At 39.9% G+C, this 72,089-nt stretch overlaps 3 protein-coding genes across 3 annotated transcripts; all 3 read left to right on the forward strand.

Moving 5' to 3' along the window:
* Nucleotides 1–16,084: 16,084 nt before the first annotated feature.
* Nucleotides 16,085–17,341, forward strand: LOC129773399 (uncharacterized). The gene has a single exon (XM_055776996.1). The coding sequence runs from the start codon at nt 16,085–16,087 to the stop codon at nt 17,339–17,341; it is 1,257 nt and encodes a 418-aa protein (XP_055632971.1).
* A 121-nt stretch (nt 17,342–17,462) lies between these two features.
* Nucleotides 17,463–20,064, forward strand: LOC129773400 (uncharacterized). Its single transcript, XM_055776997.1, has 3 exons — nt 17,463–17,639; nt 17,725–19,668; nt 19,744–20,064. Exons 1-3 carry the CDS (start codon nt 17,463–17,465, stop codon nt 20,062–20,064), a joined length of 2,442 nt encoding a protein of 813 aa, XP_055632972.1.
* A 27,730-nt stretch (nt 20,065–47,794) lies between these two features.
* LOC129773401 (uncharacterized) lies at nt 47,795–51,195 on the forward strand. Its single transcript, XM_055776998.1, has 3 exons — nt 47,795–50,073; nt 50,912–51,100; nt 51,162–51,195. The coding sequence occupies exons 1-3, from the start codon at nt 47,795–47,797 to the stop codon at nt 51,193–51,195; spliced, it is 2,502 nt and encodes an 833-aa protein (XP_055632973.1).
* Nucleotides 51,196–72,089: the final 20,894 nt, after the last annotated feature.

Raw genomic sequence — 72,089 nt, forward strand, 5'->3', positions numbered from 1 at the left:
CGTGCAAAATTAAAAATCCATCGATGTGAATATTCCTCGCTTTCATTGGATGAAAAGCGATTTCTCATGTTTCGAGCCACTTTCCATATTTTTTCATTGACGTTTATCGTGATAAACCTCCCACGAAATTTCGTGATAAAAATTTTGATTGGCAAGTGGTCACTACCGTTGGGATCCTGGATTACATTCCACTTGCAATCTAACGATAGTGAATTCGAGCAAAGCGAGAGGTCAAGAGCACTTGGGTTAGCAGGAGGTTTAGGTACACGTGTTGTTTCTCCAGTGTTCAAAACGGTCATATTGAAGCTGTTACAAAGGTCATATATCAACGATGAACGATTATCGTCGTACGGTTCCCCCCAGGCAGTTCCGTAAGAGTTGAAGTCTCCCAAGATTAATCGTGGCTCAGGAAGGAGTGAGCACATGTCATCAAGTTGTTTGCGGCTAACCGCAGCTCTCGGAGCCCAATACAAGCTGACTATACAGAGGTCTTTGCCTCTGATGTTTGCATGACAAGCAACAGCTTCGATCCCTCCAATAGGTGGAAGGTCAAATGAGAGAGATAATATTTGAGTGGTGAGAACTTAGAGCAACTTAGAGCAACGCGTGTAGAGCGCCAGAGTGAACGTGTTAAACAATCTCTATGTAAAAATTGGAGGTCGGTTTAGGACCACCCCGAATTTTTCCACGGCATACAGGTAACATATAGATTAAATTTATATAGTTTATTTTGATGAACATACCATAAGCAATTAAAATTGTCTTGTTTCGCAATGTTTCACAATCTAAAAGAACATTGAACTCATTTTGCGTACAGACGTTGTCACGTCACGCTGGAATGGGTCTATTCCTTTTATTTTTTCGATGTTTTCATCAGTTGAAGAGGTAGAAGGTCGTCATTGACGTTTCAAATATGACCGAGAATGATTCTCTTCAATTTTCAATCTCACAGTAAGGCTACTGAACACAGTATTTTATATATAGTTAACCATTGAAAATAGTCACCATAAAATTAGATGGATCCGGATTATATCTATCTCTTCTGCTCTGCCAATTCGTCCAGTTTTCATCCGTCAAGGGTCAAGTCCTACGTCAAGTTTCCGTCCATGTAACCCTTTAATTTTTAGGTCAGGAAATTCAACGAAAAATCGACAAGAAGATGTTCAAGGTCCAATATACTTCTGATCAATCGTGCTTCATAGATATATGTAGTAACAGATATTAATAAAAGGATAGACAAAAAACACATCGCATATCCATTATTTATTCTCTTAGCCAATTGCCCTACAATGCTCATAGCATATTATTTCCCACAGATTAAGATGGAAATCGATCCCTCCAAAAAATACACTACACTCTGCATCTTGATCTCAAGCGCAAGCGCAATAATTTCGTATCAATTCCAATCCCAAATTCAACCCATTTTTTTTTTACATTCGTGCAGCACAGTCAGAAGAGCAGATTATCCGATGATGAAATTACCCGAATTCAAAGCTTACCGAAGAAAAGCATATAGATGCTTACTTTGCAACATTTGTTGGTCGGGAAAAGTGAAAAAATAAATTTTGAATCACTCGTTGAATTAACCTCGCGACGTTTCATGTGGTCTCCTAAACATCAAATTTAACCGGATCAAGATACATTGATCCATGCAAACTCTAGAATTTTAATATATTCTACATAACGTGCAAAACATATATTTTTTTTAATTTTCATTTACATCTATTTCACACTTGGTCTCAACGCATCCGAAATAACTTTGGAAGAGTAGCTTGCACATTACCACCCTCCTCACTTCATTCCATTTGTGACGAAGCCCCCGAGTGCAATGGATGACAGTTGATTTCAAAAACTCAATGGGAAGCACACAGTGGAGGGTAAGCAACAGGAGCATAGACAAAGTTGTGCCGGTCGAAATCGAAAACTTGTACCAAGATATATCCACCAATTCGAGCAAGATGACGAGCGATGTTGGACGAGGGAAGTTAGAAGAAAATAAACACACCCGCACAGGATGGAAGGTCCTCTGGAAATGATGTTTCACCAGAAGAAAATATTCCTTAACATCGCATATCTGTCGCTGTCTATTCAAAACTGACCTAGCTTTCAATTGTAACAATAACGGAAAAGTTTTTCTGCGGATTTAATTTTCCCACTGTTTCGTGTTATTTAGTATCCCTCGTTTGTAGTTAAAACATCGCCCGAAAAGGAAGCTTCTTCCAGTAGGAGCAAACACACACACACTGAGTAAATGAACTAGAAAGGAAAGGAAACTTTCCTGGAAAGATAAATTTTAAATTTCTTCATGATTGTTTTTGCTGTCTCTGGCTGTACACATCCACTGCCTTCGGTACATGTGTGTAGAGACGTTCTTATCCCTCCGTCCGTTGCGAATGTCATAGATTTGCGAATGGCAACTTTTTCCTTTTATGGGCAATCAGTACATATACCCGCTTTTGTCGTAACAGTAGAATTCTCCAGAACAAAAAAAAAGCAGAGGAAAAAGCTTCGACACGAGAATTTAGAAGTAGACTCTGTTTGCTCGGAATAAGTACCAGACTTTCGAAATAAATTGGATGGAATCCATGTGGGGACATTTTTACAGAGTGAACTCGGTACACAGACATTTACTTTAAAGCTGGGATAACACAACGTTTCATCGGCGAAGATTTATCAACATTCAATTTCTTCTCAGGCTTTTTGATGACTCCTAATCGCTCGTAAAAAGACGAATTTCCGCTGCAATAAAATCCAACATACGGTTCGATTGTCATGCAAAACGCCCAGACACCGAGCGAAACGGCACGAAACCATCAAAGCACCAATCGTTTCCGTCGACATATATACGACGAAGCCGCGTCTTATCCCCTCGTCAAATAAAAAGTCAATCAACTAATTTGAAAGCAATACATCCGAAATCGTTTCATCTAATCCGAAACCGCAATCGTGACGAGCGTCCTGACGTCCCGATAGCCCTTCTTGGGTGACGACCTCAACTCAACACATATACGGAAGACCACTTATCGGACCCCTTTAATCATATGTTCTCAATCCCACTTTTTGGTTTTCCCGCCCCTTCTCGCTGCCACTCGGCTTCGATTTTCCGCCTCGCCGATACTGGTGACTCTTTTCCTTTTTTGTTTTGTATCAGGAAACTTTCCACAGACGACGAGAATGGGTGTATGATTTTTGTGTGTTTGTATTTCCTTCTCACGTTATCCTTTCACGTAGCGTATTACGGATTAGTCGCGCTAAATAGATCGGACGGCTTTGGTTCGGTGATTATCATTTTGAAATTGCCTTCGCCAGTCAAGTTTGGAATACTTGATGCTTTGGTGGTTTCGTCTTTGGTTTTCTTATTTGGTTTCTCTTTTTGGAAATTATCGTTAAATAATTATGAGATGATAATGTGAACTCATTGATTGTGAAATCACTTGATTACATGTGAAAAATTTTAATATCAAAGCGAGATGCCAAACCGAAATAGTGATTCTCAGATTTTCGACAAAAGTGGTAATCGCAAAACATTAGAACCGTATTTTTTTTATTTTTTTTATTAAGGTGCCCATTTCCATTTTAGGGTGGTTTGAAAAATCTTTTTTTTTTCACTTTCCCAAAAATGGCTTTTATTCAAAAATTTTAATAGCTGATTAAAGCGATGAGCTATTAAAAAATATTGAACTTGAAAAAAATTGATTTCATATTCGTAATTATTGATTTTAGTCGTTTTTTTTTTTGTTTTAATGGTTTTGTACTAGAGGGCGCTATATTTTTCTATTTTTTTTCTTGAAAGCTGAGAACGTTTTACAAAACGTATCTCGATATCAGAGATGATTTTTTTTGTAGTTGTATGAGATATGACTTTTTAAAGTCAGCCATTCAAATGAAACACAAATTTCTGCATAACTCGCGAACTAACCAAGCAAACGGAATCAAATGTGTTATGTGGAGGTTTTAGGGGACAAGAAATATTTTCATCGTGATACGAATTTCCTCCCCCTCTCTATGGGAGGGCTGCCATACAAAAGAAATATAAATTTCTGCATAACTCTAGAACTAATCAAGCGAAGGGTAAGGGTAAAACTCGAGAAAAGAATCGTCCAATTTCAGATGTCATCAGTTTATTACATTTTCTGTAAAATTTCTCCATGTAAGGGAGAAACATGTTATTTGCAAGTGATTGAAAAATCTTGAACGAGAATTGGATCTGAAAATATTTGATATTATAATGACGAGTTCTGGTAGAAATACTAGGAAATGCATAGTAAACGGAATTTTTAAAGGGTCGAAATTAATCAATGAACAGTTCTGCGATTGAACCCATGGACGTTCGATTAGTAAGAAAACGTGAATTTGGGCGAGACGAAGTTTGCACGGTCAGCTAGTAGATAATATTTATGTTAACCCAAATTAAGAGACCAGTATTATAAAACAAAAATCAAAGCGAACTGAGTCTGTTTCAGGCATGAATTTTTATTAATCGAGCATTATACGAGGGTCGTTCAAAAAATAAGTTTCAGTGCCTCAGAAATCGCGAAAAAAAGAAGTTAGGACAAAAACCAAGATGGTTTTCGTAATCTACGTCTTATTTTCTATTTTTCTACATAATCTCCGTAACGTTCGAGGCATTTTTCATAGCGTGGCACGAGTTTTTCTATTCCGAGCGCGAAGTGCGAAACGTCCAGCTTTTTGAAGTACGATGTAACTGCATCACGAATTTCTTCAGTGTTATCGAATCGTTGACCACCGAACGCCTGTTTCATCACCGTACTATTGTGAAGTTTTGGACCGATTAAGAACCGCGATTAAGAACAAAAGGCCAGGTTTATTGACGAAAGGAGTATTCCTCATCCACGATAATGCGCGGCCCCATTCTGCTCACGTAACTCAAGAGCAATATGAAAAATAGAGTCTTCGCCCAGATAGTTTCTGAGCAGAGTTCAAGAGAGATGAGTAGCAAATAGAGTAGATTGACTACCCGTTGATTGATTAGAAATGTGATCGAATATAGTCAGAGCTGATCTACCCTGATCTATATTTTATCCGCAACTGACCATACTGAACATGGTTTGCCCATTGAACGATGTCAATGTTTATAGTTAAATTTGTTTGGATTGCGTCTAGAATATTCGCTATAACCCAATTGCTCTTTGTGTAGCGAATCCGTTTCTATCTGTTCCTGTCTTTTGACAGCAACTCGTTTGTGATTTTGACGTAGGATTACGTCTTTCGGGAACATATTGGGGTACAAATTGAAAATTGAAAATCGAGCACATCGTGAAAATTGTCTCAGTCATTTCATGATGGATTGATGAAATTTTTGCGTCAATCGATTCCAGCACACCATAACAATTTTTTACATTGAATAAAATAATATATGTCATGAAACTAACATCGAACAATTGAAAAATCTCAACCCTCATCCTAACGGAAATATCCACTTCTGATTGGTCGAAATTGACGACACATGCGGCGATTCCCTAACAGAGACATCAAAACCAAGCTGCCTGGGGGAAATCGGCATTGAAAATACATGAAAGTAGGGGGAACTTTTGTTCCTATCGAAATGTGTCCCCTAACAGAGGTATCAAAACCAAGGTTCCCTGGGGAAATCGGCATTCCAAATATATGCAAGTCGGGGGCATTTTTATATTGCATGTAAGGTGAGTGATACGATGATTCTAGCAAATAAAATTCAAATTTGGAACTTCGTGAAAGTTCATATCAATGACCGATAGTGTATTGTGAAAAGTTTAGCACAAGTGTAAGTGTAAAATTGTATATAGTAGCAGTTGTGTTAAAAATAACTTGAAATTAGAAACGAGTCATTGAAATGTTCATAAATTAAAATCAAGGTGTGTTCCCAGTCGAGAACGGGTGGTTCGGTTTCAGCTGTCTGTTTTTTGTGTTCATTTCCACCCAAGGAATGTTCATACGGTAAGAAAAATTGGAAAAGTGAGGAAATATACGAAAAAGTGATTTCCCATATGCTCTACATATAATATAAGGTGTTGTTAGTCCAATTAAAATTCGCATTGGGATGAATAAAAGATTAAATAAACACCCAGAAAATAAATATTATAAAAGAAAATTACCTTTTCCATTTCGAATATATTTTCTCTATGCAGTAGAACCCCGATTATCCGCGGAATAGTCGGGCTAGCTCACCGCGGATTACGAAAATCGCGGATAACGCAATAAAGGGCTTAAAATTAGGAGCAGACACAAAAAAAGAGATATTTAAGCATGAAAACTATGTTTCCTCAATACAGAAATCATTAAACTATCCATCTGTAAGGTCGTTTACACCAGTGATAAGATAATGTGAAGGACATGAACAAAACAAAAGAACAAGACCCTACCGCTCACTGGCAAATTCCGATAAATTCTATAGAATTACAAGTGAACTCACTTTCGCGGATAATCGAGTAACATGTTTTTACTGATGACAAAAATTGATAATTGTGTTCGGTATTGATAATTATCTTATATTACATTGGCGAGTTTTTTTTTCTTTATTTCATCCATACATAACACAGGAGACATCTCGTCCAGGGTTACAGAGGGCGGTTATCATCATGTCTCATTCGGCATCTTTTTCAGGGTCACCAAATCATTATCAAAGAGTTTAACGATGTAATTCTTCAAGCATATCCAAAATCAACAGATAGCCTAACGGAATCCTACGTCAACTATGCGGTCGTGTCTCGGACACAACATTCCTGTGACTTTTTTTGTTTTGACCTCAAAAAAGAATGTTTTGTTTAGTTCAATTATGTGTGATTGTTTTCAGTTATCCATGAATGACGATGAAAAGATAATTGTTCGTGTTTATAATGGTGGTAATTGTCATTGTTTCTAGGTCTTATCGTGGTGCTTCGAGATCCTTTTTATGGTGTTATTTATCTAGTTTGTTGTATGTCAAAAGTAAATAATAAAAAATGTTGTGAGATAAATTGATGTTTTTTTTCCTAGTTGTCCGGGTCGTAACAAATCGAATCAACATGCGATTCAACATGAAATATTATATAGAACGTTTTTTCCTACGGCTAACTACGGCTGTATTGAAATCTGTATTAAATTTTGAAGTCCAAGTTTGAAGCATAATCCTAATTTTAGTTTTTCAGCCATCCCATGCCAAACCGATATAGTGGTTCTCAGATTTTCGTTAAAAATTGTAGTTTTGCTCCTTATCGCAAAATATTGAACCCGTATTTTTTCATTTTTCATTAGAGTGCCCATTTCCATTTTAGGGTGTTCCAAAAAATCAAATTTTTCCCTTTTTTCAAAAAATGATCTTTTTTCAAAAATTTATAATCTTCGAACAACTGAACCGATTAAGATGATCGATATATCAAATTTAAGCCAATTACAGCGCGGACTCGATTATATACAGTTTCTGATTTATTTTCACTTTATATAATCGAATCCTGTATATAATCGAATCAAAAAAAATTTTTTTTTATTCGTTTTTTTTGCATGTATTTTTCTTTTTTTTTTTAATATAAAAGAGGAATTTGATTTTTGATTCATCCCCTTAAAGTCATAAAATACCTTTCTCACATGAAAAAAAAAAATTATCCAGAATCTCTCAGAGGGTGATAGACGATCATATTTGATGGAAAAAACCCTTCTACTCATAACGGGTGTTAAATAGAAAATGAGAATTTTTTCAATCACATTTAAAAAAAAATTTTTTTTCTTCGATTTCAGTATTTTTTATTAATAACATAATGTATTTTCTTCAAAACATGTCAGTGAATGTTTGAGTAAGGGCCGTGGTCTGCTGTTCGACGCAACTTTGTCGCGATGCTCTCACAAGAACGTTGTACGGCACTTACGTCCATTTTCCGGATACAATTCCGGATTCTTGTAGTCAGTTACTTCGTGTCCTTGGCCCTCCAATTGCTTTTATACACTAGGGCACTGAGTGAGCCAAAGAAATCCTCTATTGGGCGGCACTGGGACAAGTTTGTTGGGTTACGATCTTTCGACACGAACGGTATCTTTTTCTCCTCAAGATACGCCAGCGTATTCTTGGCGTAATGGGAAGACGCCTTGTCCGGCCAGAAGACGTACTTCCCATCCGCGTGATGCTCGTTAGGGAACGGCAGCAGGATTTTATCGAGGCACTCTTCTCGATAGATTTGTTGGTTGGTTGTCAGACTGCTCGGCTTAAACCAAGGCTTTGAAATGCCCCGGTCGGAAATGACGATGTACAACATTACCTTTTTTTCAAACTTGTGCTTGAACTTGTATTTCACTTCAGGTGGTGTGGATGACTTGTCGCTGGAGTAGTAATTATCATTTCCTGAAATATGCGTTTTGGACAGCGGAAAAAATCTTTCGTCGTCCAGAACGAAAGACGTCCCGCGGTATTTTTTGATCATCCACCGACACTGTGATTGAACCGTCTCAATCTGCTCCTCCGTGTACTAAGGCGACCTCGTCTTCTTCCTGCAGACGATTCCTTCCATCTTGAGGGTCCGATGGATCAATACGTGGGAGCAGCCATAGTTCCGACCGGCGTCACGCAGGCTGGTTGCGTCCTTGTTGTCAAACAGCTTCTTTAACGATGTCTTCCTCTGCTTCATCATTATCGTCACCGGACGACCATTTCCGACCTTCCGCTCTACGTTCAGGGAACCCAGGATACGATATACCGTACTGACAGGTACATTTTCTTCCTTAAAATGTGCCACCGTGAACTTTTTTCCTTGCTGGAAATGCGTTTCGTAGAACCGTACAATGCGTTCGCGGAGCACGTGCTGTTTCGATGCCATCTTTGCTTCGACTAAATTCAAACTAGCAAAACCAAACACGCCTACTGTTTCTAGGTAGCCCAAAGAGCAATTTTCTTGGAGAAAGAAAATTTTACGCTCTTTATTTGAGTTACTGAAAGGTATTGAAAAAATTCTCATTTTTTATTTAACACCCTTCATGTTCGAATTTCTACAATGACAGAGTTATAGAACTTTTTTTTTGTTTCGGACTCTGTTGCCTCGAACTGGCTCTACATTACAAAGTACGCTACGGAAGACGATTCTGTAGCTTTCATTTGAAAGATGAGAAAATTTGATACAGGATATAGTAGTGGAACATCTAAATCAATGGATTTTAATAACATTTTGGAAGTGAAAAACTTAAAAGTTAGTGATTTTTAATGTGTTATTATTAATGTCATCCTGATTTTTTTTATTAAACTGGATTGTTACTATCAATCACTTTGAAGCTCTCTAACCGCTCTACAATTTTTTCTTTGACACCCTACTTTTATCTATCTTAATTTGGCTGCAATATCGATATAATTAATTCCTGGTGAAAATTCAAGCAAAATCTTCAAAAATCACGATTTTTACCCTACTGTACATGAATTAGTCACTTAAAATTAGTCAAAAAAAATTGGGTCATACTATACGGCTATTTAAAGACGACAATCTGTGCTACAAGTGTCGTTTTAACAGTGTTGTGATTGTCCTTTCCAGTTTCAAGTTATAGCGCGCCAAAGATGGAGTCCACCAAGCAAGAAGAATTCGTGTAGTTTATGGACCCGATACTGTAACGATTCGCACAGCACAGCGTTGGTTTGATCGATTTCGTTCTGGTGTAGTGGCTGTCGAAGATACACCCCGTACTGGTAGGCCAATCGTCGTGGAAACCGATAAAATCGTTGAGATCATCCTAGTAGACCGACATGTGAGCAGTCGCTCGATTGGCCAGAAACTGGGTATAGACCATAAAACCGTTTGGAACCATTTGCAGAAGATTGGATTCCAAAAAAAAGCTGGATGTATGGGTGCCACACGAGTTGACGCAAAAAAATCTTTTAGACCGAATCAACGCCTGCGATGCACTGCTGAAACGGAACGAACTCGACCTATTTTTGAAGAAGATGGAGACTGGTGATGAAAAGTGGATCACATACGAAAACCTAAAGCGAAAAAAGTCGTGGTCGAAGCGCGGTGAGCCGGCCCAAACCATCGCCAAGCCCGGATTGACGGCCAGGAAGGTTTTGCTGTGTGTTTGGTGGAAGGGAATCATCCACTATGAGTTGCTCAACTATGGCCAGACCCTCAACTCGGTTCTCTACTGTGAGCAGCTTGACCGTTTGAAGCAGGCGATTGACCAGAAGCGGCCAGAAATGATCAATAGGAATGATGTTGTTTTCCGCCAGGACAACGCTCGGCCGCACACATCTTTGATGACCCGCCAGAAGCTACGGGAGCTCGGATGGGATGTCCTATTGCACCCACCGTATAGTCCGGACCTGGCTCCAAGTGATTATCATCTCTTCCGGTCCATGCAAAACGCTCTTGGTGATACTAAGTTGACCTCAAAAGAGGCTTACGAAAACTGGCTGTCTGAGTTTTTTTGCAAATAAGGAGGGGGGGGGAGGTTTATAAGAAGGGGGATAATGAAGTTGCCTTCTAAACGGCAACAAGTTTGCGAACAAAACGGTGCATATTTGACTTAAATTGGATAATTTTAAGTATGTTAAATAAAGCGTCAAATTTCGATCAGAAATACGACATTTCTTTTTCCCCAACCCAATATTTGCTTTTTATAGTTTGAATGGTTTCTAAACCAAGAGCGCTATTGTTTTCTTGAGAGCTGAAGATTTTTTACATAACGTATCCAAAAATCAGAGTTTTTTTTCCTTTTTGAGTTATGATTTATCAAATGCAACCGATTATCTGAAAAATCGTTTTTTCCGTTTTTTTTTCTAAAACTGTTTTTTTGATTATGATTAAACTTTTGAATTACTGGACCGATTCAGATAATCGAAATGCTGGAAAAATGGATTCTAGTCGCATAGAAATAGTCTAGTAACATATGAATATTGAACGAACAATGAAAACATGTTAACATGCACAAAATTGAAAAAAAAAACACTCTGATTTTTGGATATGTTATGTAGAAAACTTCAGCTTTCAAGAAAAAAATATGAAAAAGATAGAGCGTCCTTGGTCCCGAGACTATTTAAACGATGTAAACTATAAAAAGGAAATACCATCAATCTTGAAAACAAAATACTTTTTTTTTGTAAGTGTAGTATTTAAAAAAAAAATACCAGTTAATTAGCTAATCTAAATCATCTGATTGGGGACAGTAATTCAAAAGTTATGAATTTTTGAAAAAAAGTTATTTTTTTAAATTTGTTAGTATTTTTGTTGCTTTAAAGCGCGTCCAGTATTTAACAAGTTATTCCTTCTAGCAAGTTTCTTTAATGTCGTGCGCCTTTCAATAGCATGCGCTTAACCAATAGCAATGGATGGTGTATCTAAGACTCTAAAGTCCTGCTCTAAACTGAAGATATTTTGAGCTCGAAGTACGGAATTAATATTTATTTAATGGTAAAGTGTGTACAATTTCCAGGTAAATCGTTCATTGGTTGTATTTATTCAGTACGATTCAATAATAGTAATCATAAAACCATCTTTCCTGAACTTTACTATGCATAAAAAATCATTCCGAATAAATGTCGCTCAGCCCGCACTTCAGCCGTTAAATCTATTTCACGCCAAGTTGGAATTATCCAAACTCTGTGAGGTTAATTTTCGTTCCTCGCCACTCTATCTCACAAGTTCTAGGAATGGTAGATTAAACCAAGTTTTGCCCGGGGAGGGAAAGTTTTTTCCGAGCCGAATAGCAGAAAAAACATTATTTACGGTTTAAATTACCACTACAGCAAAACTTTTCCTTCTTGATCTACGGGTGGCGAATGAGTAAAGACAGGACGGGGCTCATTTTTATGATTCCAAGCTGGCAGCATTGCGCTGCAGATCTCTCTGGTTGCAGCATCTCAATCTTTATTTGGTTTTATTTATTTGCGGATATATCCAAGTTGTTGGTGCAGTAGTACTTGCTGTGCCAGGCCGTTAGCAGACGCTCCGTCATGTCAGTGCGAATGGAAACGATTTGAGCTGTATGCTCTAAACTGTTTCACTTCTTCGGAACGAACGCTCGGTGCAGCTTGGAATCATCCTTTCTATCGTCTACAAACCGCCAACTTACCGCAATTCTTAGTTCCATTCTAGCGAATGCGAGTGCACTTATCTGCCGAAGGAAGCTTTGCGAAAGGATGTTCTAATGTCACCAGCAGTGACAGGATTTTCTTTTTTTTTCTCCTATTGGCAGTGACGAGCTGAATAGATTACCACCATTCAGACATTTGTTTGTCGGTGGCAATGGTTGGTTTATTTTCACATTAATCCTTCACGGACAATTTCCGTGTCAGCGAGATCCGGCTCGGTGTCAACCATTGCGAGCGGTTATGGAGGCAAAATTTATCGATGCGGATACAACTTGAGGTGGGAATAACGGCCTCATCCCATATTCATTCATTTCACCTTTAATCCCTTCCGATAATCTTAACTTAACGATTCCATTATCCTTTTATCGCTTCCTACCGGTTTCGGGCTGGAGCACAAACCGGGCACTAAATCATTTCAGTGTCTATCGGTCGGATTCTGTGTGTCGCCGGATTCGGCAGAATTAAGGACTTAGCAGCGTCCCATTGAACGGAGCGCGCCACACCAAGAGCAATAGAAAGATCCTTCCTGATTAGGATGCTGCCGCGTCCACCAGCAATCATTCGTGACATTTATATTGCTTTCCGCCGTCTTCTGCCTTTCGGCGACCGACCGGTTCGAGTGTGAAGGATAAATTTGTCCAACAGTGGGTCGCGAAACTAATTTTGAGTCTATTATCAAACGAATACTTCGTATTCATTCCCACAGCCCACTGTATTACAGCCAAATCGACCTATTTTCCGATTTCACGAACGCGGTGGCGGAGAAATTGCCCGATACAAATTAAAGTCTTCGTCCCCACTAGATGCGTAAATCAATCATCCGTCTCAGTGCGGAGTCCCGTTCTGTGAACTCCCCTTAGCGACTGAATAGAATCCTGGAGTCCAGATAAAAACACCACCACCGGGGGCTCTGTCTGTCCGCTGTCAACCGATGTATGTGTGTTTTTTTTTTGGTGGCAATTGGTGGAAGGTGGCTTGTTTATTTGGCCTCCGAATGTTATTCGACCGAACTGGTTCCTAATGCAGGGAGCTATTTTTTCGCTTCCTCCGCCTTTCACGGAACAATCTGTCTGTATGATTCAGTGCGTTCGCAAAGATTACCCACTGTAACCAGTCGAGGAAACAGATAAAATAAAACGAAAGCCACGATAAATAACAATTTTCCTCCAAACGACCCATTTCGACTGCTGGGCCGCAACTAGCTTTTACCGGGATTTGCTGAGTTCAGCAATCGGATTCAGCAGGGAAGCGGTTCTGGTGGATGGTGGAACGAACATTAATCACCGGAAAAATGTTGACCATTGGTAATTTTGATGCAATGTAGAAGCGAGAACGACCTTGTGGGTTGGATTTGATGCCTTGTAATGGTTGTCGTTAGCAAAGGGTAACATCGTGATAGAAGGTTTAAGCTGTTTTCAAAATGTCTTCCTTGTTGAATACTTTTACATACTGGGTGTATATAGAGCAATTCTACGCCAAATCAATTTCATTGTCATATGGTCAATTATGATAGCGACTGATTTTTACCGTTTTGCCTCAAATTCCGAACACTTAAGCTTTTTTGGCCATTAAACAGTGTCTCATTACTCAAAATGGTACTTTTTCGCGAAATTAATGTGGTTTTTGGATACAATAGAGCCCTTTCTTTCATTTGGCTACTATAAAATTAATTTAAAAATTCATATCCATGGTGAAAAACTCAAAATGAGTTTGATTACATTTGTCTCAAATCCCGAACACCCAAAATGCATTTCTTTTTAATCATAACTTTTGAGCTACTAGACCGTTTTAGATGATCGATATATCAAATCAAAGCGAATTAGCTATTCTTCTTTGGAAAAATTTAACACTCCAAAAAATTTGGATATTGTGCTTCGAAACCTGATTCAAATTCCGAATTTGCTATCGCAAACACTCTATCGCTGGTTTTGACAGTCACTTTTTTGCAATTGCTTAGTATTTTAAGTTATATACAGTTTCGATACTTGTGAATGATGTTAAAATGAAGCCTACACCACAAAGAATGTCAAAGTACTTCTGTTGAGGCCCTATAGTATAATTTCCCAACCCCATAGCGATAAAGCAACAATTAATTGTATTACCCTAAAGCTACTGCTATATACCATCGAAATAGCGAGAGAGAGAGAGAGATTAGGAGAAATACCGTGATCACCCGAACGATCGTGGTCAGTAGTCGATCTATATGACCACTGACCCCGAACCAAAAAAGTACAGTCAAAATACATTCCTCATTGCGATAACACGGTCGTCTTTCGTACAATATAACATTTCGTTGTAATATCATATCTTACAATTCCGAAAGTACCAATTGTAAATGGTATGTAAGTGCTTGTCCGCGACTTTGGTGAAAAAGTGGGAAAGCAAAAGTACATTTACCCTCCCCCACCGGTGAGAGATCTACTGTGCGCTGTAGATAGGCAAAATCTGTTAAGTGCTACCATTTCACTGGCCTTTTTGGCAGTCGTTTTCGACGGCGAAGAAAAACCTTCGGTCCAGCATTTACGGCCAACTGGCTCGTACATTTTATGGTCCTTCGAGCCGGATCGAAGGACAATCCGGTCGAGAGGACTAGTGCGTGAGTGGTGGCGATCTTTCTGTTTCGTGCGACCGTGTGATAGCAAACACTCCGTAGGAATTGCGCCATTGCATTGGTGTCGTTAGTGGTCAAAAATTGCGCCAATTGCTGAGTAGCAGTCCATTTTGCTTGATCTCATTTGTGTGGCGAGTTAGAGTCGTTGACCCATTACTATAGGCATCGACTATTCCCCGTAATAAGAATAGTGTGTGATCGCCGGCAAGCAAAGCATTGTTGCTGTGCTGGACCTTTGAATGGGAGAAAAGTGTGCTGCAATTAGCCTGGGTACAATTTGTCGCTAGTGTGGCACAAATTAAAGTTGTTTCGCAAGTGATTTTTCGATAGTTTTGACCTTGTTGGTGGCAAGGCAGAAGCGATTGTAACTGAAGTGACTACAGTGATAGTGTTTACACCGATCCGAGATTTCGCGACGCAATTCGTGTATTCGCCGGAAAGGATTTTCGTCCGCGTCGGGAAGGAGTAATTCGTTTTCGTCCGCGTCGGGAAGGATTATTTTCGTATACGTTACCGCGATCGTTCCACGTTAAATCGGTGCAAAAATGCCAGACAAAAAGGTGGAAAAACGACTGGCTGATTCTCATCCAGTCACTAGAGGGCGAGGCACGCAAGCCGTTCGAGATCGTGGATATCGAGGCCGACAATTACGGTACCGTTTGGGACGCCCTGCTAAAAAGGTATGACAACCGCAGATTTTTGAAAAAGCAGCTCTTCCGTAGTATCTACGACTTCTCATCGCTCAAGAGAGAATCCGCCAACGAGTTACATGAGCTCGTGGACGAGTTCCAGCGCCACGTGAAGGCCCTTGCCAAGTTAGGTGAACCCGTCGAGCATTGGGACACACCTCTTGTAAACATCCTGTCCTACAAGCTCGATCCAGCTACTCTTCGCGCGTGGGAGGAAAAGACAAGTCAGCAAGATGACGTCAAGTACAACGACCTTGTTGAGTTTCTGTACCAGCGGGTACAAATCCTGAAATCTGTGGCAACCGATCTACTACAACGTTCCCAACCGGTTCAAACAAAGGTGGCCGGCAACGTTGTTCCTCCGAAGAAGTACACCCAATCCAAGGTCGCTGCCAACGCTGCTGCATCCGATAGTAGATCCAACCTTCCTTCGTGTTACGCTTGTTCCGGTAAACATTTCCTCTTCCAATGTCAAGTTTTCGCCAAAATACCCGTCAGCCAACGAAGAGAGCTGGTATCCCAACGGAACGGATTTGCTGGAACTGCTTCCGAAGTGGCCACCAAGCAAGACACTGTTCCTCGAAGTTTACCTGCCGAATCTGTCGAGATCGGCATCATACGCTGCTACACGATCCATCCCAGTCCCAGAGCTCATGTACTCCTGCCATAGCATCGAATCTTACCGAAACGGCACAAGATCCACCCATGTTGGCTATCCCAGGGCCGTCTACCTCCTACCAACAAGTAAGCATGTCGGTTCAGTCCCAAGCCCGCACGGTTCTCCTCGAAACAGTCGTTCTCCAAGTCGTCGACGATAATGGGCACGTTTTCCAAGCCCGAGCTCTTCTAGATTCCGCTTCGATGTCGCATTTCATGTCCAAAGATCTTGCGAACCTGCTCTCCAACTCCCAATCCAAGGTTGATGTGTCCGTAGCTGGAATCGGACAATCCCACCGGAAGATCAAGCTTGCAGTAACCACCACAATCCAGTCAAGAGTCGCGTCTTTCTCTACGAAGTTTCAATTCCTCGTTATCGAGCATCCCACGGCTGACCTACCCACCATGTACGTCCAAATCTCTTCGTGGAACCTCCCTAATGTGCAGTTGGCTGACCCTGCGTTCCACATTCCCAACAAGATTGATTTGGTAATCGGTGGTGAGGCGTATTGGGACCTACACACCGGGAAGAAACTTGACCTAGGCCCAGGTCTCCCCTACATCATCGAGACGTACTTCGGTTGGACATTCTGCGGTTCAACTTCCCAAGATTCCTCCAACTCAATGGTGTGTACCATATCCAGCACTGATGCCCTGTTGGATGCAACTCTACAAAGGTTTTGGGAGATCGAGACGACTCCGAACCATTCCGTCCATTCCAGCACGGAGAAGGCCTGCGAAGAGCTCTATGCAGCAACAATAACTCGTGACTCTACCGGGCGATATGTAGTTCGCCTACCCAAAACGGATAATCCGGACGTCTTCTTGGGAAATTCGGAATCCATCGCCGAACGCCGATTCCTCAGCTTAGAACGCCGTCTCGAGCGTGACCCCAGCATGAAATCATCCTATCACCAATTCATGGAGGAGTATGAGCGTCTCGGTCACATGATACATCTGAACGAACCCGTGGACAACTCGATTCCACACTGTTATCTCCCGCATCATCCCGTATTCAAGCTATCGAGTACCACCACGAAGACGAGAGTCGTGTTTGATGCAGCGTGCAAGACCGCATCGGGATATTCCTTGAATGACCTCCTACTTGTCGGACCTGTCGTTCAAGACGATTTGTTGTCACTCATCATGCGCTTTTGTTTCTACCCCATTGCCCTGAACGGTGACGTCGAGAAGATGTACCGTCAGATGCTTCTCCACAAGGCAGACCGACCGTACCAGAGGATCAAATGGCGTACTGATGCATCCCAACCGATAGCTACCTACCGTGACCTACGGCACTGCTTCTGCCCCATATTTGGCCACAAAAACTCTCCAAAAATTGGCGAGTGATGCGGCCCACTTATTTCCTTCCGCTGCGAAACCAGTAGCCAACGATTTTTACGTAGACGACTTTCTGTCAGGTGCCGATGATGTCGAGTCAGCCATCCGAATCCGACGTGAAGTATCAGCGATGCTTGCTTCTGCTGGAATCCCGATGAAGAAGTGGGCTTCGAATTCCGTCGAAGTCCTTGAAGACATTCCACCCGAAGACCGATCAATCCAGCCGTGGCACGATTTGCAAGATCCTCAATCCGTCAGCACTCTCGGTCTAATCTGGGAGCCTATAACCGATATCTTTCGGTTCAAGGTACAGTTGCCGCTGCCGGCTGCTGTACTCACCAAACGTAGAATCATGTCCTACGTGGCCCAAATTTTCGACCCATTGGTAGTAGGTCCTAGCCGTTACGAAAGCGAAGCTGTTCATGCAGCGCCTGTGGACACTGAAATCCTCCGACAACGAACGCTACGATTGGGACCAACCATTACCTTCAAAGCTACAGCAAGAGTGGAAAGAGTTCCACAGTACCATTGATCTTCTTCGAGAAGTTCGAATTCCACGGTTTGCTTCCATCGCCGGGGCCGTCAGCATCGAACTCCATTTCTTCGCTGATGCTTCAGACAAGGCTTACGGCACGTGTTGCTATGTTCGTGCGCAATCTGCCCAGGAAGTATCCGTGAAACTGTTGGTCTCCAAGTCTAAAGTTTCACCCCTAGCAGTACGTCATACTATAGCTCGATTAGAGTTATGCGCAGCTCATCTTTCCATGCAGCTGTACAAGAAAGTCGCTTCGTCATTAAGAGTTGTTCCACCTGCCTTCTTCTGGTCGGACTCCACCACCGTGATACAGTGGCTTCGATCATCACCTGGACGTTGGAAAACGTTCGTAGCCAACCGTGTGAGTCAAATTCATTCTTCTACCCCAATCGATAAGTGGAATCACGTTGCTGGTTCGGACAACCCAGCTGATGACATCTCCAGAGGATTGGATCCAGCCGAACTTCTCAACAAGGCAAGGTGGTGGAATGGTCCATCCTGGTTAAAATCTCCTCCTGAGCTCTGGCCAATAGGAGCACTCCCAACGAAAGAAACCGTCGAAGTATCCCATGAATGCCGTAAAATTCCCATTGTAGCAATGACAGCCATCCAAAGCACTTTCCACGAAGACCTGTTCTCCAAATATTCCAGTTTTTCTAAACTTCGTCGTATGGTCGCATGGTGGTTGCGATATCTGCAAGCTCTTCGTGAACGTGCAATCGTTCGTCATTCCAAAGCGATCAGTCCTGGAATACCGAAAGGATCCAATGAGCCGTGTAACCCCCTCAATTCCGATGAACTCCTATCAGCCGAGCGAATCCTATGTAAATTAGCGCAGTTAGAGAGCTTTCAAGAAGAGCGTAATGATCTCGTTGTACGTACGAGCGTATCCAAATCAAGTCCGTTGAAGTGGTTGAAGCCCTATGTTGATGTATTCGGACTGATTCGCGTAGGAGGACGCCTAGACAATGCTGATTTATCTGAGTCCACCAAGCACCCGATTGTCCTGAGCGGCAAGCATCCATTAGCGAGTATGCTCGCTGTGCACTACCACAAAACACTTCTTCACGCTGGCTCACAGTTAATGCTGTCAACTGTCCGCCAGAAATATTGGATTCTCGGCGGACGAAACCTCATTAGACGCACCTATCATCAGTGCATCACTTGCTTCCGTAGCAAGCCGCAGTTGATTCGGCAAACCATAGCAGATCTACCTGCATCCCGTGTCACTCCGACGCGTCCATTCTCCGTCTGTGGCGTAGATTACTGCGGTCCATTCTATGTCAAGTCGGCAATCCGGAAACGAGGCCCAACGAAGGTATATGTGGCAATTTTCATTTGCTTCTCTACACGCTCTGTACACATTGAGCTCGTGAGTGACCTCACGACTGCCGCATTCGTCGCCGCACTGCGTCGACTGATAGCTCGAAGGGGGAAGGTTACCGAGCTGCACTCCGACAACGCCACGACCTTCAAGGGTGCTTCGCACGCCATGCATCGCGTGTATCGAATGCTGAAGCAGAACGACGTTGACCGGAACCAAATCTTTTCCTGGTGCGCAAATAATGAGATCCGGTGGAGATTCATCCCGCCCCGTGCACCTCATTTTGGAGGACTGTGGGAGGCTGCGGTGAAGTCCGCGAAGACCCACCTACTCAAAGAGATTGGCAATACCAGTCTTGCCTACGAGGACATGCTCACCTTACTAGCGCAGGTCGAGATGTGCCTCAATTCGCGCCCATTAACGCCGCTGTCGTCGGAGCCATCAGACCTGGAAGCCTTGACACCCGGTCACTTCCTGGTGGGCTCAAACCTTCAATCCGTTCCCGAAGCTACATTCATCAATATTCCTTAAAACCGGCTCAATCATTGGGAGCAAACTCAGCGTCACCTCCAACGAATCTGGGCACGCTGGTACCCAGAATACCTCCAGCAGCTGCAGTCCAGAGCTGCTCAAGGCTGCAAGTCACCCAGCAAGATCGAGATCGGACGGCTCGTCGTTGTCAAGGACGACTGCCTTCCACCTCCCCAATGGCCTCTCGGCAGAATCGTCAAGGTCCATCCAGGGAAGGATGGAATCGTCAGAGTGGTCACACTGAAGACTTCATCCTCGGACAACGTCGTGCGACCCGTAGCACGAATTGCGTTGCTGCCAATATCCAGCGATCATTCCGATGCACACGTCGAACACAACTAGAGCAGTACTGAACTGGCTCGAGGCGCATGTCATCATAAACCAGGTAATTATGGTTCCAATAATTCTAATCAACCCGTTTGATCTTGGTCTTCTTGGTCTTCTTTTTTGTTTTATTGATGACGTCATCGAGTTCAACGCACTCAATCTACCAACTGCATCACTGCCGAGCAGCACCCAGTAGCACGATCAACCGATCAATCGATCAACCAAGAGTCGAGCTAGCAATCTTCTCACGGCGGTGCCAATCCATGATGCAGAAGTGTTAGTTCTAAGAAGTGTGAATGCGTTGAAATGCTATTTCAAAGGTGGCCGGAATGTTGAGACCATATAGTATAATTTCCCAACCCCATAGCGATAAAGCAACAATTAATTGTATTACCCTAAAGCTACTGCTATATACCATCGAAATAGCGAGAGAGAGAGAGAGATTAGGAGAAATACCGTGATCACCCGAACGATCGTGGTCAGTAGTCGATCTATATGACCACTGACCCCGAACCAAAAAAGTACAGTCAAAATACATTCCTCATTGCGATAACACGGTCGTCTTTCGTACAATATAACATTTCGTTGTAATATCATATCTTACAATTCCGAAAGTACCAATTGTAAATGGTATGTAAGTGCTTGTCCGCGACTTTGGTGAAAAAGTGGGAAAGCAAAAGAACATTTACCCTCCCCCACCGGTGAGAGATCTACTGTGCGCTGTAGATAGGCAAAATCTGTTAAGTGCTACCATTTCACTGGCCTTTTTGGCAGCCGTTTTCGACGGCGAAGAAAAACCTTCGGTCCAGCATTTACGGCCAACTGGCTCGTACAACTTCTTATTCAATTACTGAAAATTTTAAAGTTCAGTAAATTTACATTTGAAAATGAAGTGCTCGAAATTTTGGACTGTTTGGAATTTGATACAAAACGGTATAAAAGCGTATGAAGAATCAATAAACGTTAAAAAAAATCGTGCATCATATTTTAATCACATATCTGTTTTCGTGTATGATCGTGAACAATTTTTCTAAAAAACTATAGATGGGTTATACCTATGATATAATCGCAAGGTTGACGTAGGACTGCCGTTGGCTTAGTAATCAATTGTATTTCTTCAATTAGCAATAATCCCACCTATCTTTTGTGTGTATTGATAAAATTATTGATTGAACTAGTGAATGAATGAAACAATCTACGAATTCAATTGCAAACAAATCCCAATTGAAGTCAATTCATGCATTAGAGTAGTAGTTATCCCAGCCAATAGTTATCAACATTTTGCCTAATCATCGAACGGTATGCGTAGAAATTCATTGAGCTGGCGACATGAAAATGTATCATGCATGTATCAGCAATGCCAATTTTCCCAAATTCTTGGTTTCGGAATCTGTATTGGGAAAACACATTCCGGTTTGCAAAAATGCAAGCGAGTACAAAAGTACCTACAACTAGCATCCTTTTTGCAATTCCGATTTCCCCAGGCTCCGTGGTTTTGTTAGGGAAACATTCCGATTTACAAACACGCAAACGAGTACAAAAGTACCCGTAGTTATAGTCGGGCAACTATTTTGCAATGCCGATTTCCCTAAACTTCATGGTTTTGAGGTCTGTGTTAGGGAAAAATCCATTCATTCGAGCGATCGTACCTCAATCGTTGCGCAACCACAACAGAGTGGATTTCCGAGCGGCACTTGCTTATATACCGATTGGTGTGATTTCAATAGCCTGTTTTGAAAGCAATATTACGGCTATTGAAACAAGTTTTTGGATCGAAAAGTAGCAAGTATATAACGCGTAGACATTTTATCTTTCGAATGAAGTGTTCGTCATACCATTTCGTTCAGTTGTTTAGGTTGTTTAGGTTTAGGTTTTTACACCCCAGTATAGAAATGAAAGAAGTAGTCCTACGTCAAAAAATTACAGAAGGGAGAACCCTTCTGCCCGAGACATAACCGCATAAATGACGTAGGATTACGCTAGGCTATTTGTTGCATATGAGCAATTGTGGAGGCGATCTGGCGTGGAGGTAACATCCGTACCTCTCGCGCTCAAGGTCACGAGTTTAATTCTCACTCCCGACATTCTTCCAAAAAATGGAAGTTAAAGTAAGGAACCAGCCAAATGTATTGAAAATCCCTATAATACAGTAAAAAAATGTGAGCAATTCCAAATGAAATCGTCCTAAAAATTCAGATCTTAAAAAGATGTATTTTTGATTCGAATTAAAGTTTGTATTTCCTTTGGGTTGGAGGAAATATGAGTTTTCTTCAGCAATTGGGAATATTTTGACTCAAGTGTCACTTTTTAATAGGGCGTATCGATATTAGTAAGAAAAATCTTTGATAATTTATATCTCAAAACCTATGAGTCGTACCGAAATATTGTCTTACAAAGAGTTATAGAGTATTGATGTTTAAACGTGAAAAAATATACAGTGAGAAAAAACTAGTACTCTCTTTTATTTGCGAAAAAAACTTAATTTACAATATCTTAAATATGTATTTTTTATTTATTTTTTAAATCTATATACAGGTAAACTTCGATATAACGTACATTTCACTTTCAAAATTGTACGTTGTATCGAATTGTACGTTATATCGAAGCATAATAAAGTACTCACAAACGTAGTCTATAATACATTATTGTGTTGCTGTTTTAGTCAAGTTAATGAATAAATTCAATCAGAAGACGAAGCCAGCCTTTCTCATGATGTTTCCATTCGTACTGTTGAATAAATCCTTATTCATTTAGAATCTGGAATCACAAAACCAGCGGTATATCGAGATTGATTGAAGGTACAAAACTTGTTTAGCATCACAATCAAGGATGGAAAACAAGGGAGCATGATGTGATTTACGATTAATCGCAAACTGCACAGATGGCAATCTGTGCAAACTGCGACTAACTAATAATCCTCACCCATCATAACCAAATGATTTTCACTTGGTAACTCTGAGTTGACCAAAGCATTGCTAGACTGAAACTAGTTCGAATAATTGAGTTACTCTGCGTCCTCGTTTTGTTTATAACTCCTAACAAGAATTTGCTCCATGGGAATGAGTGTCTCTATGACGTACTCTTTACTATTCTCGCTCTCTCGTCCGGGCGTTCAATTTTCCTTTCCGAGTGCGTTTACTTCGATGAAACTGGGTAAAATAAAAAAAAATGCGCTACAGCAGATAGGACGACTTTCATGTTTAATGTTTCACAGAGGATTTCTCAGATGGTGTTTAAATTAATCTACAAGAGACTACAAACAATAATCCCCCTCAAATCACTAATTTTATGAGTTAATGTAAATGCGTTATTGGCCAAGGCTATTACGACATCGAACACGTGGTCTTGCGAGATATATTTTTCCGCCAGCCTAAATACAGACCTCTTTTTTCAGGCCCGAGCAAACTGGTGGCTAGAAAAGACCTTGATTACCTTGAATTAATCAAAAAACATAAATTAGCGCAAATATGTCAACATGTGTTTTTTTGTGTAAGCACGTAAATATTTGCTCATAAAATTTTTGGATTGTGGAACTCTACATAATTTGTATGCAGATAGACTATCCACAGTTTGTGGGGGGGAATACTCATACAACTCAAATGGATAATGATTCTCTGCTATCACAAAGCTGAGAAATTTTTTGACGTTTTGTTTTACTATTGATTCATTCAAAAAAAAAGCTTTATTTTTAAATGTTTTCTTATCCTGAGACTGGCTCACCATATTGCACTGCTACTAAAACCGTAGGCTAACTTCAAGGATATTTTTTATTCATTTTCGGCGAATAATCAATAGAATTCCGTGTTATGAAACATCAGAATAATAGCAAAAACAATATTACGATCATAAGGTGTTGGACAGGTTATTCCAGACGACATATTCCATCTGATCATCTTTAGAAAGGTTAATGACCTTCAAAGGATAAATTTATCTTGGGCACATTGAATTGATGTTCATGACTTCCAGTTTATCAGCTCTGATAATAATTGTGTGGTCCTCACAAAGCATATATTCCAATGCCGTCAGTTCACTGAAATTCTTCGCATACCGTTTGATGATAAGGTAGGATGTTGATAATCATTTGCTGCGATACCTATTGTTCCAACAGTATTCATTCGACAAAATGAAGACTGAATACCTGAAATTAAACAGATTTAACCATGCCAAATCTGCGGTCAAAGCAATATGTACACTTGAGAGATGCAACAAGTTTGAAGGGATATAAAAAAACATTAGTCGTTCGATAAATCTACTGCCAGATATGTCGGAAGTCCACGATATATGAATAAAATACGTCCATACTAATTCATTACATTTATTCGCAACGAAGAACGTAACCACACAGAATTGAATTAATCAAATATGTGATACGTTTATCTACAAAATAAAAAAGGGTCTGAAATTCAATAGGATCCGAAAGGTGTTTCGTGAAGTCACTAATTGAATTACTATTGGAAAAATTATTTGGAGAGAACTGTGAATGTTCAGAATTATTGGTATTTAAAAAACGATTTTGGGCGGGATGAGATTCGCCCAAATCTGCTGGTGATAAAATTAATCAATTGCATCCATTACCCGTCTGCTGTTCATCGGGCGGAAGACGACAGCAAAATAAAATCGACACGAGACTGAGTCAGCCACTCACTGCGGACAATGCAATAGAGAATTAAAAATCCCTCGACGAGTGTCGTAAGATTTCAATTGATCGTCTCTTGTTACACTTTCCGATCAAGAACTCATCATCTGCTCTATGGAATGGGATTAACCATTTGTGGCTTGCACTCACGATAAAACTTGAGTAGTAGAAGTAATGCTTCGAGAGTGCAAGCAGTGGGGATTCCGCTTTCATATTGCTTTTTTGAGATCTTGGTAGCTCACCGTTCCAAGTTTTCTCTCTGTGTACATATGAAGAATAAAAGAGCATCGCCTGCTGGGGGTGATTTAAAAATATCCGACTAGAGGAATATACTTATTCATTGATCGTTGAATGTGATTTTTTACCATCCCTGATCACAATACAGATAATTCATTGTTCTATCAGAAAAAAAATATTGAAAAAAATAATTTCCTCAACACTTTGAAAAGGTGTACGTTATATCGAGTGACGTTATATCGAAGTTTCCCTGTATATATAAAAATGGAGTGATGTCTGTCTGTCTTATTCTTATGGACTCGGAAACTACTGAACAAATCGACATGAAAATTGGTATGTTGGAGTTTTTGGGGTCGGGGATGGTTCTTATGATAGTTTGAGACCCCTCCCCACTCTTTAAGAGGGGGGGAGGGATCTGCCATACAAATGAAACACAAATTTCTGCATTACTCGAGAATTAATCAAGCAAATGAAACCAAATTAGGCATATGGGGGTTTCAAGGTGCAATAAATGTTTCTATGGTGGTTCAACATCCCCCCCCCCTCTCTAATGAAGAGCTGCCATACAAACGAGACACAAATTTCTGCATAACTCGAGATTTAATCAAGCAAATAAAACCAAATTAGACATATGGGGGTTTCAAGGTGAAATAAATATTTCTACGGTGGTTAGACACTTCACCCTCTCTAAGGTGGGGGGCTACCATACAAATGAAACATTTTTTTTAATCAAGCAAATAAAACCAAATTAAGCATATGGAGGTTTTAGGGAGCAATACATTTTGTTTATGGTGGTTTGACACAGGGTGCTGAACAACTCGAGAACTAATCAAACAAATGGAATTGAACTTAGCATATAGAGGTTTTAGGGATCTATAAACGTTTCTATGGTGGTTAAACACTCCACCCCCCTCTCTAAGGAGGAGCTGCCATACAAACGAAACACAAACTCCTGCATAACTGGTATTGGTATGACACCCCCTCCCGTAGAAATAATACACATATTTCAACCAAACATGGCAATTGATTTTTTTTAATTTGATAAAAAGCACTCCTATATCTTCTTCTATCTATATAAATAAAAATGGATCACCGAATGTGTTGATAAGAGCAAAACTCGAGAAAGGAATTGTCCGATTTAGGACTGTCTTTATTCTATCATATTTTCTGTATCAAACATTTATTCCATGTAACGGAAAAACATTTTATTTGCAAGTTGTTGAAAAATCTTGAACGAGGATTGTGTCTAAAAATAATCTGATATTATAATGACGAGTTTTGGTAGAAGTACTAGGAATTTTATAGTAAAAGGTCATTTTAAAGGGTAGATTTTGTAATCAATGAACAGTTCTGCGATTGGACCTATGAACGTGCGCTTAGTAAAAAAACAGGAAGTGGGTTATATCTATGGTATAACCGCAAGGGTGACGTAGGACTATCGTTGATTTAGAGATCATTTGTTTGAAGTTGAATCTGAATTCATTCTGAATGAATGAATATTTGGGGGACTTCGAAAACGAGAGCGTTACGTTGGAGGCATAAGGTTTTATGCATCCAATATTGGATACGGAAATATCCTACTGATGGGGAAGAATAATCTTCAGAAGCTATCCTGTTAATTGCGATTGATGGAAAAATCACAAAACCAAATGTATTTGGTCACAGTGTTACATGGATAGAAAACATTAAAATAAACTCTTTCACATGAATGTAATTTTAAATTCCCAGAGGAACTGGCAGATTATTTTTAGTAACGATTAGATATTTCCACATTTTCCTCGATACTGGAAGCCCACCAGTGGTTAATGCTAACTCGATAACCATCTGTTAATGATTGAAACATATTTGGTCACAGTGTTATATGGATAGAAAACATTCAAATAAACTCTTTCACATGAATGTATTTTTAAATTCCCAGAGGAACTGGCAGATTATTTTCCGGATCTTTCTCGATGCTGAATGGCATCCAAATGGAAAGAATTCCGCGCGTGTATGTGTGTGTGTAGCGGCTGCCTCGAGATCTTCCCGGGGAACCGTTTGTGGCATCAATCTCCTCCTGATGGATTCCCTTCTGGCCTAAGGTGCACAAACAGGCTCTTGGTGACACCGTTCATCCGCGCTTTCATGATAAACGAAGAGCTTCACCACAACAGCGACAACATGCTCCAATCGTTGTTCAATTTGAACTGAGTCGATTTCCGAGCGGCGCTCGCTTATATACCGATTGCTGATTTCAATAGCCTGTTTTGAAAGCAATTTTAAGACTATTGAAAGAAGTTTTTGGATCAGAAAGTAACAAGTATAGGACGCGTAGACATTTTATCTTTCGAATGAAGTGTTTATCATACCATTTCGTTCAGTTGTTTAGGAGGTATTAACGCTCAAAATCTCGGTCTCCAGCGTAACGCTGTCGTTTTCGAAACTTTGATTTTACACCCCGGTATAGAAATGAAAGACGTAGTCCTACGTCAAAACGTGAATGTGATAACGATAAATAAATTTTTGGTGGGACGAAGTTTGCCGGGTCAGCTAGTTCCACATAGAATAGAAGTTATGTGTAAAATTATAAAAATGAGTCCAAGATAGTAAAACTATTTAGACAAGGTTTGCGGAACATCGAATTTTTATGAATTTTTGAAACTCGAATTTTGGTATGTTAACAATCAATTTCAGCCACAAATTATGCATTCTTATGTGATTTAAAATGAAAAGGCTCATTATCAACCACCTAGAAGGAGACAATGCAACGATTTTCGAGATATTCTAAAAAATATTTCAAATTTACATCATTATGGTAAAAATATATGTGTATGAGTTACGTTGAATAACATTTGAAGACATGTGGGTTATTACTAAACGTAGCAATATAAAAAAATACTGTTTTATGTTTATACAAGCTTTTATCATAGAGCAATTCTACCCTAAATCAGCCGACCGCTAACCCGACCCTCTTCGGTTTTTTTCGAAATCTGGTACTTATGAAACTACCCAAAATCACAATTTTCATTATCATATGACCAAGTTAAATTACGACTGATTTTCAAGAGGGCCCAATTTAAATCATTGATTTATCTTCCAAAAAACCGTAACTCAAAATACAGATGTCTGATTACACTCTGTCCAACTTCTATATAACCACCCTGATTATATTTCGTTGCAACACAAACAGTTAGAATTTCAACAAGATACATTCATACATTGTCGAATGCTTAGAATATTCAATGTCAATTAAGTTCAAAATAGTTGTTTGTTTATTTATTGTGCTTTAGTATGACAATGTCAGCTGTCCAGTTTCTATAAGACCATTTCAAAATTCATAAGTATTATCAATGAAAAATTCAAAACGATCGGCTGATTTACATGTAAATAATTGGCAAACTTGCCATTTCGGCTAATAGCCTGAAAAATTCGTGTTGGGATAGTTTTTACCAAATTTTACTGAACGAATTTCTCAATTTGTTTTCCATGTTTCCGAAATTGTGTCCTTGAGCTCTTCAATCGTGGTGTATCGCCCAGATTTTCAACAGGATTAAAGTCTGGAGAGCGAGCCGGCCAGTCCAAAAAATTAAATTTTTGGTCCTTAATCCATTGATTAGTTTCCTTGCTGGTATAAATAGTAGCATTGTTTTGCTGGAATGTGTATTTTTTATGGCGATATCGACGCAAAAACGGTAAGAGAGAGGATTCCAGAACATGTATGTAATCCTTGAACGATGTGAAAGCTATCTTAAACTTTCCAGTTGCACAGAATCCCGTCCAAACCATGCACGAGCTTCCACCCGAATTCCTGGTTGAAAAATACTGTCCCTTCTTCCGTAAATCACGCCAGTACCCGTTAAAACCTTCAGGACCAACATATACATTGAAAAACTTTTCGTTGTGCAAATGTATTCTTTGTCACAACATACCATGTCCCACTGTCGGTTCATGTGAGCTTTGGCAAAACATAGACGTCTTCCGATGTGAGATGGTGTAAGATGATGAGCTTTAACCTTTTAAACCCTCTTTATGTGTGAATTTTTTACCAAAACTTGACGAACTGTCACCTGAGAAACATCCAAATTCAAATGTTGATTTATTTTCATAAGTGATCTTTAGGTATTCGAAGCTGTTCTAGCTATTTCCCGCTTATCCCCGTCAGAGAACTTCGATTTACGTGGCGCATTCTCCTTCTTATCATATCTTTGAAGATTTGCCAAATAATACAACTAATAAAACTACTTGATGGGATCGTTCAATCCGACGAGCAATTTCTCTGATTACAACATTTTCTTGGTAAAATGCATCGATTTGTCTTTCTTCTCTCTCCGTGCGGACTTTTGCCTCCGGCATTTTCCAGATTTATTTATCAAAACAACTAAAGCAACAGAAAACGTAACTGGTCTTATAGGAACTTGACACTTGAAAAATACAAAAACATTCGTTTACACTCGCCGCTTGCACACACACATATGAAAATCGTGCAGTGTATGATAGTCACCAATACCTACACACTAGAATATAAAATAAAGGATTGTTTGTAATATGCTTCGGATTGTCTGATTTGGGTCAAATATACACCGTTGTGTTGGAAAATTTGCCATTCTAAAGGTAGCTTCATAATGTCTCTATCATAGAGGTCTTGATCTTTCTTAGCGAAAAACCATAGCAGTAGATTTTTACAATCTTCGCTTGTTGTCACTTTCGAAATCTTCCAATGCGAGAAAAAGGTGATAATCGATTGGTGCCAGGTCCGAACTATATGGTGGACAATAAAAACGTCCCAATCAAGCTCTCGGAATTGTGTGGCCTTGCGTCAAACGATCCATTTGTTGTCAATAGTGATCTGAATTTAGAATCTGAACTGAAATAAAAAAAAATTTTAAAAATTGAAATAAATTTAAAAAAATATTTTTTTTAAAATAATTTAAATTGCGCGTATTTTACTGTTGCAGTATCGGTACCATAAACATCAATCACAATTTTAGCAGCCTGGCTTGTATTTTCGCATTTATAAAACAAAAACTGTAAAATGTACCGATTTTTTTTCTTTGTCAACCTCCATTGCACAATGCACAATGGTTCAGGAGATGTATTTTAGTGGATATTAGCATTTAGAGCTAGACATGTATTCCCTAGACAAAAACTGTCTTTGACAAAGTTGTTACATACAGTAGAGCGCTCATTTTTATGTTGTCAAAAATACGGTGACCAAAATTGTCGATGAAATTAAAAATCCAACTTTCTTATCTTTATAGATAGAGGTAAACATAGTTCGACAATGTTGTAATTCCAGTTATTTGAGACACCTTTGTCGAACAAAGTTTTTTTCTATCTCTTGAAATAACCGAAATTGTGACTTTTTTATGTTACGATTGGGTCACCATGAAAAAACAGTTTTTTTTGCTCTTATTTTTATATGTCAAATTCTACATACAAACTGTCTTCAGAAGACTTTTAGAACCTACTAATACAAACATTTTGCGATGCAGAACTTGTCAATACCTCAAGTTCACTCAAAGTTATTGACATTTCTTCCCAAAAAACACGCTCTTTTCATTTGTTTGTCATTCTTTCTGGGGCAAAAATAAGAAATGTTTGTTGACGGAATTTGAAAGAACAAATTTCACTCTATATCATACGTGATTTTCAAAACTATGTTATTTTTTTGTGTTCGAGTAAATTAAAATTGAAATCATGAGTTTTTGGATAAAAAAACATCAATAACATTAAGTAGGATTAAGATATTGACAAGTTCTGTATCGCAAAATGTTGGTATTGATAAGCTTTAAAAGTCATACGAAGACAGTTTTGATGTAGAATTTGAAATATAAAAGTTAAAGCAAAAAAACGTTTTTTCATGGTCACCCCAATGCAACATAGAAAAAAAACACGCTAAATCGATTATATTAAATATTTTGCGATGCAGAACTTTTTAACATCTTAATCCAACTTAAAGTTATTGATGTTTATTTATCCAAGAACTCATGATTTCAATTTTAATTTACTCAAACATAAAAAATAACATAGTGTTGATAATCACACATCATGTAGAGTGAGATATGCTGTTTCAAATGCCGTCAATAAACTTTGTTTATGTTTGCCCCAGAAAGAATGACAAACAGTTGAAGAGAGCTTATTTTTTAGGAAGAAATATCAATAACTATGAGTAAAGTTGAAATATTGACAAGTTCTGCATAGAAAAATATTTGTATTAGTAAGCTCTAAAAGTCTTCCGAAGACAGTTTGTATGTAGAATTTTAAATATAAAAGTTAGAGCAAAATAAACGGGTTTTTTTTTCATGGTAACCCTAACGTAATTTAGAAAAAAGGCACTTTATCGGTTATTCCAAGAGATAGAAAATAACTTTGTTCTACAAAGATATCTCAAATAACTGGAACTACAACATTGTCGAACTATGATTAACTATGAAGATAAGAAAGTTAGGTTTTTTATTTCATCGACAATTTTGGTCACCCTATTTTTAATAACACAAAAATGAGCGTTTTATCATATGTAACAACTTTGTCGAAGACAGTTTTCGTTTAGAGAATAACTGTCAAGCTCTTAATGCTAATATCCACTTAAATACATCTCCTGGACCATTGTGCATTGTTAACACCCTGTAACTCACAACTAAATGGAACAAATAAAAAAAAACAGTGTTAGTGTGAAATGCCACCATTACAACGAGGCTAAACTTCAAATTGTATGATCGATATTACGCGAGATATTGATCACTAAAGCCAGCCAAAGAAAAAATAATGAATAACTTTTTCCCCAACCTAATATTAATTGTTGAAGGCGAAGAAATGATGGAATATGACATTTTCTTCACAGCAAAGTTTTTGACGTCTTTCGGGAGCATATTGAGGTACAAATTGAAAATCGAAAATCGAATACATCGTGAAAATTGTCCAATTTCAAACTCAATTCAGCTCAGCCATTTCATGATGGATTGATGACATTTTTGCGTCAATCGATTTCGGTGCTCCATAACATTTTTATATATTGAAGAACATAATATATGTCATGAAACTAACCATTGAAAAATCTCAACCCCTATCTTAATAGAAATATCCACTTCTGATTGGTCGAAATTGACGACACATGCGGCGGATCCCAAACAGAGACATCAAAACCAAGCTACCCGGAGGAAATCGGCATTGCAAATACATGAAAGCAGGGGGAACTTTTGTTCCTACCGAAATGTGTTCCCTAACAGAGACATCAAAACCAAGCTGCCCGGGGGAAATAGGCCTTGCAAATATATGCAAGTCGGGGACATTTTTTATATTGCAAGTAAGCTGAGTGATACGATTAATTCTAGCAAATAAAATTTAAATTTGGAACTTTAATATTGGTTACCTCGTGAAATTTCATATCAATGACCGATCGTGTATTGTGAAAAATTTAGCACAAGTGTAAGTGTAAAATTGTTTATGGTAGCAGGTATGGTGATTTGATAAATGAAACGATTTAAATATTTCAATTTTCATAAATAAAAACCAAGGTGTGTTCCCGCTCGAGAACGGGTCGTTTGTTTTAAGCTGTCTGTTTCGTTGTGTTCATTTTCACCCAAGGGAAGTTTATACGGCGAGAAAAATTGGAAAAGGGATTTCCCATATGCTCTACATATAGTATTAGTTGTTGTTAGTCCAATTAAAATTCGCATTGGGTTGAATAAACACTTAGAAAGTAAAAAATTATAAAAGAAAATTATCGTTTCCATTTCAAATATGTTTTCTCTAGATTAAAGTAACATGTTTTTACTGATACTGAAAAAATTATAATTGTATTCGGTATTGGTAATTATCTTATATTACATTGGTGAGTTTTTTTTTCTTTATTCCACCCATACATAACACAGGAAGCATCTCGTCAAAGCTCACAGAGAGCGGTTTTCATCATATCTCGTTCCACTTCGGTATCCTTTATCTGATATGCACCATCTAACGATTGTTTACCATCCTTCTGCCATCATCACTCGGTAAACACTGGTGGAGTGAACAAATCATACCCCACAACCAAACAAAACGGCCCTTTTCAGACCGTCATTATCAAAGAGTTTAACGATGTAATTCTTCAAACATATCCAAAATCAACAGATAGCCTAACGGAATCAACTATGTCAACTATGCGGTCGTGTCTCGGACAGGGTTTCCCTATCGTTTTCAATACTTTCTAGTAAATCGGAGAGTAACACTGAAACATTTTAACCAACAAAGTACGTTTAAAGCTTTGTCAAAAAATCACATTGTTGGGTAAAATATGCGCCCAAAAAATTTGTACGCCAAGCAATTTAAAAGATTCCAAACAACTTAACAGAAAAGCAAACAACGTGACGCCGTGTTTGTTGTGTCCGAATACTGAAAGTAGCACAACATAAATGTATAAACTTTCGTTGCATGCAAACTTTCTTCTAATTCTTTTGTTTAGGTTATTTGATGTTTTACTTTCGGTCACGGCTCCGGTCACTTTCGACTTCCGAAGATAGCTCTGACTGCAAAATAATGCTTGAGGCGATATGCTTTTGGTAAAGTATGTGAACCATCAACCTTGCGAGCATAGTGCCTTACAGAGCGAAATTCAAAAAAAGTTTCTAGAAACTCCTCGCAATCCAACTTAACGAAAATATATTGCCTAAAAGTTTTTTTTACTGTTATTTTGTTGCATGGCTGTCTGGTGGACTAATATTGCAACAGATGCGAGTGAACTGCTTGCATTTCCAGAACAATAGTTGTTTTTAAAGTTCAATTATTCTTAACATAAAAGTTGCGGTTAATGCGAACAGCAAATGTTTTCTCATAAAAAATCTCCAACCTCTACAAAGTTTCGATGGAAGTGATAGTAATGCTTATATGTCGAAAGTGTAGTCAATAATAAAGCTGAATCTGTTCTTGAAAGACAAATTATTTCATTTTTTTTTATCTGCAGAATACGTAGGTATTTTTCAGTTTGGAAAACATTCAAATGTATTGAAACAAATAAAATGAATTCATTTCTTATGGTTCTAGTTCACTTTATTCGTGTTCTGGATATTGGTACTTGAGTGCCTGTTGTAGGTCTCAAAACATATGTCTTGTTATGGAGCATTCCGTCGACTTTAATTATACCTAAAAAGTTGCAACAAGTCAATAATAAAATTTAGTTTGTCGATAGACGTGATAAAAAAGTATTTTACTTAGGATGCGCTTGCTGTACCTCATCACCCCATACAGTCGTCGTGAAAATCAACACAGTTTGCACGCGACCAAGATTCCACATTTTTCATTACCCATCACAAAAGATCCATCGTTCCGAGTATAAATTGGAGAAAGCACTGCTGGGCAAAAACCAACATCCCCCCGCAACATGATCTCGTCAAGGAGACACTCCCATGCGACAACAAAAGGTTGTAAAACAAGAGCAAACTCGAGTTTACAGGAATTAAACGATTCTCGACAATTGTTTACTTTTCTTGCTTTCCCTCCCCCGCTTTTTTGTTTGATAAGATTCCATCAAACACGTGGCACGCTCTGCATGCTTTCTCTCTCTCTGTCTATGGTGGCGCTCCTAGTCCGGGGAATTGGATCCTAAGCTCGCATTCCCTTCCCCCTCCCATCTATCTCTGTACGCAAATCAAATTATCCACACATCGCATACAGCATTAAATTTGCTGCTTTATGGTGTACTGAACGTGAGATGAAATTCTCCGTCGTCTACCGAGTAGCTTCAAAGGGGTTCTAGGAACATGTTAAATTTTTAAATGTTTGACTTTTTGAACGATTTGGATTCTGCCTTGGGATAGATCCCTCTGGACATAACATCAACAAATTTCGCAAACCTTGTAACGCTTGTTGTCGCTTTAATACTGAATATCGATCGGTTTAAACGACCATTCCGTATTAGTTCAATCGTGTTGACAACAACAATTTGCCGTCGACAAATCGCTAACGCATCCAGCATCACTCATAATTCGTTCGTTATGTCGGTGATTTCCGAGGGGGCAGCCTGCTGGCTCCATGACCGTCTCCCGGATATTTTATTAACACTTGGAATCTGTTCCAATCCAGTTCAAGCGCAAAAAAAGTGCATTTCGTTAGCCATTTATAGTGTTTGTATTCATACGGTTAAGCGAACGCTGCAATAGCGGAGAAAAACGATGAAATGTGAATGATTCTCGATATTGTGTATCAAGAATGCACAATGGTCCAGGAGATGCATTCAAGTGGAAATTAGCATTTAGAGCTCGACAGTTATTCTCAAGACAAAAACTGTCTTCGACAAAGTTGCTACATATGATAGAGCGCTCATTTTTATGTTGCCAAAAATAGGGGTTATTTTCGATGAAATAAAAAATCTAACTTTCTTATCTCTATAGATAGAGGTGAACATAGTTCGACAATATTGTAGTTCCAGTTATTTAAAACATCTTTATAAAACAAAGTTTTTTTTTCTATCTCTTGAAATAACCGATATAGTGCCTTTTTCATAATTTGCTTTTGGTTCACCATTAAAAAAACGGGTTTTTGCTTTAACTTTTATATTTCAAATTCTACATGCAAACATTCTTTGAAAGACTTTTAGAGCATACTGATACAAACATTTTGCGATGCAGAACTTGTTCATATCTTAACTTCACTCAAAGTTATTGATATTTCTTCCCGAAAAATACGTTCTCTGCAATTGTTTGTCATTCTTTCTGGGGCAAACACAAACAAAATTTATTGGCGGCATTTGAAAGAACAGAGTTCACTCTACATATTGTGTGATTTTCAAAACTATGTTGTTTTTCGTGTTTGAGTAAATTGAAATTGAAATCATGAGTTTTTGGGTTAAAAACCATCAATAACTTTTAATAGGATAAGATAGTGATAATTATCCACCGCAAAATATTTTTATTTTTTTTTATTTAAGTCATTTATTTTTACAGGCTCAGTTACATAGGTTTAAAGGAGCCGAACTCTTAGCTTTTATTAGTATATATAGTATTTGATTAGAACTTAGAATACTTTTATTAGTATATATCAACATGTTTCCTTAAATCTAGGGTTTATAAAGTAGGAAACCGATTACTCGCGGTCGACTCGAGATTAGAAGGGTGACATAGTTTCTTTTGGAAAAGGAGGGGATATAAGGATATTGTACAATGTTCATGTGTAGAGGGTGAATGTGATCCTCTTATTACATCCAATGTATTTCGCTTGCAATGCGTTGTCTTCGCTTTTATACATACCGTGCCTATGCGACGTATCCCTGCCGCCCATATTTCACCCGCTTTGCTGTTGGCTCCAACCCTGCATCGCCCAACCCAACCACGCAGCACGGGCCCTTGGCTCGGAGATTCTGTCAGCGGTGAGGGCAAGACGTGTGCTCTACGGTCAAAGCATAAAGCATCTCCGAAATGGCTGGTCTATTTTGGTGGCTAAAATCTCACAGTTCACACTCGCATTCACACTCACGCTCATCATACTCAATTCTTAAATCTATTATTATATCTATTATTATATCTATTATGTATATACATTTCAGCTTATTCTATAGTTAGTCAGAAGGGAAACAGTCGCTCGCGAAGGAAAAAAAAGAGAGGATAAGGGTGTACGGACAATCACACACGAAGATCGATCGTTTTAAGGAAAACATATATTAGGGACATGTAATCGAGGTCTAACCGAGCCAACACATCTCTCACCGGCACATTGGGCTGTCTACCTCGGGTCTGAAGGGAGTTTTCTAAATTCGATCTGGCAACAAGATACACCTCGCACGACCAAACAACGTGCTCGATGTCGTGGTAACCTTGGCCACAAACACAGAGATTGCTACTGGCAAGATTGAAACGAAAGAGTAGTGCATATAACGAACAGTGATTGGACATGAGTCGGGAGAAGGTGCGAATAAAGTCCCGACTCAAGTCCAGACTTTTGAACCATGGTTTGAGGCTAACCTTAGGGGAAATTGAGTGAAACCACCGGCCCAATTCATCTTCATTCCATTTGCGTTGCCAATTAGCGATGGTATTTTTACGGACTAAAGAATAAAATTCATTGAAGGCGATTTGACGTTGATAAATGTCGCCCTCAATCGCACCTACCTTTGCTAATGAGTCAGCCTTCTCATTACCCGGAATTGAGCAATGTGAAAAGACCCAGACAAAGGTAATGACATAACAGCGTCGGGATAAAGCACTCAAAATTTCTCGTATTCTCTCAAGGAAGTACGGCGAGTGCTTTTCCGGCCTCACTGAACGGATAGCTTCGACAGAGCTAAGACTATCCGTTACAATGTAATAGTGTTCAACAGGTCGTGAGGCGACGCTGTCCAGCGCCCAATGAATTGCTGCCAATTCAGCAATATACACTGCGCAAGGATTCCGAAGACTGTGTGAGGTGCTAAAAAATTCGTTGAACACTCCAAATCCTGTGGACTCGTTTATAGTGGACCCATCAGTAAAGTACATATTATCACAATGGATGCCCCCATACTTTTCATCGAAGATCGTTGGAGCGATCCTCGATCGTTGGTAATCTGAATATCCATGGATATCTTGCTTCATGGACAGATCAAAATGCACAGAGGAATTGATGTAGTCAGGGAAACAAACACGGTTGGGAATATACGAAGAAGGATCAACCTGCATGGAGATGAATTCATGATATGAACTCATGAATCCGGAGTGAAAATTTAGCTCGATCAGCTGCTCAAAATTTCCGATCACCAATGGGTTCATAACCTTACACCGGATGAAGAACCGAAGAGATAATAAATTGAAGCGATCTTTTAGTGGGAGTAGGCCTGCCAAAACCTCGAGACTCATGGTATGCGTTGAGGGCATACATCCCAACGCGATACGGAGACAAAGATACTTAATTCGCTCGAGTTTAATGAGGTGTGTTTTGGCAGCTGATTTAAAACAGAAACTGCCATACTCCATCACTGAGAGAATAGTTGTTCGATACAACATTATAAGATCTTCGGGATGGGCTCCCCACCAGGTGCCGATAATTGTACGGAGAAAGTTTATTCTTTGTTGGCATTTTTTACTCAGATACCTAATATGGGCCCCCCCAAGTACATTTGGAGTCGAACCAGACCCCAAGATACTTGAATGACATAGCATGAGTGATCGGTTTACCCAAAAGTTGAAGCTTTGGTTTTGCTGGTCTATGCTTCCTAGAAAAAACCACCATCTCTGTTTTCTCCGTGGAGAATTCGATCCCAAGCCCAATGGCCCAGGTTGAAAAATTGTTCAAAGTATCTTGTAAGGGTCCTTGCAGGTCGGATTCGTTAGATCCTACGACAGACACCACTCCATCATCTGCAAGTTGTCTTAGGCTGCAATTTTGTGTAAAGCAATTGTCGATGTCGCTTACATAGAAGTTGTACAAAAGGGGGCTTAAACATGAGCCCTGGGGGAGTCCCATGTAAGAGACTCGACTTACTGCCGAATCTCCGTGAGAAAAATTCAACTGTTTCTCACAAAGCAAGTTATATAACATATTATTCAATAGAGGCGGCAGACCCCGAGATTGTAATTTGTCTGACAAAACCTCTATTGAAACTGAATGAAAGGCCCCCTTTATGTCCAAGAATACTGAAGCCATTTGTTTTTTTTCGGCGTAAGCCATTTGAACTTCTGAAGAAAGAAACGCAAGACAATCATTCGTCCCCTTGTCCCTGCAGAACCCATATTGTGTATCTGAGAGTAGGCCATTCGCTTCAACCCATCGATCAAGGCGAAACAAGATCATTTTCTCCAACAATTTCCGTATACAAGACAGCATTGCTATTGGGCGGTACGAATTGAAGTCGGACGCGGGTTTTCCGGGTTTTTGAATAGCTATAACTCGTACTTGTCTCCAATCATCTGGAACAATATTATTCTCCAGAAACCGATTGAATAAATTCAACAAGCGATGTTTCGCCACATCAGGGAGGTTTTTCAGCAAGTTGAACTTAATTCTATCCGATCCCGGAACAGAATTGTTACATGAAAGCAGAGCAAGAGAGAATTCTACCATCGAAAACTCGGAATCAAGATCGCACCTATCTTGTGGTATATCTCGAACAATTTTTTGCACAGGAGCGGAATCGGGACAAACCTTTCGTGCAAAATTAAAAATCCATCGATGTGAATATTCCTCGCTTTCATTGGATGAAGAGCGATTTCTCATGTTTCGAGCCACTTTCCATAATTTTTTCATTGACGTTTCTCGTGACAAACCTCCCACGAAATTTCGCCAATAAGCACGTTTTTTCCCTTTGATCAAGTTTTTAAATTGATTTTCAAGGTCCAAATACGTTTGAAAATTCTCAATGGTTCCACGTTTCCGAAAAGCTTTAAATGCATTCGATTTATCTCCATAAAGCTTGGAACACTGGCTATCCCACCATGGATTGGGAGGCCTTCGACGAATAGTGGAACCTGGGATGGGTTTCGTTTGAGCGCGAACCGCGCTGTCATAGATCAAACGAGAAATGAAGTTATACTCCTCCAATGGAGGCAAACCATCTCTGGAATTGATGGCTAGAGCAATCGCGTCCGCATATTTTTTCCAGTCAATGTGTCTTGTGAGGTCGTATGCCATGTTTATTGATTCAGAAGAATTCAACCCATTGGTGATAGTAATTTTGATTGGCAAGTGGTCACTACCGTTGGGATCCTGGATTACATTCCACTTGCAATCTAACGATAGTGAATTCGAGCAAAGCGAGAGGTCAAGAGCACTTGGGTTAGCAGGAGGTTTAGGTACACGTGTTGTTTCCCCAGTGTTCAAAACGGTCATATTGAAGCTGTTACAAAGGTCATATATCAACAATGAACGATTGTCGTCGTACTGTTCCCCCCAGGCAGTTCCGTGAGAGTTGAAGTCTCCCAAGATCAATCGTGGCTCAGGAAGGAGTGAGCACATGTCAACAAGTTGCTTGCGGCTAACCGCAGCTCTCGGAGGCCAATACAAGCTGACAATACAGAGGTCTTTGCCTCTGATGTTTGCATGACAAGCAACAGTTTCGATCCCTCCAATGGGTGGAAGGTCAATTCTAAAAAATGAGTGACACGTATTGATCCCCAATAGTACCCCTCCGTATCTGTCATCGCGGTCCAAGCGTATAATATTAAAATCGTGGAAAGAGAGATCATTTTGAAAAGAGAGCCAGGTTTCGGACAGAGCAAAAACATCACAATTGAGTTTATGAATTAGAAATTTGAATGTATCCAATTTAGGCATAAGACTACGACAATTCCACTGTAAAACAGTGATATATCCGACCTCTCTATTTAAATTAGACATCAAGAGAGATAATCATTGCAAGGAGGGGCCATGTTTGCATCAATTGTTGCAAAATTGTCTTTAATGCTGGAAGCATTGCGGTGACAATGGTTCTGATGGAGTCGGAAACATTAAAACACGTGAAGATTTGATCCACAAGGTCAGATAACTTTATAAACCCCGATTGGGAAGTTGAACTTGACGAAAGAACAGGGACAGTTGGGGTTTTTGATGTTCCCCCTAGTGCTGGATCGTTCGAAGGTGAATCATTCCCACGGAAACCAGGAGGAACCTGATTTTGCTTGTCCGCTGCACTCGTTTTTTTAGGCAAACTAACAGGGGGTATAACCGGAGGGACTTGTCCTTGAACTTTGGGAGTGGTCACATTTTTGCGCCGGGGATTCCCTTGAGAAATAAACGGTGTGCCCCCGTTAGCTGTATCCGCTTCCATTTCGTCAACTGGCAACGTAGCGAAGACATTGTGTGTATTGATTGGTTGTTGTTCTTGAGCCAGTGGAGAAGCGCCCTTCAAAATTTCTGCGAAAGTGCGTTTAGAGCGTTCCCTCAAAGAGCGCTTCTGTTTCTCCCAGCGAGTCTTGTATGTTTCACAAGCTGAGAGGACGTGTGGGGATCCCCCGCAATATGGACACTTATGCTCAGTCGCACTGCAGGATTTCCCCTCATGTTGTTCTCCGCAAGTGGCACATCGTTCTTTATTGGCACAATAAGCAGCCGTGTGACCAACTGACTTGCACTTTAGACAAGTCATTGACTTTGGAATAAAAAGTCGCACGGCTAACCTCAATTTATCTACCATCACGTAGTCAGGGAGAGCTGAACCAGCGAAGGAGACTCGAAACGAGTTGGACGGCGTAAATTTAGATTCTTTCCATTCATGGGAGACTGTTCCGAGCTGGCGGCAACCCAAGATCTTAACAGTCGTCGGGGGCAGTTTTTTAAAACGGCCAGTACCTTCACTCGTAATGTATTCGCACGTCAAGCCCGTTTCGGTTATCACACCCTCAATTTCGACTATGTCAGAGGGAATATAAACCCGTTACTCAATTGTAAAATGCTGATCGACAACAATCTTGTTTGCGTCTTTCCGGTCAGTCACGACAACTCGCAATTTGTTTGGTCTAACCTTCGAAATTTCCGAAACGTAAGTATACCTTGCCAGATCTTTCGCGATCTGCATGACTCTCAACGCCTTTCCATTAGGCTTAGGCCTGAAGAAAACAACCCAGGGACCAATTCCGGGCGCATCTTCTGGCGCGGGGTGGGAATAACAGGGGAGGAAGGCGAGGACGGGGATTGAGAGGGATCGGGGACAGTAGGGTGGGATGGTGAAGGTTGAGAAGGAGCGAGGAGAACAGAGGGAGAAGACGAGGTTGAAGGTAAAGTGGGATCGTTAAGGGCAGATGGGAGATTTTGTTTTTTGGAGGGAGGCTTGGTAGGGTTAGCAGACTCGTCCCCAGAAGAAGTATTTTCCGTATTTGGTACGCGTTTGAGTGACTTTTTTTTATCACTTAGGAGGGAACTAGTGTCAGAGACCTCCATATCCGAAGGTCCCCCACTCTCTGCCATTTTAAAATTTGCACTTATATTCTAAGTATTTTTTGTTTTTTAAACAATATTTCAATATAAAAAAAATCACAAAAACAAAAAAAAAACTTATAATTAATAAATATTTTCTCTGAGTATATTTAATCTTATTCACCTATGAACGCACTCCAGTGGAGATGAACGGGAGCGCGCTGAAAGCTCGTTGGTGGTGAGAACTCTTCAGCGGCAAAAAAAACAACAATCACGCGGCAACCGATAACGGAACTTAGACGCGACCCTCCTTCGTCTGGTTACTTCGGGCAATCGGCGAAGAATGACCGCAAAATATTGGTCTTGATAATCTCTGAAAGTCGTACGAAGACAGTTTTGATGTAGAATTTGAAATATAAAAGATAGAGCAAAAAACCCGATTTTTTATGGTCACCCTAATGCAACTTAAGAAGAAAAGCGCTAAATCGATTATATTAAAAGATATAAAAAAGTTTTGTTCTACTAAGTTAATTAAAATAATTGGGGCTACAATATTGGCAAACTATTTTTATTTTTATAAAGATAAGAAAGTTAGATTGATTATTTTATCGACAATTTTGGTCACCCTATTTTTGACAATATACAAATAAGCGCTCTATCATATGTAACAACTTTGTCGAAGACAGTTTTTGTCTAGAGAATAACTGTCGAGCTCTAAATGCTAATTTCCACTTAAATACATCTCCTGGAACATTGTGCATTGTGGAATGGTGGTATCATGAATGGACATAACACAGGAATTTTATTCTTCTATTTTAAAGCACAAGTGGGTAATCTTAGGGCTCAAGATTCGTGATGGTGAGCTTAAAGTTGAGATACAGGTTTCATCTTAGGATCTTAGGTTTCAAATTTCAATTTCACAATTTACAGATTATAGTCTCAGGTTTCATATGTTATATTCTTAATTTAGACTAGAACTGAATCGCTAAACTTAATTGCTGATTTGAGAAGTTGGATATTCTGATTTCAGAGAGTAGGAGCGGATTCCAGATCGAGAATCCATATCCCGATTGAAGATCCTCTTTTTACGAGACACTAACATTCCTAGTTGAACTTTGCCGTCTAAACGTAACAGTTCGGCTGAAAAGTTTATAAGGTAACACAGTAAAACTATTTTTTTTGCAAAATTCAATTTCATTATTCATAATTGCCTTCGAAGGCGATACAGCGATTATAGCGATCTTGCAACTTTTTGATACCATTTTTATAGTACTCTTTAGTTTTTCATCAAAATAGGCCCCAGTCACGGTAATTTGGTAATTTCGGCAATTTCGGTAATATTCCACAGTTGCAATAGCTGGACCAGAGTCCAGATAACGTTTGTCAAGTCATGCTTTGGTTTGCACTGTATTTTTTTCCATCAAAAAGCAATGCTTTATCAATACACGAAATTCGGATTTTTCAATTTTTTTCACAATAACAAAAGTTGCTTCACTCTCAATGCTGTAACTCACGAACCAATCGACCGATTGCTGACAAATTTTGTACACGTATCCATTGAAAGATGGTGCTTTGTGATAGTCAAGTAGATTGTTGCAAGAGGCGCCATCTAGACGTCAACCTTATGAACTGTTTTAGGTGTTATACTGGGCGGAATTAATTTCCCTGTAAGAGCATGTATCACCGCATGTATCATGTAAGATTATGAAAGCTAAATAAAATCTGTTTATTTCTTGTGAACTTCAGATATGTATTTGCTGAATGTGTTCCAATGTATTTTTATATAAAGATTATATTTTATAATTCACCTTCGTGTATATCACACGAGAATTACCTACAAATCGTTCCACCAATTTTAGTACAAATTGTAGTACAACTCGGACTCGATTATCCGGATTATTGATTTTTTTTCACTCCTGATAATCGAATCATAAAAAAACGAATTTTCTCTCGGTAATCGTAATATAATTATGATTTGCTCTTATTAATTAAACGGTTATATCTAGCTTGGACCCGATTATTTGTTTGTGACTTTGTAACTTTGTCTGTACTGCTGTACCACATTAATAGAAATTGAACCCCCTTCCTGTTGACCGTGTTGACAACCCCATATTGATTGGATTTTTCATTAATAACTGTATTCTACTAATCAAGTCCATTTATTTAATACCTATATTGATGAGGTTTTAAAAAAATATATATTTATGGCGTCATTTTGTGGTGGTGGCCATTTTGCATTTGCATTTGTCATGAATAACTGTGTTCTTCTATTCAAGCCCTTCATTTGATACCCAAATTAGCTATTCAATATGGAATTATTATAGAAATTATTCCAAATTTCCGCAAATCAAAAATTAAATACTCCGGATAATCGAGTTTAATCGAGTCTAAAAATCGAGTCCGACCTGTACTGGTTTGCTCTTACTGTGTTGCAGTAGGGCTCGTAATTTACCTCGCGAACAACACCTCGTGAAATGCAAATGAATTCTGATCTTACTCTTCGGGTTTGCCCAGAAATTCTTGATTGGAAGCAGTTGAGGGACGTTAGACGGGTTCGCCGACTTGGGTACCACATCGATATTCAGCCGCACCATCTCCTCATCACGATCCTTTCGAGTAGTGGGCCGACGCAAGATCCGGCCAGAACACCGCGTCTTCACCCGTGTGGTATTTCTTGATGAACGACTTCCGGCAGGCACTTCGTACTATAAATTTTCCAGTCCGGAACCGGTCTTTCTTTCGATGCTCTGATTGTTGTCCAAGAGTGCCAAGATATTGCAGATGCCGAAACGGGCATTTCCGGCGTCCACAAAGTGTCACACGATGTCCGTTTTCGACACGGCGGGGAACCGTTCTTTGAACGCGCACTAACTATGACACAGTCAATGAGTGATCACTTAGACTAGAGAACACAGTATCATTGCGAATGTTTGGCACTGTATACTACAATGTCCAGTATATTGTTATTCGCATTACGTGTAGTACATGTTTTGCAACATACAAAAAAACTAATGGCTATTATTACAATATTATTACCGAACATTTTTATTGACATTGAACACGTGACGGACGATGCCGATGGTGATACTGGTGACGCGGTTGAGTCGGGAGAATTAGAGTTTGCATGTTTACTACGGTGCGTCTTGAGGTAGCTACGGTGCGATGAGTTACAGCTTACATAAAACTGGCGGGCTCATATCTCCGTGGTTGGTAATCGAAAATGATTTAAGTGGTTCACATCGGTTCATTTACCAAAATTTCGCAGCGAGTGAAATTGATTTACTGGATCTCAGGATTGACTTACACCGGATAATCAGAGGGTATAAACACTTAATAATGGAACATTCCATTATTGTTTGTAAGATTCATCGAATGTAGATTTTGGCGAGTTCCTTGGTGGGGAGAATGTGAGTCACATTCCTAAGAAGTTAAAAATTCAGGAAAATCTAGCGGAAATATATTTTGCTACTAAAACTTCGTCGGTGGGTACTGTAAGATGACTTTAGTTTACTTCTTCCGGAAGATTTCAGATAGACGAAGCATTTATTACTGTCTTCTGGCTATATTGAGAGAATGTCTCGGTGGTAAAAGTCCTCCTGAACCGTGTCTCAGAACGGTCTTGGATATTTTGACGTGAATGCCTAAGACAATCGTCTTCTCTTTCTTTTCCAGTCGAAGAAAACTAGTAGGCACCCATCTTATTTCCTCACAAAAGTGAGGCAGCAGATGAGTGCAGATGAGAGAGAGATCTTATCAGTTAACCTCTCATTGCTCAGTTCCTGGCAATGAGAAGGTGGGTGCCCAGGAAGCCGAATTGTTTGATAGACAGATTTCATACGATGATTTTTTTCCAATTACTGCGTCAGAGTTCCCTTTTGAGTTGGCAAACCGATTGGGACACTGGAAGTCTTGGGCGGGGATTATATTCAATTATTTCAAATATTTCTTCGAGAGCATGGTTCAAAGGTTTGGACGTAAATCTTGTAATGAGTAGACCTATGTCCAACCACTACTCGCTAGATGTGCATCTCCACAGAATAAATCTTGTTCAAAGCAATGTCTGTCGGTGTGGAAACGGTTACGATGACATCGATCACGCAGTTTGGCAATGTACGGATAATTTCGCAGCCATAGAGTACCTTTTGAATGCCCTTGAGGCCCAACGAAGACAACCCTATGTTAGAGACGTGTTGGGAACTCGCGACATCTGTTATATGCAGTTGATATATATGTTTGTGAAACGGTCCAGTATAAGTATTTAATGCTTTCGTGTTTTTCTTTTTCGTTATTAGCTTGTTTGTCTTGGCCCCTCATCTCACCATCGCCCACCCACAGCTAGTCGAGCACCTGATGCTATCCCTGGTCATTATGCACAATGCTACAATGCGTTCGGAAACCCTCAGTTGAGACAACGATACCCCTTATCTTAATCCCTAACCTGTCTTGTCCCAAAAAAAAATGTTGCCCTTTTAACCTCGAGTAAACCCCGAGTATTCGGTCGAATCCTACTAAACATAGGAATTAGTTGAAACTTTGTATAAACAAACCTTGAATTAGCGGCTCCGCAAAGCTTATTCGATTGAGCCTCACAAATAGATGAATTGGAAAAAAGGGACCCTTCTTTATAGTCATGGTCTGATAAAAGGGCTAGTCCTTTTAGGATTAGCCTTAGTGATTCATAGAGTTCATGAGGTCGAAGTGAGAGCTGGTCAACCGAGGGTTCATAACACACCAACGCCCAAATCTGAAAGATCCGTATTACCGTTTCGTCTCATATTCCGAACACTTAAGCTGGTCATTGAACTGTGTCTCATTACTCAAAATGACACTCTTTCGCGAAATTAATTTGATTTTTGGAAACAATAAAGCCTTCTTTTTCATTTAACTACAATAAAATTGATTTGCAAATACGTATTCATGGTGAAAAACTAAAAATATGTTTGGTCACTTTTGTCTCAAATTCCGAACAGCAAAAATGCATTTTTTTTTTTTTTGAATTATAACTTTCAAACTACTGGACCGCTTGATATGTTCGATATATCAAAATAAAGTCTTTTTTGGAAAAATATTGTGCTGACAAAAAAAAGGATTTTGCTTTTGTAATTATTGATTGTATTTGTTCCTTATAGTTTACATGGTTTCGGGTCCAAGGGCGCTATATCGGTATTGTTCGCGCCACGCGCAGCGAGCGCAAAACGTGTTCTGACATGTCAGGACGATATAAATTGAAACCTCCATTTGTCTACAATACACATTTTCCGATCATCACCCGAAGCAATTATTGTCTATTCCATTCCATCGCATAACCTAGTCACGTGCGAGAGCGAGATGAATGTAGCAGCAACATAACAACGAACAGCACCCGATCGAGCCGAGCGAAGCCGACAGGACAAAAACCCCACCAACTTTCTGACAAATGCAAAGGGAACGCAGAACAGATCATCCATCTTTGCCAGTTTTTTCCTTACCATCAACGTGGAAGTGACTTACCAAGTGATGCGTAATTAGTGAAATAAAGAGAAAATTTGGACTATAACCTCTTGTGTTTTTAACTTCCACAGTGTGCTTAGCCAGAACCATTCCAACCGCAGTTAGCCCGGTTTATGCGCTAACATTTGGTCCTTCGAACCGGATTGGCTTCTGCTAACCTGTGGAATAAAATTCATTCACAAGTGTTTTGACGTGAAGTGAATTAGTTGAAAAAACATTGCGTAGCAATTGATCAACATATGTGACATCCTCTTGTGGTAGTGTTTCTGCGTGAAACTACCCTTCATTCGAGAAAAAAGGTGTTTTGCGTGAAGTGAATAAGTTGAAAGAACATTGCGTAGCAGTTGATCAACTTATTTGAAAATGTCCTGTGGTAGTGCTTCTGCGTGAAGCTGCCAAACGACGTTTAGGAATAGAGGTGTCGAAAGAACATTGCGTTGCAATTGATCGATATCCTTTTGCAATTAGTTTTTGTGAATCTGTGAAAAATATTGTACCAGTAAGCGTCCCTCGTGGCTTAGACAACGTGAGTTTTTGTGAAAAAGAACATTTGTGGTTCTTTAACGTGAAGAACAGTGTTACACGATTACCAAACTATACGCAACCGTGAAAATGACGACGCAACATTCCCCAATCAAGACCACCAGTGCTGAAGGCTCTGAAACAGTGCCGATAATTACAGAGAGTGCGGATGATTCTGCAAGTTTTAAAGGTTTTGCTGAATGGGAGGTTGCTATTGATTCTGGCAGCCAAAGGCTATTATCGTCTCTATTTCGTCAACGTGACCAAGTGAATCAGAAGATTGTCCGTGTTCAGAATGCGCTTATGGCTGCAGGGAACCAAGTCAGTATGGCGCAGCTGAAAACGTTCACTAAAAATATCGATGCGGCATACTCGGAGTTCAGCGGTTTCCACAGCAAGGTAATGGCTATTATTCCTGATGAAGCGATTGATATTCAAGAAGAAATCTACAGTGATTTTGAGAACCGTTTCAATTTAGTGTCAACCACTATCGAGGAGCTTCTGCAAGCTCATGTCACATATCCAGGTGGTCTGCAGAACCCCACAGGTAGGAATCAGCCTCCAGTGATAATTCATCAACAAGCACTCCGTGTTCCCTTGCCAACATTTGATGGCCAATACCGAAATTGGCCTAAATTCAAGGCTATGTTTCAGGATCTTATGAGTACCTCCACCGAATCAAATGCTATAAAGTTGTACCATTTGGAAAAGGCTCTGATTGGTGATGCCAGTGGTGTCATCGATGCGTCCACCATCAGAGATAATAATTACGAGCATGCGTGGCGCATTCTAGAAAATAGATTCGATAACAAACGCCTCATAGTAGATACACATATCCAGAGTATCAAGAATCTCAATCATATGACCAGGAAATCATCCAAAGAATTGCGAGATCTCATCGACGAATGTACGCGTCATGTCGAAGGTCTGCGCTTCATGGGTCAGGAACTTCTCGGTATCTCAGAACTTCTTGTTGTTAATATTTTGACTTCCGCACTAGATAGAGATACGCGTGAAAGCTGGGAGAAAACTTTAAACAAAGAAGAACTGCCCAACTATAAAAATACAATTGGTTTCCTGCAAAATCATTATTTAATTTTGGAAAGATGTGAAGCTACATCTTTCGTACCCATCGATAAGCCGATGCAGCAGAAATTTTCGATGCCGTTAAAGGACATAAGATCATCCAACGCAGCTACATCGCCATCTGGAGTCGCATGTGATTTGTGCTCTGAAATACATCTCAATTATAAGTGTCCAGTACTTAGAAAAATGAGTATCCATGAGAGAATTGCAAAGGTAAAATCGATAAATGCTTGCTATAATTGTCTGCGCAAAGGCCATCATGTTCATGCATGTTCATCCGAACGAACGTGCAGCAAATGTTCCAAAAAACACCATACCTTACTTCACCTGGACCAATTCACTACTCCACCCCTTTCTGTGCACCAACCGATCTCATATCCTGAAAATATCGATATATCACTAGAACCGGAATCACAGTTCAACCAAGTAAATACTTCTTGTTTCAGCATCTCGAAGGTGACAAAGCAAGCTTTACTTCTGACGGCTACTGTAAACATTCTCGACAGATATGGTAACCCCCATATGCATAGAGCATTACTGGATTCTGGTTCGCAGGTCAACTTCCTGACCGAATCTGTAGCGAGAACTCTTGATCTAACTATGCATCCTACCAATATTCCTGTTGTTGGTATCGGGGGCTCCAAAAATGTCATTAATAAAAGGACATGTGTAACAGTTAAATCTAACTACAGCAACTTCAAAAAAGAGATGGAATGTCTTATTGCAGCTCGTGTGACTGGATCGGTGCCATCTGCAAGGATCGATGTTACCAACTGGGGTATTCCATCTGGATTGCAACTGGCTGATCCAAGCTTCGATACTCCCGATGGAATAGACTTATTAATCGGAGCTGAATTTTTCTTCGATGTAATAATGCAGGGAAAATTTCGCCTTCGTGATGATCTACCATTACTACAAGAGACTGTGTTTGGATGGGTGGTCACAGGTGCCTACTACAACAGCCAGCAACAACCTGAAATACATTCGAACGTGGTAACTGAAGATCTTGAAAATCAAGAAGTTGAAGAGCACTTCCAGCGAACACATCGTGAAACCGGGAAATTCGTTGTGCACCTTCCATTCAGAGAAACTGTAAGCGATCCAAGCAGCAACCGAGCTCTAACGGAAGTGAAAGATCGAGAACCCTACACTACATTCGATGAATCTTCTGTGTATCGATCAGTTCGAACGCTCGGAATATTGTGGGATCCCATTCCTGATAGCTTCTGGTTTGAAGTTCCTAATGCCCGTGATGTCCGTTATGACAAGCTTGTCACTAACAGGTACATTTTGTCAAAAATCGCTAGATTGTTTGATCCGTTAGGACTTGTTTCTCCTATACTGGTCCTTGCTGAAACACTGATGCAGCACACCTCCAAAATCGATTGGGAAGACAAATTTGATACTAACTTGCTTCGAGAATGGATTATGTTTCGAGACTCATTTCCGGAGATTAATGAACTCCACATGCCTACATGCATAGTTGAACGAAACTCCACTCGTATAGGGTTTGCCGATGCTTCGAATGAGGTATATGAGTCAATAACTCCAGCCCATCTTCATCCTAAAAAACCGTTGGGACCAGTACCTAGACCTTCTTATTTAGACATCCAATCAAATCGGTTATCTCGTTGGCAATATCTCATCCTGTTACGGGACCATTCTTGGAAGCGATGGTCCACGGAATATTCCTCCAAACTACAAACTCGTGTAAAATGCTTGAAGAAACGTCCACACATACAGCCGAGCATGATAGTCATCATAGCTGAAGACAACACACGTGCCCAAACATAGATGTTGGGAAAAATCATAGCTGTATACCCAGATAATGAAACAGTAGTTGAAGTAGCAGATGTAAAAACTGCATCCGGAGTGTTTCGCCGTGTAACAAGCAAATTATTTCATCTTTCTATTCTGGACAACGAGTAATTACAAATAAATGAAGAGAAGGACTAGTCACATTTCGCCCCGGGAGAATGTTCGCGCCACGCGCAGCGAGCGCAAAACGTGTTCTGACATGTCAGGACGATATAAATTGAAACCTCCATTTGTCTACAATACACATTTTCCGATCATCACCCGAAGCAATTATTGTCTATTCCATTCCATCGCATAACCTAGTCACGTGCGAGAGCGAGATGAATGTAGCAGCAACATAACAACGAACAGCACCCGATCGAGCCGAGCGAAGCCGACAGGACAAAAACCCCACCAACTTTCTGACAAATGCAAAGGGAACGCAGAACAGATCATCCATCTTTGCCAGTTTTTTCCTTACCATCAACGTGGAAGTGACTTACCAAGTGATGCGTAATTAGTGAAATAAAGAGAAAATTTGGACTATAACCTCTTGTGTTTTTAACTTCCACAGTGTGCTTAGCCAGAACCATTCCAACCGCAGTTAGCCCGGTTTATGCGCTAACAGGTATCGATACCTGTAAATGATGTGAAAACGAAGTCTGTAACCCGAAGAATTTCAGGGTTTTAAATATTAAATTATTTATAACATTAAAGTTCAGTAAATTCACATTTTAAAATGAAGTGTTCGCAATTCGAATCATGCGTAGAAACTTAATTCATATTCCGAACACTAATTTAAATGAAGATTTCTGCATAAAATACGATTTTGTTTCATCCATTTATTGTAGATTCTTACCATTTCTAGCACTTAACATGAAACCAACAAAAAAATAGTTGAAAAAACTACAAAAACTGAAAAATCAATGATGCTTGTTTGTTTTACAGAATTTGCTAACGCAAACGTTTTATCATTGGTTTTGACTGTCACTTTTTTTGCAAATGCTTAATATTATAAATCATAGGCTGTACCGATACCTGTGAATGATGTTAACATGAATGCTATAACCCAATAAATTTCAGGGTTTTGATTATTCAATTATTTATAACATTAAAGTTCAGTAAATTTACATTTGAAGATTGTAACTGGATTTATTCGGCAGATGTAAATCGTGTTTGAATTCAGTGTATTTTCAATTGATATACTGATATTTAATTCAATAAACTAATTGTTCGCGTTCTATCTATTGTTCTATCTCTCTTATTCGAAAGCAGCTCGCGTTGTCGGTAGAGCTATGAGGGCAGGGCGGGTCTGCAACGAAAAGAGAGAATTTCACGGTGACACAACGTTCACCCGTCAAGTACAGGAACTGATTGCACCTAATCGCTCCTCGCACGCTCGGTGAGGACGCTGATTCAGGTCACAATCAGGTTCAGGCTTACCTCCACCAACCGCTCCCGTCGGTTCAGGATACGTCTTGAAGGAAGCTGCTTCCACTTGTGGGGACTCGATGACTCCTTGGCGGTTATCCTCGCGGTCCACCCACGACCCCTTCCGGTTGGCTCGTTTGACTGCGGCGATCAACGGATGCCTCTACTTAGTACACCACTTCCACTCGCGGAACTACAATGGAGAAGGCAAATTTCGACAAACTAATCAAATGAGGATGTCGATTAACGTGTTGACTCGCTCACGGCTCAATCCAGAAGACCTCGTCACTCGTCGCGTATCCACCATCAGGACTCTTCGCCCTGTCATGGCTGTCGTTTAGGGCTTTCGCCGAGGAGAGCCATTTCACAAATGACAGCTGATGTAGGGATAGGACTGTGAGATTTGGTTTTAGGGAATAAAAGGATAAGGAAATGGATCGAGAACAGTGGGACATCACTGTCATGATTACTTCCTCGTTATCCTCGTGGATTGTGTTCCTAGCGACAGGATACAACAGTCCATGCAAGTGACGTGCTAATTATCATGGCACCGATTCTACTCTCTCAGAATCGTTACAAGATTTCTGCATAAAATATCATTTTTTTTCACCCTTTTATTGTAGGTTCATATATGATCTAGCACTTGACACGAAAACAACAAAGAGAATAGTTGAAACAACTACAAAAACTGAAAAATTAAAGATGCTTGTTTTTTTTCGGAATTTGCTAACGCAAACATATCATTGGTTTTGACTGTCACTTTTTTGCAAATGTCTAATATTATAAATTATAGGCCGTATCGATACCTGCGAATGATGTCAAAATGAAGCCTATACCTCAAAGAATATCTGGGTTTTCATTATTAAATTATTTATAACATGAAATTTTAGTAAATTTACATTCAAAAATGAAGTGTTCGGATATGAGACAAAACGGTACGTGGCAGATTATTCATCTAGCTTTCATTTTTATCCATGCCATTGGTGTTTTTCGCCCGATTTTTAACATGAAATATCCATTAATTTGTATGAGTAGAAGATAATTTCTGTCAAGTAGGGATGTAAACAAAAGTAATAATATTTAAAAAAAAATACATGTTAGGTTAAGGGAGCCAACATAACCGAAGGTGACAGAAAATTTATCATACATTCAGAGCACTTTCCACATTTAACATTTTTGTGCATGTTTCGTTCACGAACTCCACAGATGCGGTCAGCGTAAGAACACGATCCCTCATACATTCAAGTGGTATTTTTTACGAATTCCTTTTCGCTCCTCACCCTACCAGCTGGTCATAAATGCACATCCCCGGTCCATCAACCAGCTTAACCAATCGTTGGATTTCCCGTTATGAGCTGGTAATAATATAAAACATAAAAGAAGGGTAGTATAAAAAACACACAGCGGAGCGGAATTTCCAAGTGGGTGTAAAAATTAATGAAAAGTTATGATTATTGAATCTTGGTTTCCACTACGACCGAGAGACCCGGGGAGACCGGAACTGTGATTTTGATTCTTCTTTGATACGCGTTACTCAAAAAGAAGAACGGAAAGGTGCCTGCGGTTCAACGGTTGGCTGAGAATGACCGACGCTTCGTGGTGCCATTTGTCCTGAACGGGAGAGTGCCAGCCATCCATCGGAGCCCATATTTCACTGTTCGAGAGTGCCCTCTTAAATGAATAAATGGTGAAATTAGCACGTTAGCCGAAATCAAATATTCACAGCCCAACTGGGAGTTGGTTGCGGCCACACGTGGGGTTGGGGGAGCGCAGTAGCTCAACGGAGCAGAGGGGCAGGGTGGGATCCATTAGCAATGAGTCTTTAATCCCGGGAGCTTACTCGCACTATGCGATGGAAGTGAGCTGCTAGTGTGAGCGTTTGCATTCTGCTACGGGAGTCGGGCTCCCGGAAGATTGCCGGAATGATGTGCTCATGCATTTCATTTCATGCTAATCGTGTTTTACGACGCAAGTCGACACAGGGCACCTACTCAGATGAGGTGGAACGGAAGTGGTTGATTTGGCTCCAGGAAAAAGCATTTAAAAAACGTTTATTTCTACGAATCGTTGAGAATTGACTACCGTCTGCTTTCAAAGGTGGTAGTGACGTGGAAGATTTGGATCGATGAATTCAATGGGTTTCGATATTTTTCTGATTCAAATTATTGTGTTAACATTAGACTGATCATTATCTTATGTTGACAAGTACAAGTACAGTAGAACCTCGATTATCCGCAAGCGGAAATCGAGGAAGTTATAACATTAAGCTAAAGCTATATTGTGCCCGAGCAATAAGTTTAGTTTCAATAGCTTTAATAAATTGGATGACAGCTATTTTTATGAATCATGTTAGCGATTAGATCGAGTCTAGGTTTTTCGATTCAAAGTGTCGAATAGTGGTGTCGCCGAGGTGACGCAGTCCGAGTTGGCCGCCGACCCGCCATCCGAAGCGGCGGCCTCTAGCAAGCAAACCTGTGATCCATCGATTGCCCGGTTAGTTTGAAACATAGAAGACGACCCTTTAGTTAGTTCTGTCTTGAAATTTATATATTTCAAAACAAAAACTAACCGGGCAAACGTAATGTAAAGGTATTCTGTCCGACGCTAGCAAACGCTCGGTCGACGGCCAACTTGGATTGCGTCATCTAGGCGGCCTGGGGCCACACAGTGGTTCCTGAGTAAATTTAGGCGGCCAAAACCCAAAAAATGAAATAGCATAAAAACAAAAAAAAATGGGTGGGTTATATCTATGATATAACTGCAAGGTTGACGTGGGACCACCTTAGCTTAGCAATCATTTCAATGAGCAGAAGATATGAGGGCATATCCTTCAATGCAATCTTGAATAACCGAGCCAAAGCGTTATGTTCGTACCCGTTCTTGTAATCAGAGCTGCGATTTGTCGTGAGAATAAAGTGATGGTACTCACACAAAGATAATCAACAAATTTTGTACTACGATTATCTTTGGTGACCATCCCAAAGTCAGTCCAATAGTGTGAGAAGAGTATTATCACAACACTAACGCATGGTGAACTTCTACTTGACAGTAGAAATCCGAGCTGCTTGGTGAGTGTCCTGTCGCTGAAACGTCAGAATAGTGCGACACTCAAAAGTCTAGCTGATGGTTTGGTCAAGGCGCCTAGAAGTATATCCTAAGGTGGGCCAACTTGCTAAAATCACTCTTCAGCCATCTTGGGAGTCTACTGTGTTTTGTTGGTAAACAAAGCACAATACGCTTGTGCCCAAGCTCACTCATGATCAGACTGTCTCTTTCACGCTTCAAGCAAATAATTCCCCTTCTGCTTTCTTCCGTACTGTTTTCATATACCGCTCCCCTAACCAACTTAGTGACGAAACGGCCTCACCTAGTACCATAGACCCGTCTTGGGTTTGGTGTTTGGCGATATTCACAACATTCGCTTCTTTGTGTTCGTTCTTTGTGACTAGGGATGCCAGATGTGAATATACAGTTTCATTTTAAATACAATTTGAAGAATATTGTGTTTTCAGGCATGTATTTTCTTTTCAACTTTTCAGACGGCCTTAAGGTTTTTAGCGGCACTTCGCCGACTCTACGTAGTAATACACGTGTCATTTGTATTAGTACTTAGTTTGTGGAATAACACGCCTTGCCTATCCCCTCTATTTTGGCTCTCGATCGGGTTTGAAATTAGCAAAATGATGCATTTTGTAACCCGTTCGGCTTCGATTTTTTTACCAAATTTGTTTCTCATCATTGCAAGGATACTAAATTTGCAGACTTGTTCGCAATTTTACTGATATTTAATGTCCTGTCTATCCTGTTGCAAACTTATATTTTCAGTTGCAGACTGCAGGGATATGGTATTTCTTCTCTTTATGACTTGATTCCCTGCGCTTAAAACCCCTTTTTTCAAACATTACTTTGCTATTCTCGCGGTTACAAAAGTATCTACATCTCAGATTCCATCAACATTTCAGATTTTTGTCGAAGATTTTCAAAAAAAATCATCTGATGGTCTGGAGGTGATGCATTTACTCTGACAAAGGCCAACAGAAAAACAACGAGTCACCAAGTATTTTTGTATTATACATCAAATATTTTTGTGTATAATGGCTCTCTGAGTTGACCGCTACCGATCGCGCAAGCTGTCCAAACTGGACTACCACAAAACGCAAGTTTCGCATCTGATTAATCTTCGCTCCCAGGGAGACTTCCCGCATCTCATGTTATACGGTCCTTCCGGGCCAGTAAGAAAACTCGCATCATGTATCTGCTGTGGAAACTTTACCAACCGGGAGTGGAACGGCTACGCAATGAAATAATAAACTTCACAACGCCCTCGAACCGGAAGGTGGAAATCAGTACCATCAGCAGTAATTACCACATCGAGTTGAATTCATCGGTTACCGGGATATATGGCAGGGTGGTCGTGTCGGATTTGATCAATCAAATTGATCCCAGCGGGTACAGTGAATATGAGACTCGTCTTGTCCGTGGTGGATTAGCTGATCAAAGATACCCAGGATGCGCTGAGAAGAACAATTGAAAAGTATGTGTCTAGGTGCAGATTGATTTTATGCGCCAATTCTACTTCGCGGGCTATTCCCGTGGTGAGAAATCGTTGCTTGGGAATAAGGGGGCCGGCTCTACCTCAGAGGATATTCTTAAAATTTTGAATGTAATATTGTCATTTGTTTGTTTCTTGAATGTAACAACACTATTTGCATTTCAGCACATTCCTTCGGAGAAAAGAATTACGCTATCCTCAAGCTGGAAGCTTGGAAGGTACAACAGTAACCGTTCACGGTCAACTAAGAAGTACCAGAAATTGACTGACAAATATTCCATCGAGAAACCGCCAATCAGATTGTCCTCGAACAAAGTCCGCAGAAGCTGGAGGGGGTGAGCGAACGGCTATACGAGCTGCTATTTCAAGGCGTTCTATCGAATGTTATAATCTGTGGATTGGTACCTCTTGAGTTGCTAGGGGTCTAAGGTTGGTAGTCGGTACAAATAAACATAGGGTTGCTTAGACTGGATGACTACACTTCAACAGTACCGAATCTGGTTAAAAATTGCGATATGAGTCTGAAGACGCAAACATTGAATTTTGCCGGGCATTATGAACACTGGATGCAGCAAGGAAGCAAGCATATATTCCATTTGGACGTGTTCGTGGCGCAGTTTGTAACACTGTATAAGAAGTTTCTCAATAAAGCCTCAATGGAAGTGGATGATTTTTGAGCGATTCTTTGATATCGCAATTTTCTTTCGTTTTATAAAAAACAGGAAGTGGGTTATATCTATGGTATAACCGCAAGGGTGACGTAGGACTATCGTTGATTTAGAGATCATTTGTTTGAAGTTGAATCTAAATCCATCCTGAATGAATGAATAAATAAATATTTGGGTGACATCAAACGAGAGTGTTACGTTGGAGCATCAAGGTTTTATGCATCCAATATTGGATACAAAAAACCTTGTTCTGAAGAATAATCTTCAGAAGCTTTCCTGCTAACTGCACTTGATTGACAAATCACAAAACCAAATGTATGTGGTCGCAGTATTATATGGATCTTCTTCTTGAATGGCGTTAACGTTCCCTGTGGAACTTTTGCCGTCTCAACGGCAAAACAACGCCTTGAATGTACTCTAAAGTGGCAAGCTCTAGAATACGCGTGACCACAGTGCAAGCCGGAAGAATTTTCTTTGACGAAAAATCCCCCAACCAGAACGGGAATCGAACCCGAACACCCGGCATGATAGTGTGGGACGCTAACCACTCGTCCACGGCTGCACATATTATATGGATAGAAAACATTAAAATAAACTCGCTTGAATGTAATTTTCAATTCCAAGGGGAACTGGCAGATTATTTTTCAGCACCGATCATTTCTTTCCAGGTTTCCTCTCGATAACCAGCAAACGAAAAGAGTTGCGCGCGTGTATGTGTGTGTGGCGGCTGCTTCTATGTCTTCCCGAGGAACCGTATTTCGATGCTGATACTCTCTTGGTCACGAGAGTATCAGCATCGGCTTTTCTGCGCTCCCTCACAGTTAAAACAAACTGATTGCATTTCAGGTCAGTTCAGGCCAGGTAATGAATCCCTCGATCCCTCGCCGTTCAGCTCGTTCAGTAACGATGTTGTCTTGTCGATGTCCTCAGGCATCGTGCACAAATTACGTAACGCTAAAAATCCGAATTCTGAACCACCTCTCCCCCCCCCCTTTCGTAACGTAATTTCCTATCTCTAATAAGCAGAAAGTAACGCAACATCTACCCCCTCCCCCCTTATCGCGTTACGTAATTTGTGCACGACGCCTCACGAAAAATGAATCGGTTTCACCACCACAATATCATTTCAGTATGCTTTTCGTGCGTGATTGAATCGAGAGAAGGTGTGGTTTACGATGGCAATTTGGAAGGCAAACTAGAGGAGAATGAACTCTCTGAGTATGAAAATTTCGGCGACTGAGCAATAATCGATTGAAAATTATATAATTTTCGCGATACGAAACATTTTCCGTTTTTCATGTTATGCATCCAATATTGGATACGAAAATATCCTACTGATGGGAAAGAATAATCTTCAGAAGCTTTCCAGCTAATTACACTTGATTGAAAAATTACGAAATCAAATGTATTTGGTCGCTGTGTTCTCCATATAATTAGAAAACATTAAAATAAACTCTTTCGCATGGATGTATTCTTCAATTCCCAGGGAACTGGCAGATTATTTTTCAGCAACGATTAGATCTTTCCGGAATTTTCTCGATGCTGTGTGGCACCACACGAAAATTCTCGTTTCAGTTTGGCCTGTAAAAACTTTTCTAAACTCTAATCCATCAAATTTGGAGCCCTGAAAAGGGCCGTTGATTATATGCTAAGCTAATATAGCACTCCTCCTTGGATTCGATGGGCCAGCTGAATGTCCTTGGGCATGATGTGACGCGTTTTGCGTGGATAGCACACAAATTGGTATCTTCGAATAAGCCTCCTGCAGCGTCATAACAGCGGAACTTTGGAAGCGCAAGTCGGTTTTGAAGTCCTGAGCAATTCCACGATCCAAAAGCTGCAAAGGTAGCTTGCGGATTAGCAATTCGGTCGACTTCCGATAGCGATGAATTTCACGCAAAGTTCCCGGTCGATAGCGATGTGGCTTCTTCACCTATCCTGCGGCTGGTGCGCTTATCCGAGCTGCTTTCGTGTGCCTTACCACTGAAAGACTAACTAGCTATCTGCTTGGTCCCAAACAAACGAGTCGTCACGGTGCGAGAGTAGAGTAAGAAATGAACGAAAGCAAAGGAAGCGTCATTTTATAAACCATAAAAGTATAGAATCTAAACCCCACCCTTATTATATTCGTTGCTTACCCTGAGAGAGAAACGAATAACATCGAAGTAAGTATACAGTAATGTATTTGAATCCGGACACTTTGCGTTACATTTAATACCATACCGCAGCCACAACATTTTCTGCATGTTGAATTAATGCGATTGATTAGTAACTATCAAGAAACTATCAGTAACTATATTAGCAACTATTAATCGCATAAATTCAACATGAAAAAAATGTTATGGCTGTGGTATGATATTGAATGTAATGCAAAGTGTCCGGATTCAAAAGCATTACTGTAAAAAAGAGTTAACTCGACTGAAATTTTTTCGGTTCGGCCTGCAAAAACGAAATTAAGAGCCCCCGCCGACTACAGACTGACTTGTCGACCGATAGTTCGGTCGGCTTCTTAATCAGTACGGAGAAAAAAAGTCTGTAGTGTACAGCATAATGCATAGACGTAAGTATGAGCTTCCCCATCTCACATTCCAATAAGATTAATGGGTTTCCAAGTGGGCGCGCTACATACGGATACGAATGATTTCAATAACCTGTTTTCGAAGCTATCATTAAGCTATTGAAACAATTTTTCGACTCAATAAATAGCAATCATATAACTCTTGGACATTTTATCTTTTGTATGAAATGATTATCATACTGTTCCGTTGATCCGAGGCAGAATAAATCACGCTTAAAGAAGGAATGGATTTTTTTCTTGGAATTTAGTCAGCAGAAATAATGCCCTTTCCCAACAATTAAAAACGACAAACGGTAAACAGTTTCATCAAAGTGATTTCTTCGATATGGGGATATATTCACTACAACATGTCATATATTTCATATTCTTCATTATCAAATCCATATCCATGGCACCTATCGGTATCGAATTATCATCGACACCACGATTTTCGCTAAATGCTCCTTTCAGTTCGGCCTGTAAAAAACTTTTCTGTACTCTAATCCATCAAATTTGGAGCCCTGAAAAGGGCCGTTGATTATATGCAAAGCTAATATAGCACGCTCTCCTCGGATACGATGGGCCAGTTGGATGTACTTGGGCATGATGTGACGTGTTTTGCATGGATAGCACACAAATTGGTATCTTCAAATAAGCCTCCTGCAGCGTCATAACCGCGGAACTTTGGAAGCGCAAGTCGGTTTTGAAGTCCTGAGCAATTCCACGAACCAAATGCTGCAAAGGTAGCTTGCGGATCAGCAATTCGGTCGACTTCTGATAGCGACGAATTTCATGCGAAGTTCCCGGTCGATAGCGATGTGGCTTCTTCACGCTTCCTGCGGCTGATGCGCTTATCCAAGCTGCTTTCGTGGTGCCTTGCCACCGAAAGACTAACGAGCTGTCTGCTTAGTCCCGATGAAACGAGTCCTCACGGTGCGAGAGTAGAGTAAGAAATGAACGAAAGCAAGGGAAGTGTCATTTTATAAAACATAAAAGAATCGAATGTAAACCCCACCCTCTTTATTGTATAAGCTTACTGTATACTCACGAATATAATAAGGGTGGGATTTAGATTCTATACTTTTATGGTTTATAAAATGACGCTTCCTTTGCTTTCGTTCATTTCTTACTCTACTCTCGCACCGTGAGGACTCGATCTCGTTAGTCATTCGGTGGTAAGGCACACGAAGTCAGCTCGGATAAGCGCACCAGTAGCAGGATAGGTGGAGAAGCCACATCGCTATCGACCGGGAACTTTGCGTGAAATTCATCGCTATCGGAAGTCGACCGAATTGCTGATCCGCAAGCTACCTTTGCAGCATTTGGTTCGTGGAATTGCTCAGGACTTCAAAACCGACTTGCGCTTCCAAAGTTCCGCGGCTATGACGCTGAAGGAGGCTTATTCGAAGATACCAATTTGTGTGCTATCCATGCAAAACACGTCACATCATGCCCAAGGACATCCAGCTGGCCCATTGTATCCGAGGAGAGCGTGCTATATTAGCTTAGCATATAATCAACGGCCCTTTTCAGGGCTCCAAATTTGATGGATTAGAGTACAGAAAAGTTTTTTACAGGCCGAACTGAAAGGAGCATTTATCGAAAATCGTGGTTTCGATAATAATTCGTTACCGGTAGGTGCCATGGATATGGATTTCTTAATGAAGAATATGAAATACATGACATGATGTAGTGAATATATCCGAAGAAATAACTTTGGTGAAAATGCATTATAAAATTATTTGTGTACGAATGCTGCAATCGATAGTCGACTCTAATTTGCGCTGGGTAATTTCCTCGGAGGACTCGATTCCTCCTTTGAGCATTAATAATCTCTTTCTGGCAAAACGATGTGGTATTAATCACATTATTTGAATGATAGAATGAAGAAGTTTTCTGCCAATTTCCTTCAACCTCCAAACGTATCTTTCTCCCGTTTGTCGTTTTCGCGTTCGCTAATCCTTTCTCACAACACCCATTTCTAGTTTGAGAAATTGTTGAGTAAACTTTGTTTGTCAGTGCGCGTAGAGCGGGAATTCCTAAAGATTCATTGCACCTCTAATAAATTTCCGAAAGACGTGGTCTTACGTTGATCGCACTTGATTGAAAAAATCCAAAACGAAATGTATTTGGTCGCAGCATTATATGAGTAGAAAGCAAATAATCGCTCGAAAATGACTTGATTTTCGCGATGTGAAACATTTTCCGTTTTTCATGTTATGCAATATTGGATATGAAAATTTCCACTGATGGGGAAAAAAATATTCAGAAGCTTTCCTGTTAATTGCGATTGATTGAAAAATAACAAAACCAAATGTATTTGGTTGCAGTGTTATATGGATAGAAAACATTAAAATAAACTATTTCGCATGAACGTATTTTTCAATTCCCAGGGGAACTGGCAGATTATTTTTCAGCAACGAGAATTCCGCGCGTGTATGTGTGTGTGTGTGTGGCGGCTGCTCCGATGTTTCAAGCGGAACCGTGGCATCACTCTCCTCCTAATGGATTCCCTTTTGGCCTTAGGTGCACAAACAGGCTCTTGGTGACACCGTTCATCAGCGCTTTCATGATAAACGAAATTAGCTTCACAACAACAGCGACAACATGCTCCAATCGCTGTTCAATCATAACTGAGTGGGTTTACGAGCGGCGCTTGCTTATATACCGATTGGTGATTTCAATAGCCTGTTTTGAAAGCAATTTTAAGACTATTGAAACAAGTTTTTGGATGAAAAAGTAACAAGTATATGACGCGTAGACATTTTATCTTTCAAATGAAGTGTTTATCATACCATTTCGTTCAGTTGTTTAAGAGCTATTAACGCTCAAAATCTCGGTCTCCGGCGTAACGCTTTCGTTCTCTAAAGTTTGGTTTTACACCCCGGTATAGAAATGAAAGACGTAGTCCTACGTCAAAAATTAAATTTTTGTTTTTATCTTTTATTAACTTTATTTTATTAACTAAACTTCAATAGTTCTGGTAAGGCTTAACTCTAAATAAAAAAAATCTAAAATCATTTTCATGATCCGCAAATAATTATGAAATGGTAAATTAATCAATATACTTAAATACCATTTCATTCAAATAATGGTTTTCGCTGCACCATGTTTATTTTAAAATTATATTTAATATAACTTTTAAAATTATGACACCATGATCTTTTTTATTATAAATGTTTGTTCATTTTAACTGCAAGAAATAAATACTCGAATACTGAAAAACAATTGTTCGAATGAATCGAATATTTAAAAATGGCCCCACGATAATCGAATGAACGAAAAATTTAGACATCTCTAACAACAACAACAACTTCTACTTCAACAAACAAATCTAAACCAAGGAAAGTGAAGTGGAAGGTAAAACGTAATGTCAGAATTGCCGTTCGGACGTATCCCGTAAGTTTGAATTTATTTACATAGATGGTATCAAAACAACACTAAACATTGGCTACAGTTTCGTCGGCACAGTTGATTGCCGTTATGAACCAGCACAAAAAAACAAAGCTGCAAATTATGCGCCAGTGGCGGTACCACGATCAAAGCATTCCCTGAATAAATCATATCACATTAGCCGAGCCAGCTGGCGGAAGCATATGCATAAAGGTTTCTAGGTTACTATTTTCAACGACAACTGTTTATTTATTATACTGCTTCAAATACCTTCGACGAAATCAAATGTAACCATACCAACGTAAGTAATAACATAAACAAATCTAAACCTTTCGTCTTGCCATTCCTCATACGTCTTTTCTAAATAGTGTAAATTACGAGCCACCTGTTAACTCCAACTTCTTGATCTAAACAACCGTCGCGATTGTCAAAAATGATTGGAACTGTCTGATCACTCACATTTCTACTACCATCATACGCCGCAACCACCGCTCTCGAAACGTAAAGTTGTAAACAGAGCGATCGGCAGTGAGAGGCATTGGAACCAACCGTCATTTGGTTAGGTGTCAGAAACAAAAGAGTGAGTATCACTACTGAATATTTGGATCTCACGTGCCGTGAGAGGAATTGAGTGACTATGGTCAGCTTTTTTGTGACATTGACGGTGATGGATTGCAGCTCTGCTTGTAATCCGTGTTAGGAAAACACTTTTCGGAGTGCAAAAAAACATGCAGGTGCAGAAGTACCTCCGGCTTACATGAATCAACAACTTCAACTTCTACTTTTTATACTATAGCGGATTTTATACTATAGAGGATTTAAATGAAAGTTCATTCGCCTCTAGTGTCTGCACGATTTTCCCAGGTTCCTTAGTTTAGGAAACCGTGTTAAGGAAACATATTCTAATTTGCACAAAGGCGAGCGAGTACAAAAGTAGTCGCAGTTTGCATTTATTTGCAAAGCCGATTTCCCCAGACATCTTGGTTTTGAAGACTGTGTTGGACGAACACATTTCAGCCGGAACAAAAATACCCCTGACTTGTATGAATTTGTAATGCCAACTTCCTCAGACACCTTGGTTCTGAAGTCTGTGTTGGGGTAACACATTTCTGTCGAAACAAGAATACCCCCGATCTGCATGTATTTGCAATGCCAATTTCCCTACGCTCCATGGATTTGAAGTCTGTGTTAGGGAAACACATTTCAGTCGAAACAAAAATACCCCCGACTTCCATGTGTTTGCAATGCCGATTCCTCCAAGGTTGCTTGGTTTTGATGGCTGTGTTAGGGAAACTGTAAATCGGGCCAATCAAAACGAGGCAGTTAGGGCGTTTAGACCACGCTTAACATTTTACAGTTATTCAATTGTTTATCTAATGGAAAATAACATTTTGTTAATTGCGATGGAAGCGTAGAAATATTCCCTATCAATTGATGCAAACATCTTTCCCATCTAGTAAGAAATGTTCGAGTTATAAGCATTCGGAATCTTTCATTTTTTCCTGGATGTTCTGTTTTTAGGTTTTCATTTAACCCCCCATATACTCTGGTTAGACGTAGTCCCACGTCAAAACCCTACAGTCCCTTATTCTAGGCTGTTCAAGGCATCTAGGATCACGTTACATCATATGGCTTATAGGATAATATAGATTAGATAGAAACATAGCATAGGTAGACATAAACATTTTATTGCCTTTTCCTACAGAATGTTTACTACGTAAACATTATTAACTTCCTTTCTATACACAGGCATCCGGAAAACCGGCATCGTTCACCGCGAACCATAGGACACGATTCTCTTAGTAGAATTAAATTTTAGAAACACCAGCCAGTGATTAGTGGTTAGTTGATAGTGCGCAGAAAATCCGTTCCAAGAGAGAGAATTTCGCGCCACTATAACTCAATCCATCACCGTGAGATAAGTGTACTACAAGATAGACACAAGTTCTCAGTAAGATTACCGCACTACAAGATTCTCTTTAGCGCGAACCACTACAAGATAGAGGTCTGAGTACCTACATCCTTCAAAATAAAAGCTATTTTCACACACAACGCCAAGGAGGATAGACGTTGTAGCGAATTTTCCTCATTTTTGAATATAAAAGCTAGCACAGTGAGCAAAAACTCATGCTAAAAAAAGGTAATTAATGCCCAAATTTAAAGTTAAAGATATTTTAAAACGAACAAGAGGAACGTTCCTTAAAAACAGAAAGAACGATACTAGTTCCGACGAATCCGACACGAGTGCGGAGTCTGAGGAATACTCGCATTTTCCTGTGGAAATTTTCAATTCAAATTTAGAGATTCTCAACATGACTGAGCCTCAACCAAATAAAACTGACCCGCTACGGGGAATTACTCAACAACTTGCACGTATGATTCAAGCAATTATTACAGGAAACAGAACTGAGAATAACGTTAACACTGCGTCTGTAAGTCGTCCCAACGACACATATAGGAGAGAAAATACATTAGATGACCCCGGATCGCTGATCCAATAAAAATGTCGCCATGCTTTAATGGTAATAAAAAACAATTAATGAGCTGGTTAGAAACAGCAGAAAAGACATTGAAAATTTTCGAAAACTTGGTTTCTCCGGATATTTTTCAAATCTATTTTACAGCAATATCGAACAAAATAGAAGGACATGCCAAAAACGTTCTTTGTACAAACGGGAACTCTACCACATTTAATGAAATTAAGAGCATATTATTAGAAGCGCTCGGCGACAAACAGGACCTATCCAATTATAACTGCCAGTTATGGCACAACAAAATGGAAGGTAATGTGAACAAACATTACCAAAGAATAAAGCAACTAGTATGTAGTATCAAATCTTTGGCGAAACAAAATCCAAAGTATAATGCACACTGGGAAGCAATAAATGATTTCATCAACGAATACAGCCTAGCAGCGTACGTCAGTGAACTACAGAAACCATATTTTGGCTATGTACAGGCGGCAGAACCCAAAACTATTGAAAACGCATATGCATTCATATGCTAATTTACTTCAAATGAGTCTAATAGAAATCTGACTCATATGCAATTTACACAATCCACACAACCTGCGTTTCCCAAACCAAGAAGTGAACCTGGATTTTCTCGTTCATCGGGACAAAAAAACAATCATTCGCATCAAGAACAACATTGAAAATTTACCTACATACCAAAACAAGATTTCAAACCATGTAAACTAGATACACCCGCAACAATAATTGAACCAACAAAAGTCGATTCAGTTAGATCGAAATTGACCTTGAACGAAAAAGTCAACAATCATGAACTACTAGATAGCGAAGATGATATGATGATGACATCGATAAAAACATCGATGTAATTTTTTTAAAAAGTCCTGCAACAGACCCGGAAAACTATCTACCATATCTTAAAATACAACACAAAAACAAAAATCTTAAATTTCTCATGAATTCGGGAGCAAATAAAAATTTTACAAGACCTGGAATTCTGCAAAATTCAGTCCATATGGAACCCTTCGTTGTAAAATGCATGAAAAATGATAGCATCATTTCTTCTAAAGGAAAAGCACGAATATTAGATGGAATTCCTCCCTTATTATTCTATGAGCTTGAATTTCACTCATTTTTGATGGACTAATCGGTTCAAGAACATTATCAAAATATAATGGGAAAATTAATTACAAATTTGGTACACTGGAAACAAACGGCAAAACAATTGAATTTTTCAAACATTACATTACAAACGAGTTGGAACAATTCAACACCCTAATCACTTCACCATGCGATAAAAATGGTGATTGGTTCGTAGGAAAACCATCAAAACTTACAAAAGAAATTATTGTTGAGCCTGGACTTTATCAAGCTCAAAACTTTAAAACTACTTTTCGAATCCGAACCGAAAATCGTGAACCACCAGATACAAGAAACATTCAGAAACTGGACGTAAATAATTTTGAGACATTGTCACCAATACCAATGGACTCTAAATCAACATTAGACAAGTGCGAGTTTAGAGGGTCTCCGTAGCCACATTGCGCGTTCGCTTAGTAAGCGATCGATCGTGAGTTCAAAACTCAGGACCCTCATTGACCATCTTTGTGTTGTTGCAGAATAACTACGTCCACGTAACAATCATCAGCGATGAAGATCGATCCATGGTCGAAATAAGATCGATTCATCCATACAACTGCTCTGCTCTGCAAGACACATCGGGCTGCTGTTCTATAAATAACTCAACAATGATCAATCAACTGTCTCCGCTGTCCGGTCTAACTGGATAATGGAAGAAGAACAGAAGGAAAACAATTACGCAGAAATGGCTACTTTGTAAATGTGTACCATATGCAATGGTATAGAAGGAAATACTATAACGCCGATAAATGGCAATTGTGTAATGTGCTAATTATAGATATGATAAACATGTGACATGTACACGATTCAAATTCGGCTCTGTTACAGCTAAAATGCTAATGAGCCTAAAATAAACAAAAGGGATAAAAAAAAGTGCGAGTTTCTGAAACGTGAGACTGAATTTTCACACATTATTACACAATAAGGGATCAAATCAAACCAAAATACTCGAATGGCAGTTACCGAAGACCCAAAAAGAAATCATACAGTTCTTGGTTTTAACTGGCTAGAAGATTTATCAAACATTATTCAAAAATTACTAACCTGAAAAAAAAATCAAAACGTAAACTTAAATGACCATGAACATCAAGACGCTTTTCAAAGATCAAAAAACATTCTTAATTCTGATCATATTCTAGCATATCCTAACTTTGCACTCCCTATTATATTAACGATCGATGCGATTAACTACGCACTCGGCGCTGTCCTTTCACAAGTATTCGAAAAAACCGAAGAACCTATCGCTTAAGCCAGCCGCACTTTCAATAAAACGGAATCAAATTACTCTGTTACGGAAAAGGAGGCTTTGGCTATCATATGTGCAGTAAAGAAGTTTAAGCCCTACCTCTACAGTAAAAAATAAATGTTAGTTACAGCTTGAACTTGGGTAGACTGTACAATTCGTAGTTGCTCTCCGTGATTGACCTGAACCAACCAAATTGCACAAAGAACACACAGAATGACGCTTGGGACTAGCAAATCATTCTCGTTGTGCAATTTTCGGTGATTCGAGCTTTAAATGGTCAATAACGACGCCGGCCACGTCCTTACAGTCACCAGGGGAAGGGAAGGAATGTTAGTATGATATTCGCCGCCAGAAGGCCAGAAGGGTCGCCTCTATAGCGTTGTTCCCTAGCGTTTATCGTGGGAGGGATAGTTGTTAGTGGGAATGGTTAAGAAAAATCAGGATTCACTGCGTAAGTGATGTGATTATGTAAATGCGAACAATTGACCTCTCGACAAAACAAAAACCCTAAAATATAATGTGTTACAACACGTGGCAGAGATTATCTTTAGGTATCCTGAGAAGGAAAACCTGTAAAATTGATACATTTTATATAATATATTATATTAACCCTTTGCGGTCGGAATTAGTTTCCATTGGAAGAGATTCTCTTATATTTCCACGCTAATAATATTTTGCTCATACCGAGTACCGTTACCTATTATTCATAGACACTTTTTATACATTCGTGAAAAAGTTCACTAGGCATTAAAATTTGTTTAGAATAAATCTAAACTATTACATCGTTGAATAAAGTATTTAGTATGATTCCTAGCAATGGTGGCTGAGAGCAGATAAACGACCGCAAAGGGTTAATAGTCTAGTATTCTAGTAGGTACTTTTCATCGAAGACAATCGCGTTGGCGGAGATTTTATTGTGGGAAACCTGAGAAGGTAACCGATAGAACTCCTTTTTTTTGCTTGCTAATGAATATATAAATCCTTTGACCATTGACCATACAAAAATTAAACAGAAGAAAAAAACTGATCGCCAGCTGATATTTTGCCGCCAAACATCAGCGTCTGGCCCACTGTGAACTTATATCGATTCACAAATGGCATCGCATTGGTGTTAGTGAACGTGTCCGTACGTGTACATTCGCGTACATCACCTGATACGATAGCAAAAAGTCAGCCGAATGAATTGTATACATATGAAAAAGAATAGAGGAAACTTAGCTGGATTGTTTTTGGTGTAACTAACTAATAACTAATAACTAAGAACTATCATTCAGCTCGCGCAGTCCGAAGACATCGGTCGCAAATTTGTTCGCGTCTATTGTAGAGTGGAGATTATACCGTTATCAGTTCGTGGCTGGTGAAGTTATTTCGCCCTAACGGGGTTCTCTTTATTGCGCGAGTGAGGAGAGCAGCAATCACTACCAGCGTGAGGAAGAAGTCCTCCACGGCGGACGCGGTGCGTGTGCCGTATCATCGCTGTGTGTGCTTTAGCATCGTCATCGATTCCATCATCGTGTTGTGATGCGATATACCGTTGCATCTGTGCCGAGCGATTGCCACGCGGTTCGATTGGGACACCGTTTCATTTCATTCGCATTGGTGTGCGATTTAGGTATAATATATATTAGGTTTAGAAATACAAAAAAAAAATTATATTATTTTATATCTGCCGTAATGGCAGAAGGTCATGTTAACATGGAGATTGAAACTACTGTTTCCTCCTCACTAGCTACAACGGGGGCTGGGAAGTCGCTTAAACGCGTTCCCCCCTCAGAAGATGTCTCTTCAGAGAAAGAGGTAATCTACCTTAACAAGCCCCCCTCAAGAAAATTGGCAAACTTTTCCTCTTCGCCCCCTCAATCTCCCGCTCCAGCTTCCGCTCTACTACCGAACTTGCCTCCCAGCCCTACTGATCCCGCTCCCGTTCAACAATCGACCTCGTCCTCCCCCTCAGTTGTTTCCTCTCCTCGTGTCAAGGTCTATCCAGACGATGCACTTGGAGCTGGTTCATGGGTTGTTCTTTTCCGGCCTAAACCAAAAGGAAAGTCAATTAATGTCATTCAGGTTTCGAAAGATCTGGCAAGATTATATTCCTCCGTGGTCGAAATCTCTAAGGTTAGACCGAACAAACTGCGTGTTGTCGTGAGTGATCGGAAACACGCGAATGCAATTGTGATCGACGAGAGATTCTCCCTAGAGTATCGCGTCTACGTGCCCTCCCATGACGTAGAAATCTCGGGGGTGGTAACTGAAACTGGTCTGACGTGCGAAATGATAAAAGAAGGAGTTGGTAAATTTAAAAGACTCCCGTTGGTGGGTGTTAAAATTTTGGACAGCCGCCAACTAGGAAAAGTATCCCAAGAAGAGGGAAAAACTAAATTCACGCCGTCAGACTCGTTTCGAGTAACTTTTGCTGGTTCCGCTCTCCCTGACTACGTCATGGTGGGCAAATCAATACTGCCTGTGCGACTCTTCGTGCCAAAGCCCATGACTTGCCAAAAATGCAAGTCAGTTGGTCACACTTCAGATTATTGTGCCAACAAGGAGCGCTGTGCCACTTGCGGAGAGCAACATGAGGGCAAATCCTGCAGTGCGACTGAGCATAAATGTCCATATTGCGGGGGATCCCCACACGAGCTCTCAGTTTGTGAAACTTACAAGAGTCGCTGAGAGAAACAGAAGCGCTCTTTGAAGGAACGCTCGAAACGCACTTTTGCGGATATTTTAAAGGGCGCTTCTCCACTGGCCCAACAACAACAACCAATCATCACACAAAATGTCTTCGCCACGTTGCCCGTTGACGAAATGGAAGCGGACACAGCTAACGGGGGCACACCGTTCATTTTCCAAGGGAATCCCCGGCGCAAAAATGTGACCACTCCCAAAGTTCAAGGACAAGTCCCTCCGGTGATACCCCCTGTTAGCATGCCTAAAAAATCGAGTGCAGCGGACAAGCAAAATCAGGTTCCTCCTGGTTTCCGTGGGAATAATTCACCTTCGAATGACCCATCACTCGAGGGGCCCCAACCCCAACTGTCCCTGTTTTTCCGTCCAGTTCAACTTCCCAATCGGGATTTATAAAGTTGTCTGACCTTTTGGACCAAATCTTCAAGTGTTTTAATGTTTCCGACTCCATCAAAACCATTGTCATTTCAATGCTTCCAGTATTAAAGACAATTTTGCAACAATTGATGCAAACATGGCCCCTCCTTGCAATGATTATCTCTCTTGATGTCTAATTTAAATAGAGAGGTCGGAGATATCACTGTTTTACAGTGGAATTGTCGAAGTCTTATCCCTAAATTGGATACATTCAAATTTTTAATTCATAAGTTCAATTGTGATGTTTTTGCTCTGTCCGAAACTTGGCTTTCTTCGCGAGATGATCTCTCTTTCCACGATTTTAATATCATACGCTTGGACCGTGATGACAGATACGGAGGGGTGCTAATGGGTATCAATAAGTGCCACTCATTTTTTCGAATTGACCTTCCACCTATTGGAGGGATCGAAGCTATTGCTTGTCATGCAAACATCAGAGGCAAAGACCTCTGTATTGTCAGCTTGTATTGGCCTCCGAGAGCTGCGGTTAGCCGCAATCAACTTGTTGACATGTGCTCACTCCTTCCTGAGCCACGATTGATCTTGGGAGACTTCAACTCTCACGGAACTGCCTGGGGGGAACAGTACGACGACAATCGTTCATTGTTGATATATGACCTTTGTAACAGTTTCAATATGACCGTTTTGAATACTGGGGAAACAACACGTGTACCTAAACCTCCTGCTAACCCGAGTGCTCTTGACCTCTCGCTTTGCTCGAATACACTATCGTTAGATTGCAAGTGGAATGTAATCCAGGATCCCAACGGCAGTGACCACTTGCCAATCAAAATTTCCATCACCATTGGTTCGAATTCTTCTGAATCTATAAACATGGCATATGACCTCACAAGACAAATTGACTGGAAAAAATATGCGGACTCAATTGCTCTAGCCATCAATTCCAGAGATGGTTTGCCTCCATTGGAGGAGTATAACTTC

This window comes from Toxorhynchites rutilus, chromosome 3 (assembly GCF_029784135.1).
Source record: "Toxorhynchites rutilus septentrionalis strain SRP chromosome 3, ASM2978413v1, whole genome shotgun sequence".
NCBI classification, from domain to species: Eukaryota; Metazoa; Arthropoda; class Insecta; order Diptera; family Culicidae; genus Toxorhynchites; species Toxorhynchites rutilus.

What these genes read in the sequence shown, in the direction of transcription:
- LOC129773400 (XM_055776997.1), top strand. Translation starts at nt 17,463, where the DNA reads ATGCTTGCTTCTGCTGGAATCCCGATGAAGAAGTGGGCTTCGAATTCC. An exon ending in CCGATATCTTTCGGTTCAAG is followed by an intron (nt 17,640 to 17,724) that starts GTACAGTTGCCG and finishes CATTGGTAGTAG; the next exon opens with GTCCTAGCCGTTACGAAAGC. An exon ending in TGACACCCGGTCACTTCCTG is followed by an intron (nt 19,669 to 19,743) that starts GTGGGCTCAAAC and finishes AATCATTGGGAG; the next exon opens with CAAACTCAGCGTCACCTCCA.
- LOC129773401 (XM_055776998.1), top strand. Translation starts at nt 47,795, where the DNA reads ATGACGACGCAACATTCCCCAATCAAGACCACCAGTGCTGAAGGCTCT. An exon ending in GACAAGCTTGTCACTAACAG is followed by an intron (nt 50,074 to 50,911) that starts GTACATTTTGTC and finishes CGCATAACCTAG; the next exon opens with TCACGTGCGAGAGCGAGATG. An exon ending in AGTGACTTACCAAGTGATGC is followed by an intron (nt 51,101 to 51,161) that starts GTAATTAGTGAA and finishes TAACTTCCACAG; the next exon opens with TGTGCTTAGCCAGAACCATT.
- LOC129773399 (XM_055776996.1), top strand. Translation starts at nt 16,085, where the DNA reads ATGTCGGTTCAGTCCCAAGCCCGCACGGTTCTCCTCGAAACAGTCGTT.